The sequence below is a fragment of the Cupressus sempervirens genome, chromosome 1, assembly GCF_028749045.1.
Source record: "Cupressus sempervirens isolate cs-2001-9-10 chromosome 1, ASM2874904v1, whole genome shotgun sequence".
Lineage (NCBI taxonomy): Eukaryota > Viridiplantae > Streptophyta > Pinopsida > Cupressales > Cupressaceae > Cupressus > Cupressus sempervirens.
The window spans coordinates 669,116,850-669,188,938 of record NC_143118.1 but is presented as its reverse complement, the minus strand read 5'-3'; the positions used below and the strand labels follow the sequence as shown (position 1 = coordinate 669,188,938).

The window sequence follows — 72,089 nt, the reverse complement described above, 5'->3', positions numbered from 1 at the left end:
AGAAAAAGAAGGATTTATCTCATCTCAAAACTCCATTGCCATAACCTTTGTGAAGGTGGGATTCTCCATTCATTATTCATTGCTTGATTATGTAAATCTCTTGCATGTGTGTATTGCATGTTTGTGTTGTAACATGTGAGGGATGGGTATTTGTGGATTTTCCATTTCCTTTCCTTTCATGGTTTTCCTCTATGGTTTTGTTGGAAAAATTGTGAAAGGTGTGTTGGCATTACTCACCCTCGGATAGGGAAGAAGTGGTCATGTATGGGCAAAGGGCTTTAGTTGGACTTTAGGTCAATGTAGAGTCTCTCCTCATGTTGAGGAGAGGGAGAAAGTAAGGTGTTATGGGCCCTTACTTGTTAATACAAACTGATTTTATTTGGGGAAATAAGGAAAGAAAGAAATGGAAGTTTATTGTGACTCGGTAGCCTTGGAAGAGGCATATGATATGTGTTTGTGATTGACATCTCCTACTTGAAAAAATCCACCTTCTCCATAGTCTTGGTTCAATATGGAACCTATTGTGCATACCTTGGATGGGATTTTTATATGTTGAGTGTGTCATTCTGATTGTATCTAAATGTCACCTGCTCGATTACTGGTTCTCCTAGCTTAGGGTTGGGCCTCTAATTGAGGCCTTGGTTGGGAGGTGAGCTCTCTGTGGTTATCTTTATGTATTTTTAGATTGCTTGGATAGTACCTTGAAATGGAGTAAAACTGGATTCAGAGTCTTCTTGGTGTTCTTGAGTTCATTGTCATGGAGACTTCTCCTTGTGGTGATTCCATTGAATCTTGTTATATGCTATAAAAAGAAAGTTGGATTTCTGTTGGATCTATTAGATTTCAATCTTCCTAGTATAGTTGTTATTGTAGTAAGGAAAAACATGATCCTGATGTATAAAATTTGATAGTAGAAATGAGAACATATTAAATGGATTTCATTGTAAATCTCTTGAAAATTGATTGGTATAGGATGAATGCAGAAATGTAGTTGTTTCACAATTCACTCCTTGTAACACTTCTTGTACCCTTGAAAATTCAATTCTAAATGCAAAGTAATCAATCGTATTATAAGTACTGATTTTATATAAAGCTATTCAATTTGATTATGGCTATGTTCTATAGGAAATTAGATTCAATTTGATGATCAATTAGTAGGGTTACCTTGGCTGCATTTTAAATTGCCAATTTGGAATAATAAGATTATAAAAAATGAAGTTGAAATCAATAAGACTTAGTGTTGACATACGATCCACTCTATAAAATGTCTAAACAATAATACACTAAGACACTATTAAAATTCAAAAAGGAAACCTAGTCCTATGAAGGGGAAAATATATCTTAAAATTTCACCTATTAGGGAGCCAAAATTCTCTCTGGAATTTGTATGGGAAAACTTTAATTCCCAATTTTAGTAACAAGGAATATTCCCTAGAAGATTCGCCTAAAAAATTCTTTTTGACACCATTTCAAATAATAAATATATAATTATTAAAAAAAAAATGAAATCAATGAAAAACCAATCTCTATCCTATATTTACCTTATCCACGCTCCCACCTATAAAACTTTAAATCTTTAGTTGCCCACCCCCCCCCCCCCCCCCCCCCCCACCCTTCCTATGCATTGGAAATATCAAAACTACCCTTCACATTTTACCCCACATGCCTTGTCCTTTCCAACCTCATGCATTTGTGGTCACTAATTTTGGGGAAGGAGATACATTTTCAAGTTTTAAACTTTTAAAAGACTCCACCTTATGATAGTCTTCCCTCCTTCGTTGACTTTGTATTTTCTTGGAATCTCCAAACCCATGTTGATGTCACCGTCCTCATATCCCGCCCACCTCCACGTCAACTCCAAAAACTATGCAGGTCTGCTCATGATAAAAAAGGAAGTCAACATAAATGAGGTGCAAACTTATGTTAATGTGAAAACTAACCTTTTAACCACACCCCCTCCCCCACCGCACCCCCCCCCTTCCTCAACCCTCCTCCGCCATCCTGTCCTTTCACTTGGGAGATATACATTTAGCCTAGTGGGGGACAAGACTTGCATACTCTTGGGCAGCACTTTTTCATTTTGGGATCATGAGGCATTGGGGACTGCCCATGTCGTAAGGTAAGTCAATTTGCCAAGTGGGTGGTAGGGTTAGGTGATAGGGATGGTTAAGGATTAGTTAGTAGTTAGTAGTTAGCGAATGATTAAATATATTTAATATTAGTTTAGGATTAGTAGATCAAATTATTATTTCTTTAGTTTAATTTAATTTTGGATAAATTATATTCATGTCATGTCTTTAAAAGGGTAAGTTATAGGTGCTTTTTCCTAAAGGAAAGGGATAGATTTAGAATTGTTGGGGGGATGGTTAGAGGTTATATATTAAGAGTTTAGTTTTAAATTTAATTATTTTTATGGGTCATTTGAAATTTTAATTTTACCTTTATGATAGATTATAATAAGATTTTATTAAGTTGATAATTATGAACATTAGTCTTTAGGTGTAATGTTAAAGTTGAATTGGGATAGTGTTAGGAGTCAGATTTATGTTTAGGTGTTTATGTCTTAACGATTGTTTTGATTTTAAATATGGAAGTAAAATATGGAACTATAATATAATATTCAAAAATTAATTAAATATTTTATTTTAAAAAGTTCTTTTAACTCGAATTATGGGGGTTATTGAATCAAAGGGTCATTAAAAGAACCTTAGGTTGATAACCTGATAGTGGTTAGCAATATGATGTAAGGATGAAACTAATGTCATAGATAATGTAATAATCATTATTTAATGTTTTCAATTAGTATAATATGTTATTTTAATAATGGAAATTAAGTATCAAGGTTTTGAATGAGCTCGTCAAAGATGTAAAACTGGTTCACCTAGGAGATTGAATTGGCACACCAAGTGAATATGAGATAACTTGATAACCTAATGTGTCTTATGAAATTTAATGAACATAATTTTTGAAATTCTAAGTGGTCAAGTAAGGTTGGCCTAATCAACAATTAGGGTTTATTCAACCCGAACTAGGTGTTCCTATAACACCTTGACTTAAGTGTCTCGAACTTGTGCAGTATGGTTGAAAAGACAACTCTACATCTTATTAAAAAAAATCAAAACTCACTTCAAACCTTTGCCAACTTTCACAACTTATTCAATGTAGCATGTATCAAACATAGTGCCTATTTAACTTTTTTTTAAAATATTAAAAATGTTGTGTTTTTGCCCTGATATTTTGGGCATGACATATTTATTATCCTTGAGCCTTACGTTTATCTACTCACTAGTATTTATTATTTTTATTTATATATGTACTATATGAACTATTTGCCTTGATATTTTTGTTTTGTTTCTAGAGATGGTCTTGTAGGAAAAGAATAATGGTACATTAGGCATGCTACCAAATATTGAACATGACTCAATCTTATGATAGTAGCTCCAAAGAAGTTTTGATCTAGGATTCATTGGTCATTTGATGATCATGCTATATAAAGTAAGGCCCTTGAATTTAATATCTATGATGGTTGATATTATGAGTATCCTTCTATATCAAGAGGAAGCCTGGCATTTCATTGGAGGCAACCTTGGAAAAAGAGAGGGAGCGAATAAAGGATATGTTTCAATTGGCTTTTGAGGATCTTGATAATATTTATTCAAAGGGAGTATACCATGTCTAGATGGATTCTCCAGTGATCAAGAAACTATAGAAGTCAAAGGACTATGATTCATGAGATGGAGTTCCATATGTGCAAACTAAAATGTCTTTATGTGAATGCATATACAATAGATGGATACATGGAATATTATTCATTCAGAGTACATTATCACTAAAGATCTGAAAATTGATATTTTTTCCAAGCTTTTTACCAAAGTGAAGTTTGTACATGATTGAAGACAAGTTAAATAACGAATACTAGAGACATTCACGATATTATGATGGATTTAGTTGATCAAGTAGAGAAGATTGATAATGAGAATGGATGTGATTAGGACAAGGAACACGAACAAAAGGAAGAAGTTATCACATAGTCAAAAAATAAATCTATGAAAAATAATGGCAAACCTTCATTTATTATTCTATATTTTGATACATAGGATGTAATTCAATCACTTACACCATGTGAATAGATGACAACAATAGCTCAAGGAGACATTACAAACATATCTTAGGTGAGAGAGAAGGTACTTGATACAATGCCTACTACACCTACTTCAGTGTCATTATTGGAAAGTCACCTTAGTCGGGATATTTAAAGTATGGTAAGGGAAGACATGGATGGTTATGATTTGATATGACTAATAGCCTTTGTAAAAGTTCAAGAAAGATAATAAAATAAATCTAAGAAGCACACTAGAATTTTAGAGAAAGTACTTGGCAGATTGCAGAAGACATTGCCATCACAAAAGACCTTTGAAGATAACAATGTGGTTGATAATTTGATTATTTTCATAGAAGACTCTAATATACATTATACATCACTTGTGGAATATGTCAAGGCAGGGGCAAAAAGAGAATTTGAAAGACAACAATTTTTTAAGGTATGTAGTAATATTGCTAATGATGTCAAAGTAATAGATGAATGCATTAAAGAGATAAAGATACATGTGTAAATGAAGGAAATAAAGTATACATTGCTTACAAAAAAATTATGAAATATATTGATGATGTAAACAAATGCATAAAGGAAGATTAAGAAAAATTTGAGAAGTTAGCTAACAAGTTTGCTATGAAAGAGCTAAGTGTACTTGATATGGACAAAAAATAAGTAAAACCTTTGATGCCATCAGTGTTTTGTAGAGAGAAAGAGGTATGATTTTGAGTAGATTTTCTTTATTGTGAAGTCTACTTACACCTAAACTTGAGATGATGCAAAAAGAACTAGAACTATTGGAGTATTCTAAGAGGACTTATGAGCTATTTAGGCCAACTAACTTGAATGGAGAAAATATTGCAGTACATGCTATTTGTAGCATTATACAAGTAGTAGATAATATAAAGACTTGGGATAAAGAGTTTTAGATATTGAAAAGGAATTTTGCAGACATACTAAGGTTAGCATAAAGACATTTTTAGAGCATTCAATTTTTTACTTGTACATATTTTACTCACATTTTTCATTAATGTCAAAGGGGGGGGGGTGTTATAACTGTGAAAAATATGTATGTAAATAGTATAAAAGAAAGTATAGAATGAATAAAGGGGACTCTTGAACTTTTGATAGTTTTGGCACTTAGCCAAATTTTCACTAAGTGTTGCCATCAATACCGGGGGGGTTGTTGGTGAGATGACAGATATGAATGCATAGATGTTTTCATTTATGAAAAAAATACATATAGGTAAGGTTGCATGGAGTTTAGTGCAAAATTGTTATTTTTAAGTGTGAAAATTGTCTGAGTATGATGAAGGAATATAAACAACAAAGATACAATTTAGTCAACGAGATTCACTGGATTAACATTAATGGCTATCATTTTGTATTATGGTAGAATGAAGTCTATGGATGATATAATCATGTTCATTTGTGTTAAGACATCATTTGAAATGTCTTTTGGTTGGAAAACCTGATGATAAGGCAATATCATAGAGTACATAATATAAGGCAGAGATCAGGCATTTTTGCCTAAGGAATTGAATTGCATTGTCAATGTGATTACTTGGCAATGTAGGGATGGAATTCTAGGTTTTAACCCTCATTTATCAAGTTTTATAATATGCTTTCGATAAATGTTTGCACATTTTATTGTGAAGGACGACTAGGCAGGATAATTATAATGGTATATATGAAAGACATTTTGGTAAATGTGAAGTATGGTTATGTTATGCACATGATATGTGAGATTTATGTATGATGGTATGTTGGTGTATTGATGGTTAAATGTGACTAGATGTTGCATGACATGATTGGATATAAGATACACAAAGACTAATCATATATTGAAGATATGAATACACTCAATTTTTGTATAGTATTTATTTGTCTTGGATAGATTGTATGTCATTGTATGAGTAGCGAGTTCCATTGTGATACAAATCATAATAGGGTTAATACTTCTAACAAGGTCTAGTCCTCTAACAACGGGTTGCGTACTAAATGTGTGTAATAAAATCCTAATAGGGTGAGCACTCCTAAGAGAGTATTTTCATATTGGTGAATTTCTTGTGGGTACCATCCCCACTAGGGTTTTCCCTCATCCATGGTTTCTCTAGTTAACAAATCATGGTGTCATGAGCTTCCTTGTGTTGTATACTTTATGTTTTAGTTTATTCATATATGCATGTATAATGTTAAGTGTTGAAATATATAGTTGTGCTAAAAGTGTTGGAATACTAATTCAACCTCCCCTCCCCCTAGCATTCTCTATTTCTAACAAAGGATTCTTTCTAGGTTATGTGAATCTAAATACTTATATTTTAATATAATTTTGGCCCGCTTAAAATTCGCTTCTAAATATTCCCACTCTAGTTTTGCATCCAAAGCCATGTTAAAAGAACTCTAAGACCTATATGTCCAACTTATTTTGGGTTGTAGATAAAATTCCTAGCAATCAACATGATATTTTTATTATTTTAAAGATGTTTTTCAAAATAATGAATACCATTTTTATTGAGAGAAACAATTTTTCTAGCATTTACAAACAAGATAAGAGGAAACGAACATTGCTAAAACATCTTGAAACCTAGTGGATACTGCTTATTAAAAAAAAAAATTACATTTTGAAGAGGCGATTTAGCTAATGTAGATTGAATAAAAATGGTCATAAAGGGTCAATTTTGCGCCTTGATAGTAAAAGGAACTATGAGATATTTACAAGGAAGATACCAAATTTGTAGTGCAAGATAGCTACCACTTATTTCTATTTTATAATAATTACATTAATGTAATAAATTTTATGTTTAAATAAGTTAATTATTTGTCTTGATGCCTACAACAATAATCTAGGGATTTCTTCACTATCTTAGCTTCCTCATTATATGCACTACCAAATTAAAAGTACATCATTTGCATCTTGTTGATCACTATAAGGGTTCAAAGCAGGTACAAGTTTTATTCCACCCCTTAGTCCCCCTACATTTCTCTTGATATCTCTACTTGAGCATAAAACCACACACATATACAAAAATATAAACATAAAAAGGAGAAAAAGGGTCTCATTACCTCAAGTTTCATTATGAGTCAAAGAAACTATGTCAATATCAATTAACCATAATAAAGATCCTAGTAGTAGAAATATAAGTACAAATCTAATTAAACCAATCATCATAGAACATTATTTTCATCATCATCCTAATTAATTTGATTATAAGACTTCCTATATCTGATTTCACTAACATCCTTTATATTTTGTTAGTCTAAAGAGTACAATGACTTTACAAACCACTATATTTGCACCAAAGGGGGAATGAATCGGCATAAAATTGCTTTATTGGTTTGAAATTATCTTAAAAATATACTTCTCTAAATATTTTGTTCATTAGCATTGGTCTTAGACATAATTTTCTAAGTAATGTTACAGAAGAAGATGGGGCAAAAATTATATAAGTTTCAACTATGTTTTTTAAGTTTAATACAATAGAGGTACTCCTTGGACAACGTTTTATATTGGTTTCGTTTCTACATTTATTTATTGGAACATTGCAAATTATGACCCCTTACTCCATTTTTTGTCCCTTAATTAGTGTGTTTGGTATGCCATTTTTCTAAACCTATTTTTGGCCCCTTTATTGTTAAATTATTGTCATATACTAGTACTAGTACAAAGATAGAACCACATGTTGTGAACATTTGCATGACCAATGTGCCATTGTCCCGCCCTATTTGGGAAAACTATGGAACATTGTTTATAGTCCTAATGGACTAGGGTGTTAGACACCATCGTCCTAGTGACTAAGCATCATGATCCCTCTAAAATGTCCCTGAATTTTTTCATATGATGTCATGCCAGTCCTTGCCAGTTCTAATTTAATCTTGATGTTTGCATATGACCATTCAAAGGTAAACCTCATCTATGAAATAACTTTGGAACCCTATATAAGAACATTCTCTCATTTATTTTCACCCTCATTCACCCCTATGTCTTCTAGAGAAATTATTATTGGTGTCATACTTCAAATATAAGCATTAAGGAGTATATGGTTGCAATATTCATCATATTGAAGAGATTTTACATTTGATCTAACTTATTTGGAGGTGCAATGTTCTAGCATCAACACTTGGAGATCTTGTTAAGAGATAATTAGTGTCCATATACATAATTAGGCTTGAGGTAGTAGTCAAAATTATACTTTACATTTCCTTATCACCATTTTTTTGGCCAGGTTGACTCCTCGAGCTTTAGCTATATTGATCCCATATCCAACACAAACACCATTTTCTCCTTCTTATGTGGACATTTCAAGATCCAAAGATAATTTATTGTGAATCTAGATTATGTGGAGTGAGACAAGAAGTTTCAAATTTTAAAATAGTGACTAGCGTGCTTCAATATTTTACACATAGTCCATACTCTTAGATTTAATTTGTCACATATTTAGAGGTTTTTCAAGGGATGCATCAAAGTGACATGTTTATTCCACATCCATATACAATATCACTTTTGGGTCTACTGCGATGATGACAATGAGGAAATTAGTCCTCTCACTTTGAGATCAAATTTGAGTGACAAGATCCTCTTTGAGTCTCCTTTCTATATTTTTATTCTATATTGCTTTATCGATCCCATAACTTTTTGTTTATGTTTTTTAGTACTCAATTTTGTGTCTACCTAGTCATGTTGCATATATCAAATCAATAAAATAAAATAAAAATAGAGTACATCATTTCAACCAATTTGCATTTAGCTCTTGTGGACCACCATTATCTTGAATTTGAATCAATATAAATCCCCTCAACAAAAACAAGGTGGAATAGGAGTAGGTCTAATCTATAGTTTGCATGATTAAACTTGTCCATTTCCCCTACCTTTCATTTTCATGAACTTGACATATCTTTCTCTTGAATTTTTTTGACCTGATGTTCTTATATTTGATTTTACTTTGTGTAATTCACAAGACCTAATCACTTAGCATCACTTAACTTTCTAGGCGGTAGAAATAATATATGTCCTTTTTTAGCATGAAACACCTCTTGTTGGCTAGTTGCATTCATAGTATCTATAAGCTCATAACATTTAACATAGATTTCTATTTGTTGGATCACAATTTCTTGTCTCATCACCTAATAAGTGTTTGTTTCTATTTCTGTATGATATATTTATTCTCTTTCCATAACATTGAAGAATGATATTAGTAACTGAGATAATTTTTAATAGTTGAGCTCTCTTCAAGTTGAATTACAATCTTTATTTTAATAATTTTTGTGTATTCAAATGTTGTATTTAGTAATTTCTTCTTTTAAGTTCTAAACATGCGTGTTACTTTACTTGGGTATTACAATGGAACATTCCTATTTTTAATGATCTTGTCACATTATCACCTTTCTACCTTGAGTGGGACTTCCACCTTTGGTGGGTTTATCACGTAATCACAATTCCAAATTTGAAGGGTGTTCCACCTATAATATACGCGTTGTAAAATCACCTTTCCACCATGGAGGGTGATACATTTTTAGTGGACATGTGACACTTTTCCATCTTTGGATAATGATTCACCTTTAGTGGATGTGTCAGACTATTGTGCCTTTTCACTCTAGGTAGATGGATAAGTTATCACTTTAGTATCACTTCATAAGAGTAACACACTTGTCATAATCTTATTCCTTCTTATGTCCCTCATTGGCCCACTTAACAAAGAGATCTCCTTTGTAGTTACCAATTCAATTCAACTCAATTAATTCAAGCTATTCTATTATGTTCTTGGTAAGAATACAATTTAATCTTGTCATATTGTTTCTCTCTTAATACTTCTCTTTTTTTTAGGCCTCTAAATATTGGTTGGCTATCTAAAAAACCAAATCTTATAAGTACTAATCCCTTTTTCGAGTCTTTATGCCTTTGGTTTCCTTTTCTTGCCTTTTTAAAAAAATTTGCTTTGTTTCCTTTCTTGGATGTGGTTTTGTAAGTTAAGATCATATACCCAATGGTTTGTTCCCTTAAACTTAGTGATATTTTGCCTCTTTGTTTACTTGCTCCTAGTTTTTCTCCCTCTCTTCCTTCATCTCTTAGATACTTTTCATGAATATGTGAGCACACATTTATATTACCACTAGAGTGTGGGATGAATGTAGTACCATAAATTGTACCCCCTTATAACTTCACACTTATTTTTTTGCCCCTTTCTTAGAATGTTTCTCAATTCCCTTTCCAAGCCTATTTTTGGCCCCTTTACTATAAAACTATTGTTATCTAGAAGTAAAGATCAAATCACATGCCTTGAACCTTTGCATGACCCATGTGCCATTGTTTCACCCTTTTTTGGTGGGATGTGGTGCTTAGCATCATACTCCTATTGGAGAATATGCTAAGTGACACGGTCCCTCCAAAGTAGGCCCAAATTTGAATATGATATCATTTTAGTTCCCATAGGTTGTAATTTTATCTTGATATTTGTGTATGAAAATTAGATGTTTGACATGATTTACCAACAACCCTATATAAGAGTATTGTCTCCTTATTCATCCCAAAGTCTTATAGTGAAAAATTCATCAATAAAATACGTCAGATCTAAGGTTTAAGGAACATCAAGTTGTAATATTTTCCATGTCAATGGGATTTTATGTATGATCTTGTTTTGGAGGTGTCATATTGTAGCATCACTACTTGGAGATATTTTCAAGACAACATTAGCATTAATCTACATCATCATGCTTCAAGTATATAATCTTATGATATTCAAAATTTTCCTTTAGTTTTTCTTATCATAATTTTGGTTTCGAAAGTTGTGTTAGTATGTGGTGACTGGTCAGGAAAGTACTGTACATACTTCATAAATTCTTTGGGGCTCGGGTATGGCCCTGATTTTTTTTTTTTTGGGGTGCTATTCATAGATTTCCACTAAAGTAATGGCTAATTTATGGCCGACATGTAGTAACCCTAGAGCGTTTTAATACTTGTATAAAAGGGCTTAGGGTTAGGGTTGTTTCATAGTGGTGATACGAAATAGGTTCTTGCAGTGGTATTGAGCTGTAAGGGATTACAAATTGTAATCAGGTTGTAATTACTGGACTGTAATAATATCAGACTTACTGTTTGGTGGACGTAGCCCAGGGATTGGGTGAACCATGTTAAATCTTGGTGTCTTGTGTTCCTTTCTATGTGATCTATTATTTTCTATTATTGGTTATATTTGCATGTAATTGTTATTTTTGTCTGTGGTTTTATCCTAACAAGTTGACTCCTCCTTGATCTTGAATAAGGTAAGTCTCTACAAAATAAACACCATGCTTCTCTCCTGTGTCTAGGTTCATAGATCCAAAGACAATTTGACCTAGATTTAGACTAGGTGGATTGAGACCAGAATATTGTAATTTTGAAATAGGGATTGAGATGCTTTTGTATCCTGCATATAGATCGTGCTTATAGCTTTAGTTTGGCAATTTTTGGAGATTTTTTAGGGGACACATCATAGTGACAATCAAATTCTAGATACATAAACTATATTATTTTTTGGTCTAGTAGGATTATGACACTAAGCAAGCTAGTTCTATCACTTTGAGCCTAAATTGCAATGACCTATTACTATCAAGATTTCCTTTCTAGATTTATGATGTATGATTCATATTTCTTTATCAAACATATAGCTCTTTGTTTGAATGTTGATAAGTACTCTATTTCATGTGTTTTACCTAGTCTTGTTGCATATAAAATCAATAAAGAGGAGTATACCATTCCAAACCACTTTGCATTTAACTCTCATCTACCACCATTGGCTTGAAGTTTAATCAAGTGCATATTCCCCTTAATGAAAACAAGGAAGAACAAGAGTATGTTTGATCTTTAGTTTGCATGATTAAACCTACACCATTGCCCTTCCTTTTCAATATGCCCAATAATGTCTCAAGATTTCTTTACAAATTGTCAATAAATCTATTTCCTTGATAGAAATAATTATTTCCCCCTTCATGAAAGTCTCTATAAGAAGCTTAGTTTGACCTTCAATAACCAGAGTAGGGACACTTTCAGTGCTTCTAGATTTAGTTTGGCACTTTTTCACTGATTCTTTTAGGGGGCACATCGAAGGGACATTTTGATTATGGATATGAGGATGATATCATTTTTGGGTCTACTAGGATGATCGACCTAAGTGAGTTAGTCCTATTATTTTGATCCTGAGTTTCAATGACGTGTTCCTCTTTAAATATCCTTTCCAGATCTATGATCTATATTGCTTTATCAAACCTATAGTTCTCTATTCAAGTTGATTAGTATTTAGTTTCATGCCTTTTATGTTGCTTTATTGAATATGAAATCAATAAATGAGAGCATATCATTCCAAACTACTTTGCATTTACTTTTTTCCTACCAATAGTGGCTTGAATTCGAATTGAGTGTAGACACCCCCTAGTGAAAACAAGGTGGAAGAAGACTAGGCTTGCTCTCTAGCTTACATGATTGGAATTATCCCATTCTTCCTTCCTTTTAGACACGTCTCAATAAAGTTTCAACACGTTTAATAAATTATCGAGAAATTTACTTGGTTGATAGAATTATTAATTTTATCCTTTATGAAATGCTAGATTAGAAGATCATTTTGATATTTGGTGTCTAAAGTAGGGGTACTTTCTATTATTTTCCTTGCTAGAACTTGTGGTTGGTTACCATATTATTCAACAAAGTTGCAAGATTGTTGGACTCTGCATCCTTGTCCAACACTTGACTCAAGTTGTCCTTGATGCTAGAGATTCTATTTCAAATTGTTTTGGGTCCAATAGAACTGTGAATAGAAATTGGTGTTTTGGTACTCTTCCTTTAGTCATCATTCCCTATACTTTGTTTCCAAATAATTTTCCTTGAGCTAGCAATTTAGCATCACACAAAGGTGACACATATGATTTTATAGAAAATTGGTTCATTTGTAAGGTATGATGGTTTACTAGAGAAAACTAAAATACAACAATCTTTGCATATCACTTGATTCATTCATAGAGTGACTCCATTCACAATTATAAACAAGAAATTATATTGTCTGATAAACACATATCTAGGGGAGTGTATTGTAGATCACATTTATGTAGATAAAATTAATTATATCTACTTTCAATGATAGAATTGTTCAAAGTAAGGCCATCCATCTTTAAAATCACAAGTTACACAAAAAATGTCACTTGCTTAATTATTCTTAAATGGCTTTGTACATTGCCTCTTTGTATGCTTACACCAAGCATTGAGATCAACAAATATAATCATGCATACTTGCATACAAAGATACAATTAGAGGGGTAGTTACAATAAAGTGTAATGACATGACCATATTAATAAAAAATACTAAATAAAGTAAGTTTTTTTTTTTTTTTTTAAAAATTATTTTATCGGTAGGAGGGTGAAGCCAAGATTAATTATTTTTTATTAAGCTCGACTTGAACCCAATACCTCCTAGATAAGAGGCTCACAAGTTACCATTGTGTTGTAGGTTGTTGCCTAGTAAAATAAGTTTATTACACCAAATTAAAATTTATTAAAAACTAACAAACCTATAACTTTAAAATAAATCCAACTTATGATTAATATTTCAATGCCTCCAAGATGGTGTATTTGAGATGTTTTTTAAGGTAAAAAATAACATGTTAAATATAACTTTTTAAAAAACCTTCATTTTTCTATTTTACATGTTTATATTTATAACAAAATAAAAGAGCACTAGTAACCACACACTCCATTCACACTTGACCCCTCGATTACTAGTTCTAAGGAAACCCTAAAAATAATAACATATGTAGTATCGATAATTGATCATTTTTTAGCTTTTGTAAATCAAAATTGGCTTATTTTTGCTCCAGAATTGGGATATTTGTGCAATACTAATAGGACATTTATCCACAAGTTTTGATATTTTTTGATGAGTAGTTTTTATTTTTTTTGGTTGGTAACAAGCCGAAGCCATGATTAATTATTATGCGTTACAATTAAGTTATTATTATTTTTTAAGCGCTCAAGTATATTCGAACCCAAGACCTCTCAGATAAGAGGCTCACAATTTATCGTTGTGTTGTAGGCTCTTGCCTGATGAATAGGTTATCTTCATTATATAACAATAATTAAAATAATATTGCTCACAAAAAAGGAGGACATAAAGTCACTCCACAAGATTCATTCAAGTAGAACCCATAAACAACAACAAATCACTTAAGTAGTTAAAAAAGTGTTCATTGAAGTCAGAGTATCACAATCATCCTTCTTACCCCATACACTATTGGGGTCAAGATTAGAGTTTGGAAGTGGCCAACCTTTTCATATTTTCTTCTTTTTCATTTTTTGTCTTGGTAGGAGAAATATCTAGAGTTAGCCATGTGAACCACTTAGAAGAAACGATGACCCTAAGCAAGTTAGTTCTATCATTTTGAGCCTAAATTGCAATGACCTATTACTCTCTAGATTTCCTTTCTAGATTTATGATGTATGATCCCTATTTCTTTATCAAACAGATAGCTCTTTGTTCATTTTGATTAGTACTCTATTTCATGTGTTTTACATAGACTTGTTGCATATAAAATCAATAAAGAGTAGTACACCATTCCAAACCACTTTGCATTTAGCTCTTACCTACCACCATTGGCTTGAAGTTGAATCAAGTGCATATTCTCCCTACTGAAAACAAGGAAACATAGAAGTATGTTTGATCTTTAGTTTGCATGATTAGACCTACACCATTTCCCTTCCTCTTCAATATGCCCAACAATGTCTCGAGATTTTTTTACAAATTGTCAAGAAATCTATTTTCTTTATAGAAATAATTATTTCCTCCTTTGTGAAAGTCTCTATAAGAAGCTTAGTTTGACCTTCAATAACCAAAGTAGGGACACTTTCCATGTTTATAGATTTAGTTTGGCACTTTTTCACTGATTCTTTTAGGGGGCACATCGAAGGGACATTTTGATTATGGATATGAGGATGATATCATTTTTGGGTCTACTATGATGATTGACTAAGTGAGTTAGTCCTATTATTTTGATCCCAAGTTTCAATGACATGTTCCTCTTTAAACATCTTTTCCAGATCTATGATCTATATTGCTTTATCAAACCTATAGTTCTCTATTCAAGTTGATTATTATTTAGTTTCATGTCTTTTATCTTGTTTTATTGAATATGGAATCAATAAATGAGAGCATATCATTCCAAACTACTTTGCATTTACTTTCTGCCTACCAATATTGGCTTGAATTTGAATTGAGTGCAGATACACCCTAATGAAAATAAGGTGGAAGAAGACTTGGCTTGCTCTCTAGCTTACATTATTGGACTTATCCCATTCTTCCTTCCTTTTAGACACGTCTCAATAAAGTTTCAACACTTTTAATAAATTATCGAGAAATTTATTTGGTTGATAGAAAAATTAATTTTATCGTTTATGAAATGCTTGATAAGAAGATCATTTTGATATTTAGTGCCTAAAGTAGGGATGCTGTATATTGTTTTCCTTGCTATAACCTGTGGTTGGTTACCATATTATTCAACAAAGTCGCAAGATCATTGGACTCTCCATCCTTGTCCAACACTTGACTCAAGTTGTCCTTTATGCTAGAGATTCTATTTGAAATTCTTTGGGTCTAATAGAATTGTGAATAGAACTTGGTGTTTTGGTACCCTTCATTTAGTCATCATTCCCTACACTTTTGTTTCCAAATACTTCTCCTTGAGCTAGCAATTTAGCATAACATAGAGGTGACACATATGATGTTTTAGAAAATTGGTTTATTTGTGAGGTATGATGGCTTACTAGAGAAAATTGAAAGGTAATAATTTTTGCTTATCACCCGATTCATTCATAGAGTGACTCCATTCACAATAATATACAAGAAAGTATATTGTCTGATAAGCACATATCTAGAGGAGTGTATTGTAGATCACACTTATGTAGGTAAAATTAATTATATCTACTGTCAATGATATAATTGTTCAAAGTAAGGTCATCCATCTATAAAATCACAAGTTACACCAAAAATGTCACTTGCTTAATTATTCTTAAATGGCTTTGCACATTGCCTCTTCGTATGCTTACACCAACCATTGAACTCAACAAATATAATCATGCACACTTATATACAAACATACAATTAGAGGGGTAGCTACAATAAAGTGTAATGAGATGACCATATTAATAAAAAAATACTAAATAAAATAAGTTAAAAAAAAATAAAAAATGGTAAGAGGGTGAAGCCAAGATTAATTAGTATTTATTAAGTTCGACCCGAACTCAATACCTCCTAGATAAGAGGCTCACAATTTATCATTGTGTTGTAGGCTTTTGCCTAGTAAAATAAGTTTATTGCAACAAAGTAAAAATTATTAATAACTAACAAACCTATAACATTAAAATAAATCTAGCTTGTGACTAATATTTTAATGCCTCTAAGATGGTATATTTGAGATTTTTTTAAGGTGAAAAATAACATGTTAAATATAATTTTAAAAAAAACTTCATTTTTCTATTTTACATGTTTTATATTTATAACAAAATAGAAGAGCACCAATAACCACACACTCCATACACACTTGACCCCTCGATTACTAATTCTAAGGAAGCCCTAAAAATAATAACACACATAGTACCAATAATTGATCTTTTTTCAGCTTTTGTAAATCATAATTGGTTCGTTTTTGCACCAGTATTAGGATATTTGTGCAATACTAGTAGGACATTTATCCACAAGTTTTAATATTTTTTGATGAATAGGTTATTTTCATTATACAACAATAATTAAAATCACATTGCTCACAAAAAAGGAGGACATAAAGTCACTACACAAGATTCATTCAAGTAGAATCCAGAAACAACAACAAATCACTGAAGTAGTTAAAGAAGTGTTCACTCAAGTTGAAGGATCACAATCATCCTTCTTACCCCATACATTATTGGGGTCAAGATTAAAGTTTGGAAGTGACCAACCTTTTCATATTTCTTCTTCTTCATTGTCTGTCTTGGTAGGAGAAATATCTAGAGTTAGCCATGTGAACCACTTAGAAGAAGTGGGCCAATTAGAATCATTGTAGAATTCAACCAACTAGAGTCGCCTAAAGTGGAGGGAACCCCATCGTCAGTAGGTCAAGCAAAGGTCAAGCCACTACAGGGTGGTAAAGCTGAGCGACAATCCTAAGAGTCTCTTCATATGCCAGAAGGTCAACAAGGTGCTCGAGAATACAACATGTGCAAGTAGAGAAACTACAACCACACTGACGATCACAAGGTGGAGATCGATTATATTTTGAGTGAACAATTATTAACACATCTTTAAATGAATATCAAATGACACTTTGTAATGACCAATTTTTAATCCTTCAACACTTGCAAATAGAATGCCAACTGAAAGAAAAACAATATAAAATAGTAGAAATCCTATATGTAATTTAAAAGACAGGTACATGGAGGTAGAATCTAGATAATGTGCTAGGTAATCTTCTAAAAGGATAATAAAAATAAAAGACTTCGTAAACTTAATCCAATTTTCAATTCATGCACCACCACTCCATTTGCATGGCCTAGGTAACGAAGAGTATGAGGTGTACATTTATTGCTAAGAGCTTGGATTCCATCTACACCGTTCCTTGCAATTGTTTTGCCCGCCGCGCCAATTCGCATCCCAAGCATTTATACGAAGTCTCGTCTTCTACTGTTTAGCTGTAATTCTCTATAGGTTACTTAACGTCTACTCCAACATTCACCGGTGAAGGGATTAGACAAACCAGAGGCAATTTAACAGAATTCGCCATTCGCAGGACAGCAGCACTGAGAAATTGGACTACTTTCCCTCAGCGAGGAAGTACTGGAAGTTTCTGGAAGCTCTCAGAGAAGATCGCCTGCAGCAATTCTCAAGATTGACCAACACCAGAACTTCGTACCGGGCAATACCCATGTAAGCTGATAACCGCCAAGAGAAATTTCCAATTTGAAAAAAAATCTTGTCTTATTAAGTTTCTGTAGCATGTTATTTGCATGATTATCTTTATGTTTAGGTTTTTCTGCTGAATTGGGCGAAATTAGTGGTAAGAGCGTGATTTCGACACTGTATTATCTGTTTAATTTTGCTCTTGAATTGTGGGTTAGCGTGCGTGAAATGTATCTGGATCTTGTGTTTCAAGCGATCTGATGTTTCGAATCTGTGTGATGTCGCGAGATATATGCTGATTTTTTTTGGTATTCAAGCTCTGCTTCGCCTTTGGATGCCAATGTAATGTTTTTTCCCGGGTTTAGTTATGTCATCGAAATGTTGAAAAAACTTGAAGCAGCGAATGTTGACTCGAACCGTTGCTGAGGTTGTGTGATTCTAAAGGAAAGTTGGTTATAGTTTTTGGTCATCCTGAGGATTATAGCGACGGCTGGAGAATTTTGTATATCTGGGTGGTAGCAGAATGTTTCTTTTGGTTTGGATAATAGGTTTATGCTCATTTATGTAGCATCGTAAAGTATAACTGGATTTTATATATTTAAACCCTGTGGATGCTTGATAAGTCTTAGAAGCAATGCCGGGGAAGGTGATCTTCGGGTACTCGAGTGGTATTCTAAAAAGATCCCCCCCGCAATGATTGATTGCTGTCGTTTTTCTTCTCTGGAGTACTTGAAACCCTTGATGCATGTTTATTGGCTGAGAAAAGTTAGCTGATTCCGCGTTTCGAAGAGAATTTCAGAGTTAATTCTCTTTTGAAAGATAATTTTGTTTCATTTGTTTTTAGGTTTTCCTTGTAAATTTGGAAGCATCAGTTGTCGGGCATAAAACAGTTTTGAGTTTCGAAGTATAGCTATTTTGGGTGTTTGTTGTGTTAGCCGAGGGATGTTGGGTTGACATATTTTGGGGAATTTGGGCCGTAAATCAAGAGAGCTTACCTTTTGTTTCTAATTCTTGTTATGCCACGCCCTGGAGTGATGCCAGGACAAGTGAATTTAATGAAATTTGGGTGGTTAAATTGTGATTTTTCTGGGTAAATTGCTTCCTGTATGGTTCAATTTGTTTTTCAATGCAAAAACCCTTACTATAACTGGGCGTGCCTTGCGAAAGGAAATATTGAGTTTTATTTTTTCCTAAGTGACAGAATAATTGAAATTGTTGAATTGCGTTTCCCCTAAATTTTGCTGGGGGAATTTAGATAATCCTTGAGATAATTCTCGGATCATTTTTTTTTAAAACTAAGACACTGTTTCGGATACGAGAACCCTGTATGTGGGTTTGTGATTTTTTATTTATGGTTCGAGTTTCATGTGGGTTTTTGTGTGTGCATATATATATATATATATATATATATATATGATCAGTTATAGATGATTTTTTATCGAATTCTGGGGAAAAACCTGGGTGGGACCAGGCCATACAATTAAAAAAACATATAATCTCTATCAAAGACATCTACCATCCTGACCCAGCAAAGTCGGGTCAATAATTTTTTTTTCAGAGAATGATTTCAGTCCTTTTGAATCTTCCCACCGCCTTTGGTCTGGGAATTATGATATCAAAGAATTACTTCCCAACTTCTCTATCTGTTTTCTTTTTTACCATTTGCCAGCCCTCTTCTATCTGGGCAGCTTTAATTTGCCAATCCGGTGGATCTTCCGAGGAGATCTTTCCGTCATCAGTTGAACTACCACCACCCTCTATCAAAGCTCTATCATGCTCCTTATCCTGTTCCTCCAGTAGCCTTTTTTTCTCCCTGTTTTCTGGTGTAGCCACTCCATTGTTTTGCTTTTGCATCATAGTTCCATCCTTGGGAGCTTTAACACGGTCAGTTACTGGAGCTTCTGTTTGACTTGGTTTGTTAGATAAGCGTTGGCCTTATCCCCATCACTACTTGAGAGAAATTCTGCTGCCTTTTAGATTTCTTCTCCACTGTATAAAGGCTTGAATCAACATCCTTCTACCGTGTGTCCATTTGTGTTAGTTTTGGTTTATCACAAACTTGACCCAGCTGCCCTACATCTAAAAGAAAAAACCTTCATAGTCTATAGGCTGCAACCAACAACCCTTAGAGGTCTTGATCTTAATCTCTCTAGGAAGCACACTGGAAACATCCATTTCAACTAAAATTTGTGCAGATGTTGAGTACAACAGATTTGAAGAGCAATCACACACCATAAGAAAGCAGCCGAGCAAATTTTCAATCACTTCAAAGCAGGAATCTAACCAAAAATGTAAGGGCGGATTTGGGAATCTTACCTACACAGGAACTTTGTCAAACTTTTCTGTTGCTGGATAAAATGATGGATGTCATGGCTACAGCATAAGAGAATAGTTGTTTTCCCAACACCAAAAATAGTCACAAAGAATTTTCTTCCTCTATATATGTATAGTTGGGCGCCCCCCTACTATCTAAAGGGCTAGCAGGCCCCCCCCGCCCCCTTCAATTTATAGGGCCCCTTGCTATCCCTCATCAGCCGATCTATATGTATGTGTATATGTATATTACATATGTATATTTATATTGTTGGTGTAAATAAGTATTTACTTATTACACTTACTCAAGTTTACTTAGGTTAATGCATTATTTAATTATTTTGCATTATGTTATTATTTATTTAGGTGAGACACTTAGGAGTTTGTGTACTCTCATATAAGTACGCAACTCTAATTATGCACATGGTGTCTACAACACAGGAGTTCGCATTATTCTTAGTTGTCATGATGACAACACAGTTATCCACACTTCTCATTTAGCACATGTTGTCTACACCACTGATTTGCGTGCTACACCATTGTAGGCTTATCTTCACATCATTGCACTTAATTCTGTGCTTAATGGAGGATAACCCATATCTGGTGGACATGTGCTTGGTTGTATGACTTATCATGATGTTGAAGCTCTCTTGAGGCCTTTATAGACAAACACTCCTAATTTACTCTCAAGCTGTCATATTGAATGAATATCGTCATTCTGATCATACTTTCTCTATTTTGGTCTACTGTGTGCTTGTGTTTGAGTTTCTTGGTCTTGGGTCAGTTCTGGCCTAAGCCAAATTCTTACATGGTATTATGGCTAAGGGAGATTCTTTCACATAGCCATTCGAGACCGTTCATGCTTCAGCACCTCGACACGAATCCAGAGGATCTGCAGAATTTGGGAGCATCTAGAGCTAGATCTGACCTCATCGTTGTGTTCGGAGCATCAATTCGGTGAAGATCGACTATAAATTTGCCTATGCTGGGTGAAAGTTGATCTTGAGGCAAATTTTTTTTACAAATCGAAATTCGGAGGCTCCAATTTGCAGTTCAGGTATGGTCATTTTATTGATCTGATTACTTATTTTTCGCATCTGAATCTCTTCAATTTATTTGTATTTTCGAAATAATTGTATGAGGTTTTTTATTGCCAAACTAGGTAGTGACACCCCGGCTCGGCTCTATATTTTTGGTGGATTATTATTTTTATTTGCAAGGTTTCATTATATTCTAGCGAGCAACTCAAAGTAATCTAAGGACAGTCCGTACTGCAACTACGGGCAAAGCCTCTGCAAAATTCGGCATGTACCTCCCCGACCGAGGCTTACGTTCACTGGCGCCCACAAATACACCGGCACCCGCGGCCATTTTATTCACTCGCTGTGGTCTATTATTTTTATTCACCTACGAATCTACCAAACCCACAAATGTGGGATAAATAAGACTGACTCGTAGCCCGCGCACTGGCTCTGGTGGTGATTGCCAGAGAATATTTCGGCCACGGTGAAGTCAATTGTTTTCCGGTCCGCGTTCATTGAAGTTAGGCAACACGTAGTTATTGCGAATATTCCGACAGGCTACGAATCTTTTGGCACCCGCTGTTTTCAATTTCCGGCTGCACAGTTTAAAAAATTCGGCATTGGCGAGTGTTTTATATCTCTCGCCCATTGCCACGTAAGTGACAGTTACAGGACGCGTCGAAATTTGATACGTCGACAGACACACTAGTGACTGTAGGTGACTAGTCAGCAGTCCACGCGGACGAATTGACCTTCGCCACATGGACACGTGACACACCAGCATCCTAATCAACTTTGCCTTGTTAGCCATTCGTACGATCCGTACACGCTGATGTCATCCGAGCTTGGAGGTGCACTGACGTCATCATTTTGTTGCATTAAATTTGATGGTCGTCTAACCGTCATTCCAGGGCAAATTTGAACTGCTGCGATGGCTGTATGATTATCAAATTTAACCTTGTCATTCGTTGATGCAACCCCTCTCTAGGTTGATTTTGGTTTTTGTAGTTCAACTTCGGGAGGCCATAACTCGGACATCTAGACTCCAAATCAAGTGTGATTTTTTTTGAAATTGGGTAGAATTTTCTAAACTTTCCATTGGTGTAGCTATTTTTTGGTTTTGGTGCACGGATTGTTCAGAAATTGCGTTTTTTGGCGACTGTACTTGCATAATCTTGCAGTTTGCAACTTCAAATGCTTCGTACAGGCACATCTGGAGTAAAAAACAGGTTTTTTTTTTTTTGAAAGTGCGTTATTTTTCATCTACTTTCTAGATCCTTAGTCAGATTGTGGGGTTGTGTGGACAAAAGTGTCACTTTCAGCAATAGGGCCTTTCTTTGCTTTGTATTGCTTTAGAATTGTAGCACATTGTAAAGTTACTGATTTGTAATCTATCAAGAAGTTGTAATAAGCAAAATCAGAAGTCCACGAAGGCCAAGATTGGCAAGTGGCCCATTGTACTCACACTACTGATAAAGTGCCCAGAGCATCTTTTTTGGGGGGGTTGCTTGATTTAGTGAAAAGAGGGGGTGTTCTTGATGTGATGTTCTCTCTTTTCTGCACTTTTCTTTCATTTTCTGCATTATAGGCAACTTTAAGTTTTCTAAATTAACTCCTCGTAACTATGCTACATGGTCAATCAAAATGTGGTATCACTTAATGCATAATGGAGTTTCACAATATATAGATGGTACTCTTCCTAAACCAGCAGGTGATAAAATTTTAGATAGTGATATTTCAGCTTGGGTAGCAATGGATAGGAAAGCCGTAGGTGATATACGTTTGGGGGTAGATGATAAGATCATGTATCAAATCAAGAAGTGTTCTACATCCAAGGAAGCTTGGGATACCCTCGAAAACCTTTATGGTAAAGTATCTGAAGAGGATGTGTTCAAAAGTGAAGATGAGCTGGTCTCCTTAGATCCTAAGTCATATGACTCAATACAGGATTTCATCATCAAGGTGAATGAACTAAGGATGAAACTTACTGATTGTGGGAGTTCTATCAAAGATGACAGATTGATCTATCTCTTCCATAACAAGTTGCCATCGGAGTATTCCACATTTGTATCTTCTTTTAACACCCCAAAGACTACCTTAGGGTCTGCCTACAAGAAGGTCACCTTTGATGAATATGCTAAACTGTTGGATGATGAAGAAAAGAAATTGAAATCAATGGGGATTCTTAAATCACCTCAGTCCAAAACATTGGTGGCCAACAATGAGGGTTCTCAAAATTCAGCTGGACAATCTTCAAATAAAGGAAAGGGTAAAAAGAAGTGGAAGAATAAATCAGAGGATGCAGAAAAGACAACACCACAATCGAATCAACAAGGCAAGTCCTCAAATACCAACAAGAAGGGGGACAACAATAAGGAGAAGAAGAAGTGCGCTTATTGCAAGAAATTGGGTCATGAAGAGCATGAGTGTTATCTCAAAAAGATTGATGAGTTGACCAACATCATGAAGAGACATAATGTTCCATTGCCTAATGCTTATAAGGATAAAGGATCGTCTTCAGATTCAAAGGGCAAAGGGCAAGCACTAATGGCTAATTCAAACTCTTCAAAGGAATGGATATTGGACTCAGGTGCCTCATATCATATGGGTTCTTCAAAGGAGGATTTTTTGTCAATTAAGCAATCAAATGTACCACACGTCTTCATGGGAGATGATAGCAAAATGGAAGTTGAAGGGAAAGGAAACGTGGAGATGGAAAATGGAGAGTTTCAAGATGTTCTCTATGTTCCAAACCTAAGTTCAAATCTCCTATCAATCTACCAAATCACTCACCTTGGAGATGGACATAGAGTTGAGTTCCTTCTTGACTTAGTAAGAGTGCACAATCTTAAAGATGACTCCTTGGTTGCAGTGGGGAAAGTAAATCATAACAAAAGATTGTACTCTTTCTCCCATTTTGTACCCAAGTCTCCTTCAAAGGCCTTGTTATCTCAATCAAATTCAAACATGCAATTATGGCATGAGCGGTATGGTCATCTTGGCTTCCGCTACCTTTAGTAACTTTGCACAAACTGAATGGTCAAAGGTCTACCTCAAATCAACTTTTCTAAGGGTGAATGTTCAACAGATTTAGTGGATATGCATCCAGAGAGGAAGTTACAGATAGGGAAGTCTTCAAGAGCACCAGGTGTTCTTCAGATGGTTCACATTGTATTAGCTGGTCCTTTTGCATTCAATCAGGGTCGCTACATACTTACCTTTGTTGATGACTTTTCAAGATACACTTGGGTCTACTTTCTTCATAACAATAATGAAGTGTTGGACACATTTCTAGCCTTCAAGATTCATGTAGAAGGGAAATCCAGGAAAGCCATCAAAGTTCTTCGGATGGACAATGGAAGCATGTATATGAATGAAAGACTTATGGACTTTTGCAGACTTGAGGGCATTGATCTTCAGACTCCGCCAGCATTCAGTCCACATAAGACAGATGTTGCAGCTTTGAGGATCCGAACTCTTAAGTCTATGGCAAGTTGCATGATACAAACCTAGTCTCTAGATCCATCATTAGAAGTCGAAGCAATCTCTAGTGCCACTCACATTCTTAATCGATCTCCTCATCTAGCCCTAGATGGAAGAACTCCTTTTGAGGCATGGTGCGGTAGAAAACCTATTGTGACACACTTCAGAGTCTTCGGTTGATCTTCCAGGGGTTGCAAGGCACAGCCACCTCGACCTTGTACTTTCATTGGTTATGAAGATAGTGTGAAGGCATATAGACTTCTAGATCCAGAGACACATTAGATTTTTGTGGACAAGGATGTTCACTTTGAGGAAAGTTCACCAAGCTTATTCTCTACTCGTCTTTGCACATCGTACAGTGTAGAAATTGATAGTGACACTAGCGATAGTGCTTCAATAGATTCAGACACGTGGGGTTCTATCGACAGTTGCAGTGAGAAGTCACTACATCAGTTCAGTCCGCGTGCATACATTGCCACAGTGATAGGTCCAACACAACAGGGTACATCCAGTCTTTCAGGTATAGGGTCAGCGACAGATTTGGGGGACAATATTGATGATTTGCCTCTTCTTCTTGATGCAGAAGTGCCTTCTTCAGTTGTCACGAGGGCTCCATCTGACTCTCTTGTTCATTCTCTACATGATCAATCCTCACAGGTTGAAGTGATTGTGGATACATATGATCAGCAGCTGCAGCAGGGTTCTTCATCAGTTGTAGAGACAGAAAGTTCTTTGGGACAGGTTCTTCAACCAGTTGAGCAAGTTTCAAAGACATCACTTATCCATGGGATTCTTTCCACGCATAGCAAAAGCGTCTCATTTGTACCTTTGGCATTGTTTCTTCGTAAGGGAAGGAACACCATTCTGCAGTCTTTGATCAGCTTCTTCATCGGAGCAGTCACTATTCGACATTCTTCTTTGGAGGGGGGGGGGGGGGGGGGGAGCCTATCCTGTCTCTCTTCCTCTTCTTATCATTCTCTTATGTATATATTGGATGTATGTCGTAATGGCGGGGTCTTGATTACTCCATCCATCCACGCATCCCTATTTATCTCTCTTTTTGGGGGAGGGTTTTTCCCATGAGGTTTTTCCTCTTTCTCCGCTTTATGAGAGATTGCATATCATTATGTACATGGGTACCTCACATGGCCTAGTAGCTGGGACCCATCCTGCATTGCATCCTAGATTTCGTAAGCTTAAGGGCATTCCCCTAAGTTTCACTTAAGGGGGGGTGTTGGTGTAAATAAGTATTTACTTATTACACTTAAGTTTATTTAGGTTAATGCATTATTTAATTATTTTACATTATTTTATTATTTATTTAGGTGAGACACTTAGGAGTTCGTGTACTCTCATACAAGTACGCAACTCTAATTATGCACATGGTGTCTACAACATAGGAGTTCGCATCATTCACTGAGTTGTCATGATGACAACACAGTTATCCGCACTCCTCATTTAGCACATGTTGTCCACACCATTGATTTGCGTGCTACACCATTGTAGGCTTATCTTCACATCATCGCACTTAATTCCGTGTTTAATGGAGGATAACCCATATCTGGTGGACATGTGCCCGGTAGTATGACTTATCATGATGCTGACTTCTATGCATTCTAGAAGCTCTCCTGAGGCCTTTATATACAGGCACTCCTAGTGTACTCGCAAGCTGTCATATTGAATGAACATCGTCATTCTGATCATACTGTCTCTATTTTGGTCTACTGTGTGCTTGTGTTTGAGTTCCTTGGTATTGGGTGAATTCTGGCCTAAGCCAAATTCTTACATATATGTATGCATTATAAATACAAGAAAAAAGAGAAATATACATAATTGTAAAACTAAATCATTTCATGGTATGATGCTTGATCATTGATCAATGCCAAATGGAAAAGATAAACATCAATAGACAGTGTGATTGTGATTTTTAATAGACTGCAATTTAATCGAGAATAAATTGGGAATAATCACTCCTTGAAAATGGGTTTGAGATTCTTTTCTAGAACTGTGATCCAATTTAGATCAAACTGTCATCTTTCTTCATGATCAATCATGAGTAAATGACATTTTCAGTTTCTTTGATTGAGACAAACAAAGGCCTACCTTTGTCCTACAGATGCAGCAGCCTACTTTTAATATGATGCAATTTGCAGTTGATGGTTATCACTGATAAATCAATATTACAAAATATAAATTGCTTACTAACTAAGAATATCAGCACAGCAAATTGATCAGAAAAGTCACATAAGATAGAGATGAAGAACAAATCCTTATTATATCTATGATATTAGAGCAGTGAACTACATACAACCTAGTGAAGAAGCTATGCTGAAAAACTAGGAGCCATTCATAACCATAGATAAATTTCAATATATTTAGCTGGGTTCAGGCAGGGTCCGCCTGGGTTTGTGTGGGGTTTGGGCAGGGTCCACCTCCAGCGTTGTGGGTTTGCAGGGTCTGTAGGTCTGCGGGTCTGCTAACAGGGCTGTCTGTGGACCCTGTCCGAATCCAACATGGACCCCCATGTTATCCGTACCGGGTTTGCACATGGACCTGGTTTGAGGGTCCACGGTGCAAACCTGGTAACTTAGATTTTTAATTATCAAACAATGTTTTTTTTTTAAAGTTCTTATATCGTGGGAATGAAGCCGGGGAGAGAGTCTGGAGGAAACAAGCTGTAGAAGTGTGTTTTGGGTTTAATTTGTCCTGGAATGGTAGAAACATTAAATTAGAGTTAATCTGCAGTGATGTATATTCGCAGTCCAGTCTTCTCTTATCAAATCACTTTTAGATATTGCAAACCTTACAAAACTTGAAATGTAAAATTATGTTTTGCATTTATTATTTGTCTGCATTGCGCAATGATAAAATTTCATTGATGGTGGATTATTGGCAGCAATCCATAACTGAATTTTGAGTTTTTAAGTGAACTATCTATATGCTGCTGACTGGAGTGGTTGATTTATTTACATTTTAAAACCATACTTCAGGCCCAAAAGCCCCAAATGCTTTAAAGTGGCTTATAAGGGTCATGAATGTAATTATCACCCCCTGACTTTTTTCGTTTTTTGAGACAAGTTTGCCACACAAAGTAATTTGCAAAGACAAACTGAAAATACTTGCAAATTAAGTCTGATCTGTTTTCTTTATTCATTCAGGCGCAATACTAGTGTGGGCAACACCAAATTCAATTTGAAAGAGCACTACCCAAGCATCATCTTAATTTATTTTCAGTCACTTATCTATTAAATAGTCAAATAGGCAGCCAATGAAGTCATTATAGGTCTTTAGCAAATTGCAGATTTATAACAGTCATACTCAGCATCAAAACATTGCCTTTTGTGATTGAAATCAAACCTCTAAGAGGTTCCTATGGTTCCAAAGACACCTGCAACAGCCGAATAGAAACTCAAAACTGCTCAGAATTATAGTACAGAAGGAATAGCCTCTTTGGACTGGATAATACTAAAATAATCTTAGGATGAGACTGCTGTAGCTAATTCTCTCCTACCTGGTACTGGGAAGGCTAGTTTGTTTTCTAAAAAATCTTCATCGAATGCCATATTTCCTTAGCAGTTAGCAACACATGCTATCACCTTGATCAGATTAATGCCTCCGAAACTTGGTTTTTCAATCCTCAAATCACACTATATATCTTTGGTACAAATTTCAATGCAATCCATAGTTGTGTGGCCTGCTTGGGAGGGGCGATTTTGTAACAACAATTTATTTTATTTTATCTTAGCATGTTGTATTTTTAATTCAAAGTGGGTGGTAGTTGCGGTATAAATTGTAAAACCCTTATTTATTCTTTTAGTGCAATTGTTTTCACAATTTTCAGAAATGCAAAATCTGACAATAAAAGTTAGCTGCTGCAAAATTCGTAAATTTTGCGTATTATCTGAAAACTTTGCTGTTGCCATTTTTGTTTGTGACATACCAGTAATCTTTATATCTAATAAATTTTTTACATAATATTAATCCCTTGTAATTTTATAAACATTTTCCCTGCAGATGGAGTTTCAAAAATTATTTACTCAACTGTAAGTATTTCCTTTAGACTAAGGGGCATGCTGTATGATGGGTGGTAGTTGCGTTATAAATTGTAAAACCCTTATTTATTCTTTTAGTGCAATTGTTTTCACAATTTTCAGAAATGCAAAATTTGACAATAGAAGTTAGGGTGGTAGTTGCAGTATAAATTGTAAAATCTCTATTTATTCTTTTAGTGCAATTTTTTTCACAATTTTCAGAAATGCAAAATCTGACAATAAAAGTTAGCTGCTGTAAAATTCAAAGTTTTTGCGTATTATCTGAAAACTGTGCTATTGCCATTTTTGTTTGTGACATACCAGTAATCTTGATATCTAATGAGTTTTTAACATAATATTAATCCCCTGTAATTTTGTAAACATTTTCCCTGCAGATGGAAAATGTTTCAAAAATTATTTACTCAACAGTAAGCATTTCTTTTAGACTAAGGAGCATACTGTATGATGCTCTGTATAATGAGGGATAACAGTATATGTAACATCTGTTTGATCCTAGCCTGATGTATTTTTTAATTCAAACTGGATAGCATGTGCTCAGCTATTTTTGATGATAATATTCCTAATTCAATCTCCTTTTTGTTCTTTCTGCATTCAATGATAATTTATTTTACAAAACACATTTTTTCTTTGTTTTAGCATTATAATATTTTACTCACAAGCTACTAGTCTTCAGAAAGTATTTTATCAGCAAGGCAAACTGGGTTATAATTAGATGTCTATCCCCATTGATATTGCAGGTGTAGCTGTGACAATTTATAGCTTGTTCGGCTTTCAACAGAAGTCCAAGTAACACAGACAATGGGTTCTAGGGCATCATTGATTAGTAATAGCCTTCATGAAATTTTTCCCCAGGTAAGGCTGTGAAGGCTTGTGAATATGCTTTGCAGCCATTTTAAAAAGTCAGTATACAGTTCTTAATTACCATTTTCTCATCAAGGAAAAGATACTTCACTGAATATTGCTAGAGTCACCAGTCTGAAACTATTAATTTACATAGATTTGTTCACATATTGTAATATTTCTGTTTGTAGAAATGTATTTTAAAGAACATTTGAATTACGAAAGTTGTCTGTATAGTAAGATTATGAAGTTATGGAGAGTATTTTAAGGAATGCCCTTCAACTGCAAAGGTTTTCGAATATTTAACTTACATCTACATTTTCAATCATGTTCTTACTAATCATATAGAGCATGTTCATGAAGACCTTGTTCTATCCCCTTGATACCCCTTCCCAAGTAACATTATCATATTTTTTTAACGAGTGGTGAAATTTGTACTTGTAGAGCCTCTTTGTAAAGTGTTACATGGGCATATTCCCTTTATCTCCCTTCTGAAGATATGTATCTTTGAGGTGAAGTCCAGTCTAGTCTGGGACAACTGTTACCAGTTTGGTTGCAGATGCAGATGTGGGTATGAGAACCCAGTAGGCAGTTACGTGATTTCTTGGGGGTTTTGGGTGTGTTTGGGTAGATTTATAAATATACAAAAAATGCAAGAAATATTACAGAATTAAATAATTTGATAGTATGATACTTCATCATTGATTGAGATAAATATTAAATGCCAGTTGATAGTTCACTAATATTCAGATAAGCCATATCATAAATGTCTAATTAGTCGATCTTGGCTCTGGTTTGGATTCGAGTTTGGGTTTGGGTTCAGGGATTTGACAAATTTCTTTTTGGGCTGGATGCTGGTTCCATAGGTGTATATATATAGAAAACTTTGAATATATATGATGTACATATGTATGCATATTCATAGATTCATAGATGTAACATGCCAATGCTCATTCATCATTAGTTCAAAATTCAAAGTTCAAACATATGATCATAACGATAAGCAGTCAGAAGTCTGATTCACATAAGATGATAAATTCATAATTGTCAATATATGATTGTATTGTATTCATACTTTGTGTTGATGTTTGATAGCTTCTATCAGATAAACCTATATAATAATTATATGAGATATAATTGAGATATAAGTATATGAGAGAAATTAATATAATAATGATATTATATATAAATGATAATTTGTTATTATATTAATTATCCGTTTAACGAAATACACGTCCCATGAAGGTACATGTATCTTCATGGTTTATTCTCAATATAAATAAGAGATTGCTGTTATTTGGAAAACACATACGAAACATTATGGCAGTGCTAATACATATGCAGCAGACCCGAAAATCAACATGGCATCATAGAACACAGGTTGCAAATGTAAGATAAGAGTATAAAGAAGTATTGGAAAGGGGCTATCAAAATAACTATAACTTTGCAAGTATTATTGGTTTCTATATGCCATAGCTCAAGGAATGGATGGTCTTGGCACACACAATGTCTGAGATGCCATATCAGAATTGTAAGCTAGTGGAGGGGAAATGTCCGACTCTCGGATTGACAAAGATCATTGTGATGTGCTTGTGCAAGCACATTGCTCCGTTACAAATCAGAAAATAATGAAATGATCATGCTTGTGTGGCTCCTTCACTGCAGATGTCAAATGCTTGTGCATGCACACAAACTGCTCACACAATAGTGAATATATAATTGAACTCCTTTTTTAGGATGGCGAAGTTTGTGTTGGGGCTGAGCGGGATTTTATGCCTGCCAGATTTTATCCTTAGGCTTTTCTGAGCATAGAGAGCATTAGTGTTGACTTTTCTCACATATTGCCATCTTTTGTTTCACTCACTGCCTATTCTTATTATCAAGTTGATCCTTCATACCCTCTTTGCATTGGCAATATTCTAAGACATTTGTTTGGCGTCACTTCTTTGGGGGTAGGATTTTGGAGGAGTTGTCCCTTTGGGTGGTAGAATACTAAGTGTTGAGAGGATAAAATATTTTTGCCATCCATTGAGGAATCCGCACGTTGGCTAAACATTCACCCTCCACACGTATATATTATTTTTGATTTTTTTTTACAAATAAGAGATTATACGTTGATCGGTAGAAAGCTTGACTCTACTCCTTTATTCCACCTGATAGCCATTCTTCGACACAGAGTTCCTGCACTCCATGTGGATTCCCCTCCTTATTATGCTCGGTTTGATAATATTATCAAACAATATCATTGATTCATTGGAAAAAGGTCTCGATGATAATAAGTTTGGGAATAATGTTGATAGTTGAGTAGAAAAAATGTGGAGGAAAACAATCAACAAGCCCTTACAATGTTGAAAAATGTTACTGTGGCCTTTCGTACATATGAAGATGGATATTTTTTTTTTGAATTCAAAAGTTTTGACTGAGTAAGCAATGCTGCTTCTTTAGGGTTAGGGTAAACTTTTGGTGGAGAGGTGGATGAAAACTCAACCCTTGACAGTGGAAGCGAGAAAACCTTTTAGAATTCCGATGATTCAATTTGCTTTGGAATGCCATATGGCCTATGTATGGGATTGCCATGGTCTCCTCCTCAATGCCAAAAGAATATTGAGAGAGCTTTTCAACTGTGGAAGCAAATGTTTTTCCAAAATTTTCATCATGAAGCAAAAAATAAATTTTAAAAATGTTGTGGCAAATAATTATAAAAAAGGGAAGGCCACCTTATAGCAAGGAGCAAATAAATCCGAAAATATAGGAGCAAGGCATGTGAGGCATGTGCTATTATATGTTTTATTAAATAAAATGAAATAATTTTTTTTACCTTTATTAAGTTTATGAAATTATTATATGATTTTTCATATATATATATGTATATTTATGATATGCGAAAGTCAAAAGAAATCTATGATTGAACATTGAATCATCAGTAATTATAATATAAATGGAATAATTATTATAACAATAATTATTAAAATAAGGAAATAATATGTTGAAAATATAGATTAAAGTATATAATTGAAGATTGAATATATGCTTATATGTTCAAAGTATGTTTTCATCTATATTTTCTTGGAAAGATCTTATATTGAGTCTTATATTAATCTCGCTTATTTAGTTTTATATGAGCTATTTGCCTTGATCTTTTCCTTTGGGAATGTTCCTGTAGGAAAAGGTGAAATTGGTATCAGATTTAGAGGGAGTCTAACACTTGTTCAAAGCTAAAGGAGCTCAAAAGACAGATGTTCACAGAGAGTCTGACACATCTGTTTGAAGGAGTGAATAGAGGATATGTTTCAATTGATCCTTGAAGATCTTGACCATATTAGAATCAAAGGGAGTTTTGACTTTATTGTACTTTTGGTATCATGTGTGTGATTCTACAATTTAATGAGCCTACCTCATGTGTACATCATGAAGAGGTGACAACTTCCAAATGATCATCATTTGTATTTGCAGAAGTTATTGAAAGGTGACGATCTTATAATAACTTAATTTTCTATTATGATGGATATCTTACGATGTCTATGCAAATCATGATAGATTATACTTTGCACGGTGGATGTTTATATGGTAAGCATTATGAGAATGTGTGTGCACATACCTTATAAATATTTTTCCGAGTACATGGTGAATGTTATGCTATTAATGTTTTGGAGGGCCATTACACAGAGCACTTGGTGAATATCATGTGACTTGATGTTCTGGAGGCCATTACTCACAGTACTTGGTGAATATCTTGCATCTCAACATTTTGGAAGGCCATAAGTATTTGGTGAATATCATTGATATTCTAGGAGATCAATACTCATGATATCAGATGTGATATCAAACATTTGAATAATTGGTGAATATAATGTATTCTGGGAGACCAATACTCATGATATCATATGCGATATCAAAACTTTTCGAGTACTTGGTGAATATCAAATTTTGACGAGTACTTGGTGAATATCAAATTTTGATATTCTAGTAGATCAATACTCATGATATCAAATGTGATATGAAACCTTATTTGAGTGTTTAGTGAATATCATCCTTAAATTTTGTCATTCTTACTATTACCAATGGTGTAATATCTGCTTTGTGTTTATCCTCCCTAGCTAAGAGGGAGTGTTGATGGTAGGGAATATTGATGTTTGAGAGCTTCTGTCGAATAAACCTATAATATAATTATATGAGACATAATTTAGTATTATATTAATTATTTGATTAACGAACAGACATGTCCCATGAAGTGAGGACATGTCTCTTCATAGTTTATTCTGAATATAAATAAGAGGTCACTGTTATTTGGAAAATACATACCAAACATTATGGCAGTGTTAATACATTTGCAGCAGATCTGAAAATCAACACTTTGCAAAAGTCTCAAAATGTCAATACATGCTGAAAATGTAAATCACAAGCAAGGTTTCATATGTAAAAATTAAAGTAGTCAACTTAATATCGCAAAACCAAAATGGTAAGAAATGCTGAGAGATGAATGAATGACCGCCAAATGACTTTGGGAAACCTTTATTGGTCCAATTAGGGTTTAGTAGGGTCATATTAGGGTTAAGTTTCACTCTAATTTTTGTTTTAAAAAATCGAAGTGGGGCCCATTTTTGGATGCCCATGCCCACAGAGTGTTCCTTTGGACTCATCAAATGCCTACAGACTATATGATCTGACCGGGAAATGACAACACCTCCATTTCTTGGTACGAATAATATCAGAAACATCACTAATGAATTCACTAGGAGTTAGGTTGCATAAAGGAAGACATTATTTTATTTTTTGCCATTAAAGCACACATGCAATACATTTTCTCTGTGTTTAAGTGAAGTTTTAGTTTTTTAATGTTTTTTTAGCTGTGCGTCTGGGTACATCTAGATGCACCCGGATAATCTCCCTGTGGATGTGCATCCACAGGGAGATTTCATGGTCCGTGTGTTTCCATGTGCATCTCCATCCAGATGCAGCCACTTTCTCATCTGCCCCCTGCACAAGTGCACCTGATAACTTAGGCTAAAACACGAAATGACAGTTTGACAAAAGTTCAAACTGTCCTAATGAGGTGATAAGAGATGCCAAAGAAATGTGGATGTGGGCTATATCATGAACTTAAATAAAGTAACATAATGGGAAGACTTAACTAATTTAATTTTGTCATAAACATAAACTTAAGTCTTCACATTAAAGGAAACTTGGATAGAATTACATACAGTTCAGCGTGAGTAGTTATGGACATCAAAAGGGTGCGATCATACCAGTGCAGTGCACTGAATTTCATCAGAACTTCGCAGTTAAGTGCACTTGGGCCAGAGTACTACTGGGATAGGTGACCTCCCGGTGAGTCCCAATGCTGTACTGTTTTTATTGAAGAGTCTCACCACTTTGTCTGTTGGTTAAGTAGTGGTGCTGTTGTTGTGCCTGCTGTTGCTTAAGTGGTGGTGTTGTTGTGCCCACCAAGGTTCAAACTCCCACTGATTCAGTGTGATCAGGTTTGTGGCCTAGCTGATCCAATGTGCTGATGGGTCTGAGCCTCAACTTGGTTAAATGGGGATGAGGTTCCTCGATTGTGTCCTTGCTGGTCCTTAGCTCTGGGTCAAAAGTGGTTCACGTGGGGCCTGAGAGCGTGTCTTGCCAGGGTCACCGGTCACGCTGAAATATTAAAAAAACCTATGGACATCAAAATAACTATTATTTCATTTTTTCTAGTAATAGTTAAAGTGCAGCAAATATTGCTGCTTTAATTGCCCTTTTTCCTCTCTCTGTTGCAGACCTGTGGCTGTAACTATAAGCATGAAATAAAACAACAATATTGTGTTTTCATTTTAGCTTTGGCTTTTGCATGTTATAAATGAGTCGTAAGAAGAACTAGGCAATGTTATCTTTCTTGGTGCTTTTTCTCCATATTGGCTCCACCAGGCAGATTACCCGACTAGAGATAGCAACTTTAAGCTGACTGCTTTTAAATCTTACTATATTTTGTTATCAGTATTCTTGGGCTTGATTTATGAGAAACAAATATAAATTTTTCTCTCTTCTGACCTTGTGTAGATTGATGAGCGAATTATTAGAGCGGTAACTCTGGAACATGGTGATGATATTGATGCAGCAGTGGAATTTATACTCAATGAAGTTGTTCCAAAACAAGATTCGCAAATAGTTACTGAAAAGCTTGGTAAAAAAGGTGTAAACATTGACTCATTACCAACTGAGACTGACATGAGTGTAGATTTGGAACATCAGTTTTTTGATGACGATAATCCAGAGTTTTTGGATGAAATCATACTCCCAGGTCAGTTTCAATTTCCTGTACAATGTGATAGTTGTTTGAAATTCACTAAATTATTTCATTGTTTCTATGCTTAATTTCAATCAGATCAATTAGCGTATTCAACAACCCCTTGTCATTTTTGTTCCCAGTTTAATTGACATCATATTTTTAGTCAATCAGATGTAGACAGAATGCCTTGTTTTGATTTCTGAAAGTGTCTTATGCAGGGAATAAGTCAATTGAGTCTGATGGGTTTTTTGCTGGATCTTCTTCATCGGTCAATCTGTTGACCGAGGCAAAAGCATATAATGAAGTAAAATTGAGAGACCTAGAGCAATTTTACCAGGAAACCTGCAATGGAGAATCAAGCCTGTCTGGTAAATATAACATAATTAATTCCAGAGAAGAGATTGAGAATATGGGCTCCAGTTTTCTGGACACTGGCATGCATCTTAACAAGAAAAAATCACTCGATATTGAGAATTCGAGTGCTGGTGAATTCTGCTTTAAAGAAGAAACAGATGAAGTAAACTCAACGTGGGTAAGCTCTAGGTTGAGCTTGATAACTGGTTTGCACGTGAGCAAGAATAAGGAAGGTAATATTGAGGATTTCAATTCTGGTAATTGTAGTTTAAAAGAAATAACAGATGAGGTAGACTCAAAAAAGATGAGCTCTGGATTAAGCTTGGACTTGATAATTGGTACAGATTTCAGCAAGAACAATCCAAGTGATATTGAGGATTCTGATTCTTGTAATTTGAGCTTCAAAGAAGAAACTAATGAGATAAGTTCCAAAGAGTTAGGTTCTGGATTAAGCTTAAGCTTGAAAACTTCTACAGGCCAGCTTGGTCATAGAGGTATTGCTGATGCTGCAAGTCCTGAAGGAGACAATCAAAGCATGCAAAAAACACTAGTAGGGGGAATTAGTTTCCTACCAGCTTACAACGAAACGATCAACTGTCTTGATGCAAAGCCAATTGGACCTGTTATTGATTGTGACTGCCTAGAAAAAGAACTAATGGACAATTTTCATATTTCTCAGTCAGTTGGAGATAACAATGATTATTTGAGTGTCTATAACAAAGAGAACTCCATATACACGGAGTTAGATTGTAGAGATTCATTTAGCAGTGCCCAAAGTAGTGTACTTTCTTGTAATTCCATCTCCTGTCAGATGGTTGACACTGATTCTGTGGAGTCTGTTGTCTCTGAAGCAAGGAAAAACAAGGTTCACAATCTTACCCTTACAGTTACAGGCACACAAACATAGATTTTATGTTTGAATTTTGTACTATGCTCTTTTTAAATATCATGCAGAAAAAAGTTATTTTAAATGCTTGATATGCTCTAATGATATGAGTAAAATCAAAATGGGTACACATTTGTTCCTGAGATAACAAATTTTTTTGGTCATGTTCTAAAGCTTGTTGAGCTTCTGTGAAAATGGTCGCTAGAAATTTCCTTTTCTTAGTGCTCATTTTCATCATATAAGACCTCCAGTTGATGGCAGATGGACAAAAAATGCAGTGACAATGGAAAAATCACACCTATTTCAGTTATGAGCTGTTTTCTAATGTAAAATAACAGTGTCTAAATGAATGCATCTAATCAACAATTTGTAATACAGGAAGCGTTGATGGAAGGTATGGATTCAATTCGCTCGCTTTGGACAAAGACACACCTCGAAGAGGCAGCGGCTTGTCATGCAAAGGAAGAAGCAGCCAAAGGAGGCATTGAAGTTTTTGCCAAGGTGGAGGAATTGAGAAAAACATTAGCAAGGGCAAAGGAAACCAATGATATGGTGATAAACTCATTTCAAACTGTTACCTTCTTGTTACATTTCATTTCAAGAAGGTAGCATAATTAAATTAGGTTGATACTTGTGTATTAGCAGCATTCAGGAGAGGTATACGGTGAGAGAGCAATGCTAGCTACAGAGGCACGAGAACTTCGGTCCCGTATAGCACAATTGACAGCTGAAAAAGATTCAGCACTTTGTATGATTGCTGAGGTAAGAGGAACAAGTCCTTGCTTTGCTAATTACTTACTTTTGAGATCTTAGAATTTCTATTGTATCTGAAAATATTAGTCAACGGCAAAAGCAATTATAAAACTTCTGCTTTGTGAAAAATAGGTTTTGAAGACCCACAACTGACACATTTATGGTAGCTCACTGCAAAACTAGATAAAATTCCATTGCTGTCTTGTACAAGGGTTATTTTGAAATTTGAATACATGTGCCTGTACAACACAATTCTCCCCAGGGACGCCAGGACATCTCCCTGTCTCTGCCAGAACAGCAACTGACAGGTGGCACCAGAACGGTGTTCCCATCTCTGTGATATATATATATATATATATATATATATATATATATATATATATATATATATATATATATATATATTTTTGAGGGGTGGGGGAGGGTGGTGTTACAGTGGCTGTAAACTTTAAATCCTGGGCCAATACTGTTACCCAAAAAGGATGCCAAAAGCAAGGGTCCAATTTGCTATGCCCATCTTGGTCTTGGTCTTCTTGGATAAAAAGTAAAATAGAATATGCTCTTGCATGTGTACCTTGTTAAATGTAATTCTCCGAGTTGGGAACTCCATTTTGGCTCCATATCTACATTCAAAATGCTTTATGATGTGACATACCTTTGGTTATCAAGTCAATGATGGAACACTCCTCTCACATTGGTCATAAAATCTTTTAAAGTCCTGCAAATCTCACGATATCTAAGACACTCTTACTCGTCTCTATTCCTGTAGATACTCTTACAATTTCTTGCATACGTGATAATAAAGTATACATATGGAAAGAATGTCTAAGTCACAGTGGGGTCCCTTTTCCACAAGGACTCACAAAGAAGCTAAGAGATAATAAACAATTTCAACATTTGGATACAAGTTTCATGACCCCTTTTTTCTAAAATTCATCCAAACAATTTTCAATACATACTTATAAAATGTTCAACAAATTTACTATAAAAAATTCAATTGAACAATATTGTAAGCATAGTTCCAAGAATCACGGCGATTCATGCGATTCACGCGATTCGGCGATTCGATTCAAGCCAAACGATTTTTTGTGAATCGGTGAATCGAATCAGCGATAAAGGGTTTATGAAATAAGTTACTCACTAAATTTCAAGGGTTTTTTAAATTTTCCGATTCATGGCCGATTCGATTCCGATTCATGGCTGATTCACGATTTGATTCGGCCTTGCCGATTCCGATCCGATTCCGATTCTTGTTACTTTGATTGTAAGAACTCTGTTGGCTCTACCCTTGTTCAACTGGCTCAACTAGAAGATGTTTTTGAAAATTTGTATGGTTTTTGAGTTTTTTGAAGTTCTATGCCATTTTTTTGTGTTTTTAACTGGGGTTAAAACACTAAAATAAATTACTAATATATAAAGAGCCAAGGCAGCACTCCGTTATGGAGGTGTGCGATCCTTTGCAAAGAGATAGTAAGGAAGAGGTGTGACCCCTCCTACGAAGAGATATAAAAGAGAAATCGATTTTGTTGGAGGACATCAAGTGATTGTTGATTGATAGCAGAAATTATATTATTGCAACCATTTCTGAGTAAATCTATTGCATCTCTATTAAGAGGTATTTATAAGAAATTAATATAGCAAATTTGTTTAGCAATCTACTCTGAATTAATAGGAATATCTTGCAATGGGAGGACAACATCCTTCGAGTCCATGAGAGTTGAAGAACTTGAAATCCTTCACACCTCTTCTCAAGTATGCCGTCCCCCCCCTGTTTGGATGGACCAGAAATCCTGCTATGCTTGTGGGCCAGGAGGTGGAATAGATGAGAAATACTTTCCACGCTGCACTGCTGGGCTTGGTCAAGGAGGGCAACCAGCCTCCAAAGTGTATAGAGGGATGGAATGGATGAGGAATCCTTCCATGCTCTTGCAATATACCATCAGCCATACTAGAACATTGTTTGAAGCATTTCCAATTAATTCCTAATATGATTGAACATAAGGGAATATGCCTTGGAATATATATAAATGATCTTATATATGAATGCTGCATGGAATTAGATGCTATCATGGATTCTTTAAACACAATTTTTTTATGTCGTTGCTAGTCATTAATATTGTTTACAATCCCTAAACCAGGAATGTCCCATTGAGGGCATTACAAATGCTATTTGTTATGGTGGCAAAGATTATATGATTCTCGTCATATGCTGGAATTATTGTTCCCAGACTAAATGCAGGTAAGTTCCAAAAATGGACATTTCAAAATCACAATGCAGATTTGCTCTCACTTTAGCTTGAAACCTTGGTCTCCTGCTCTGTATTATAACCTTTGTTTTGCACTTCTCAAATCGACATTGAAGTTGCTAGTGGAACTACTTGGACATGAATTTACAAAAGAAATATTTAATGAAATATATAATATTTAAAATGAATAAATAATTATGAATTTATTGATCATTAAAACAAATAATTGTCAATTAATAAAAATATAATCATAATAAATTTTAAATTTAATTGTATATTTAATAAAATGACCTGTTATCAAATAACAGTTCTATTCTCCATGAGATGCAGCCTTTCAGTGTCTAGGATAAATAATGAAGATTAAAATCATTTCTTTCACCATCGGACATTTCTTATTTAGTATTTACCATATCGGCTATTCTATGGAAGAGTAGTAATTTTTTTCTATTCAGTATAAGTTTTATCAAAATATACATCTCTCAAACTTTTAGAGTCTAAACTTCACCTTTCAAGAGTTTCTATCAGATTTGATTTGTAGGTTTATATGAGAGCACGATGGCTCTATTAATACATCTCAATCGAAATTGGCACGATACATTCATTGTGATCATTATACAAAGATAAAATACTAGTCTAATATAGCATTTCTGGAGACTACTGCAGACCATTCCCGAGGGGCCCAGATGAACAATTGTAACGAGCAAAGGTGGTAGAATTGCTACTGGAGTTGCAGCAACAGGTGGTCTTCTATTATCCTATGCTGAGTAGCAAATTATAAACAGAGTTAATTATAAACAGAGTTATTAGTATTACTCATCATAAAAGGAAGGAGTTATATCATCAGAATGTACTAAGGAGAAATACTGATTTACAAAAAAAATACTAAATCAGAATTATCAATTATATATTCCAGTGTTACCCAGGGATGCGTCTCCAGTATATTTTCAGCCGTCCCTGTCTCGGAAACGTATCCGAGACTTGGGGACACCCGGGGGACTTTGACTTTGACTTCTAGAACAAATTAGATTTTGGCTCTCAAAGTAACTCAAATTTGACATATGAATTCTGCCGATTCTTATATTTTAAGATTCTATTATGTATAAGTACATGCTTATGCATGTTTTCATCTAAATATTTTAAATTTCTCTATTATTTTAATGTTCCCTATTGTTATATAGCCATCCCCATTTGCCATCTAACAAAAAATTTGCCGTCCCAGAAATGCTTCCCGCTGTCCCCTGCTGTCCCCGTCTCGGAAACTCAAGGGAATATAGATATATTCATCTGTATAAATTAAATACATTCATAACAAATTGAGATATATATATATATCCAAAATCCTATTACTATTGACTTATAGAAGGGAAATTGTACTGTCACCAAGGAGGGCCTTATATAAATCGAAGTGATGGATCTTTGTCCCAAGATAGGGTGGGATCAGCAACCTTGAGTGCCTTGCGGGCATCGTCCCAAGAAAGGCTTAAGTGCATGTATCTGTAAACTTTGAGGGTATCTATTGCGAAGTTGTATCTAGGCAACTTGGTTAACACCTCTACTCCTGCTGTCTCCAGCTGGAATGGTAACAAGGTTAAACATGAATGTTGAAGATAACTTAAATCTACCAAGATGAATGACTAATCCCATTAGGGATAATTACAATTCAAACCCTAATTGATAAATGTAGGATAAATTTAGTCCAGTTTCATCAGGGGACTTTACAATTAGTATTAGAGCATGTTCCTACCATCTTGTTGAGTAAAAAGATAAATGTAGAACAATCCTAGTGAAAATGAATCTAGTCGTACAACATGAAATTATATCAATAAAGAATTGATCATACATGTTATAAATGAATGAACCTAACAATGTGTGTATTATGTATCTATTTGTGTATGCTTCATGTCTTCACATATTCATGCATATGCTTTGAAATGTATATTTTATTTGGTTGATTTACAATAGTAAGAATCAAAGGTATGAATTTTCAGATTAATATCAGAGGTGCGCAACTAAGCATGTAGGGAAAGGCTTGAAAATATTAACATTGCTTGAGGAAAAACAATTTTGAGTAGCTTAGGACCATGATGCCCCCATGCTAGAGTTTTGTAATAAATAATTTTAATAAATTGAACAAGAAATATTTAATAAAATGAGTAATTTTTAAAATAAATATGTAATGATTCATATATTGATAATTAAAATGAAGAATTATCAATTATTAAAAATATAACGATAATAACTATTAATTTAATTATATATTTAGTATAATATATTTAACTAACTATTATTAATTATTCATAATCAAATAACCTGTCTTTTCTCCATAATCAATTAATGTGCAATTTTTTAAGCAATTTACCAACGTAACACAGTGCTGGGGTATGTTGGGACGAGTTTCTAGGATGGGGGACAAAGGACCTCAATATCGGGATAGTGGGGGGATAATGGCCAGGGGCAGGGTATTGTATAGTATACATATAGAACTTGAAATGCTAGTGTTATGAAATGATGTTTCAGTATAACATACCAAATTGAATTTACTTAACATTGGCAAAATTGTAACACGAACCAGAACAATTGTACATTCAACCTAGTAACATACTACATATAGAATAGTAACATTAAAAAATCAAAATTTAAGTACTTGTCCCAGTTGTGGTGTGGTTGCAGAATGGTGGAGGCGGGGGTAGGTACTTGGGTACTCCGAGAACCAGGTGTGGGAACATCATGGGGATGGGTACTTCAATGTATTTTTGGTGTGTGGTAGGGTGGGGGGGGTAGGGGATGCTAGTTACCAATGAATGGCATGACTCTTTCCAAGCAAAAATGGGCAGTACAATTATATGAAAATCATTTTACTTCTTGGTTAATGTTTGTGGAATATATATTTTCAAAAGAAAACTTTCATATTATAATGGAAATTTACAAGCAGTCTCAATCCTAAAAGAAAAAACTATTCTTTATCATACTATTAACCATTTTACATTCAGCCTTCAACCAAAGAATCAGTGTGCAATTTTTTAAGCAATTTACCAATGAATGGCAGGACTCTTTCCAACCAAAATGGACAGGTCTATATTATAAAAGTCATTTTACTGCTGGATTAATATTTGTAGAATATTTATTAATGTAAACAAATTTCCACAATCCATTAGAAATATCTATAACAGTTTCTGTATATGATTGTGTAGTAGTTTTTAGCATTAATGTATTCCGCAAGCATTCTGAATCCTAAAAGAAAAGCTTGAAGGGGAGTAAAATGCACAACAAACTATGTAAAGGTAAAGTCAGAGGAGCGAAGTGCAGCTACAAGTTTGAATAGATATTTTGACTTAGATTGTAGAGTTCGAACTAGTTTGTGGACCAGCAACTTTATTACCTGTTTGTCTTCCTGGAAGGTTTTTATTGTAAACTGTTGTACTCATGAGTTCCATTGACCTACGTTTGGTCATCTGTTGGGACTCAACATCAACATAATTTCTTTCTTTTATGAAGATTATATGTATTTGATTTCAAGATCATTCTTTTGGACTTAAACTTTTATATTGACAGTGAAATAAATTTCTTTTCAATTACTATTCTACCCTCTGGGACTGATGCTGAAGTTGTTTCACTAGTGTCATCTAGAGGTAATGCCTACAGTAGGAAAAGGCATCTTCTTACGTAGTCTTGCTTCATAAAGGGCCCCATTAAATAATCAGAACTTGCAGAGGCCAGGACTGAGAATGAATTGAAGGAAAATAGGCCTTATACAAAAGATTCTGGATAATCAAATTCTTGTTGCTTTTCCTACAAGGTTTTTGAAAGTTTCCATGTGAGCCTAATTCTAATTTGTTTTGTGTATTTTCAAGCATTAACTCAAAAACTCTCCATGCTTGTGGCCGGAAGCACAGTGGATTGCATTCACACATAAGCCATCATCTAGGAAATATCCCAGGTTCAATTGAAGATCAATGAATTTAGGGATGTCTTTAATAAGAGCCTCTTCCAATCAGAATCAGGCTACCGATTTTTCTTAATCTCTGGCTGGAGCTTAAGTCTCATATGCTTCAATAGCATTTCCCATAGCTTTCAGTGCTTTCTAACTCCAAAAAGGATATAAGTGGAAGGGAATTTACCCAGACTGGCCTCTGAAAAGGCTGTGGCTATCCAGCCACGACAATAGTTTTTTCCTATGTTCCCTGAGGTGGGGATGGCGGGATGGGTTTCTGAGATGGCAAACAGGGACAGCTATATATATATATATATATAGGGAAAATCCAAAATTATAAAATATAGGGAATTTGCATATATATATATATATATATGTATGTATGTATGTATATATATTACAGTCATACGAAGACATGGATAGACCATGCATTTAAACAACATCGAACCTTAACATACAACATTTCAATAATCAAACTCAATGCTCAGTATGCTATAATGCATTCATAATTTGGAATTATTGTAAATGTAGATGTAATATTAAAATAATAACTTAAAAATTAGAAATGTACCCAAGAACATAATTTAGAATTCATTTTCAATAGCAACATGAACAATAACCCACCTTCCAAAATTGAAACACACTACTATCATTAAATTCTGAAACTGCACTTTCAATTCATTGTTAGTGGACTGATCTTATTATTAATACAAAAAGGTTCTCTACAGTTTTGATCATGATATAGGTTTGTTACAGTAAGATGGTATCTTGATGCAACTTCAATATTCACCATATCTTCCACAAAGGACCCAGATCAACCCAACACCAACCTAGCACTATGTAATGCCAGAAAATGACATAAGGATGCATGTTATAGGTCTATAATGCACTTTTCAGACTTTCCCAGCACATTGCAAACAGTCTGCTATATGATTCTGAGCGTGTAGTGTGACAATAACAGAAATACTAATTCCATGGTTCTTAACGTAATGTTGTCAAAAACTAATCAGAGGGCCCCAAATAGCAGGAATTAACTACCAAACAGTAATAACTAATAAGCATGTTAGGATGAACTTGGGAAGACAAGCCCACTTTAAAATTACAAGCCCACTTTAAAATTAAATTTTTTTCCAAGTGCTGACATTGTCTATAAAATTGGGAATGCCCAGCTGTTCCGGGGACTCCCAAGGCATCTCCAACCATCCCTGGGACGTACAGACCTCCCTAAAAAATTTCCCGAAGTCCTCAAGTTTCTGGGACATTTCCTGGGAATTTTCAGAAAAGGGAGACATAACCAAAGGCAATTGCAGAAAGTCAAATCTTTCTCCTTTTTATAATGTGTTGATTTTGCCATTAAGCTTCAATCTCCACTCTCTGTCAACCCATTGATTGGGTGGTTTGATAAGAGGGACAAGTGCAGGGAAGTTGGACATGTCAACCAAGGGGGTTTCTTGTTGGTTTACTGTGAAGGTATTTTTGTCCCTGCCCAAGGGCTGCGACAGAGTCATTTATATTCTGAGAGGCATAAACCCAATGCCCACTCCAGTGGTAGCAGCCTACTAGGAACAAGGGGCTATAAAATCAGCAGGACAAGCATATAACCAGTTAAAGCCAAAGCCAGTTGTTGCAAAGAAAGGCAGAATGTTAAAAAACCAGATATAAATGACAATCTTGAACTGAAAGGAGCTACATGCACAACCATATTCCCACCATATTGAATCCTGCAGGGTCTGTGTGGTGTAGCAGTTGAGCCCCTTTGCAATGCAGAGTTGGCTACCATGGCATAAGCAGCATACCCTTCAGAGATGTCCAATTGGATTTTACTGGTTGTGTATAGGCTATAGCTCATCATGCTACATCTTACTACTATGCCTTCAATTCTGTTTCTTTGAGTTGTCATGTTAGCTAATGCAACTGCCCAAATGCAGATGTGTGCAGTTTTGCAAGCAAGATATAGTGCTGCTAGAAAAGAGAGGGAAGCTGCCCTGGAGGAGAAAATGAAAAAGGAAGAAACGGCAAGGAAAGCTCTTGCATTGGAGGAATTAATGATGGCCAAATTGGCTCAAGATTCCAGGGATCTCGAGCTAGAAGCAGAAACAAACACCAAGGTTGGTGTCCCCTTGTATGTGCTAGATTCTAATTTGTACCTTTCTGACATGTATATTGACTTGCAAATGACGAATCTGTGAATTGTGGTGCAGCTTAGGGAGTTTCTCATAAATCAGGGGAATTGTGTAGATGCACTGCAGTGAGATGCCATTTTCCTTATAACTCTTTGTTTTTCTTGTCTTTTGTGCCTGTCAGTATTTCTTGTTTCGTATTGGATGTTAATGCTCACAAATATAATGTCCACATTCCTATGATTTCATGCTTGAATGGTTTGAGTCAAATAGATTTTTCTTAATAGAATGCTACTGAATTTTATTTATTGTTTCTAAATTTTCAGAGGGGAACTATCTGTTCTATATCAAGATGTTAAAGTGTTGAAAGAACAGATTGGTGACGGTATTGCAAGTGGATTTTTGAATATAAGGCTGGCTGCATCTCCCAGGCTTGAGGATGTAAATCAACAATGTAAAAGCCTTGCGTTGGGTGATTACACAAATTTTGATGTTTCAATTGCAAGTGAACATCAGTCAGATTGCAAGTCATTTGGTGGCAATGATGATATTAATGTCTCAGGGTTCAGTATGCTATACAGCAGCCCTGAATCTCGAGATACTCAAATAGGAAGTAATGGGTTGTGTGATACCATTGAAGATATGGAAACTTTAACTCCTGTTGCAAGTTGTGGACAGCTATCAAACTTTGCACCTAATACAGTTTTTCTCTCAACTGATAAACTTATGCATCACTTCGCAATTGGAGGAGAAAGATCTACAGATGAGCAAGATATGGCTTGCCACAATAGGAGCCTCGAAAATTCACATTATTCTGGAGACACTAGTAAAGAGCACCTATTGGAGCAATTGTCTGATGAAGATGGATGGCAGGTGTTAGATAATTGATGAGGAATTCTGCTAGTTGGGATGACTAATTATTTTGCAGTGCCCCAGTTTTGCTATTTTGTTTATGATCACAGACTTATTTCTTAAGTCTGATATTTTATTTTATATGCCATTTGGCCTTGCGATTTTTGGATGTACAAAGCATGGTATAAGATTGCAATCAGTTGTCTGAAGTATATTTTGTTAAGTGTCAGTTGCAAGATTTTTCTTCCTATATGGTATTCCAGGACAAATGTTAGCTTGAACTGAATTGGGAGTGTGAATCTGCAATTGGGCTGACTACGCTGATGGATATAAATGTATAAATTAGTGTTTAATTTGTATGCAGTACAGAAAGCAGAGGAAAGAATATTATAAATATGATGGTCTATTATGTGTTTGTTTTTTGGTTTTACCCAATGAACTTCAATTTAATTTGGCATGCATAAATTAGTCTTTCCACAACAATTGCGGATCCCCGTTTCATTTGTGCAAAATAACTCTCTGAACTCTATAAACTCAGTTAAAAAATGGCTAATAGTAATTGATAAACATCGAGCAACATTGTCATATTCCAAAATCTATCCCATTTGTGCTAGTGAATATCCTCCTAGTTTTGTTGATCTTCTGACACTTTCTTGAATTATATAAAACTGAGATGAATGGTACTCTCCTGGGTGGAACTTTCTCTTCATGCAAATTGATAATTAGGAGACAAGCAAATGGCAATTCTAGCCTGCAAATCTGTTCCTTTAATGTATTTAGTACCTCATGTACATTTTTTATTTATCCTGGTGGCAGTCAGGAATAAATTGATGGGTACAATTTTAGTGCCAATGTCCTACTGTTGAGGGAGTGGAAATCTACTTCGGCAGTACTTTTATGTCTCTTGTTAGGCTTGTGGGCATTTGCACCCTTGTTGACGGTTTTAAGTTTCAGTGACCGTAACTGAAAAGGTCATTGCCAATGATAATTTCTGGCTATTACACAGCAAACAGGTTACACATATTTGCAAATTCATAGAATTGGACCACACTATGAGATGTTAATTGAGCAGGAAGAGAAGATAAATGAGGAGTATTTGGTAATGGCAAAGCAATTGAATTGATATACTATGGACAACTGACCTTAGTCATTACTGTAGTGTACTTTGAACGTGCAATAATTTCTTTGATGAATTGAAATAGCCTCAAGTTCCTGAGCAAGTTTTGGTGATTATAATGTAATTGGTGTGTTTCTTGTCCAATGCTTTTTAGCTTTTCCAAATGTTGCATGTTTTTCAGTCTTTTGAATAGGCCATTGATAAGATTTAGTAAAGAAGATTTTCCTTCACGTGATAGTTCTTGGCAGGTTTGAGGGGAGAGTTAAAAGCAATAGAAGGGATGGGAGGGGGGAGAGAAGAAAAATGTAAGTCAATAGTTATGGGAGGTTTTGAGGGAGGAAATAGAGGCTCAAAGCAATAGAGGAGGACAGAGCATGGAAATGAAGAGATAGAGAGATATGAGATAAATATTGAAATCTGATATGAGAAAGCCGAGGATGTTACGAGTTAATGTGTGAATGATACACATAATAGAATGTTTCCTGCAGGCTCTGAATTGCTATGCAAAAAGTGCGAAAAATTACTACTAGACGTTGTATCCATTTTCATTTGAGTAAGTCCATTTATCCTTAGATGTTGTTGTATTTTTTCCATTTGAATTGAGTCCGTTTATCCTTGGGTTGTGGGTTGTGAGATTAGGCCATTTTCATTAAAATCACGAGTTTTAACCTTGGGTTGGTTGCGTAGAATTATTATTTCATTTGGTGTAGTTATGGTTTTCTTTTCGTCTTTTTGATAGGTGGAAGGCTGAAGCCAAATATTTTTTACTAATATTGAAAACACCTATTTACAGTTCAGCTCATTAGGGGCATTAGTAGAAAAGGGCTGAGCAGAGAAAATCTAGGGTCTCACCCCAAAATAAGAGAAAGTAACAAAAAATACAATCTTCCTGTTATACATACGAAGAATACATAAGCCATTTAACAACCATCTAATGTGGATGATGGAGTTTCTCCTCATTATAAGATATATACATCGTCATAGAGCCACACATTCTGTCCTAATGTTGGTTTGCCATCCCCTGCCAGATTCTTCCTTAAATCTGATAGCATTCCAAGAGTTTCGACAATACCCTTGAAAGCTGAAATCTACAATCCTAAAGATTAGATACTTGCAAGGTTCTTCCTTAAATATGGTACCATTACAAGAGTTTCGACAATACCCTTGAAAGCTGAAATCTACAATCCTAAAGATTAGATACTTGCAAGGTTCTTCCTTAAATATGGTACCATTACAAGACGTTTTTAATTGCCAATACTCCACAATAAACGACAATCCAAAATATCAGATCGTACCAAGCAAACTAATACTCCATTATAAAAATAAGGAGCTTTATGATTAAGGAACTTCATCAATCATAAAGACTTTACCTCTGACCTCAGCTTACCTATGGTAAGCTTTAGCTAATAACTTTTAACCCATAATATCTATGACAAGTTACTGGAGGTGATCTAAGCAAGTGAGACAAATAGGATCTCTTGCTAACTTTTGATCCATTACTACAATCTCAACTCATTTACCATAGTTATCTTCATCCACTATATATACCATTCCATTCCCTTATTGACTTGAATCTAATATCAATTGACAAATGAAAATGTTACCATTGAGACCCCCACCAAGGAGCATGAGGCTTGCTTATTAACTATGCATTATGCTCTTTTGTGATATCATGTTAGATTCTTAGGATTGCTGCAAATGCAATGGAACTATCATTTTGTGGGATGCACTTTTCAAATGCAGAAATCACTTGTATTTATATGAAGAATGAGATACACATAGACATGTCCCTTCATAGGACATGACCATTCATAATGACAATCATTATAACTATATAAACACAAATTACACACACATATCTACATTAGAAAACTTCAACAATCGACAACCACTAATGTGGTTGTTAGTCTCTATAAGTTCATAAGGAAGCAATTAGCAACAAAGATTCACCGCATATCTATATTATTATAGTATAATAAAGTCTTAGTTTATGTAGCGTGTCTCTCATTTACTATCTGTATTCAATCTTGATGGATGTGACCTTGATGATATTGCTTTTTCAGTGATCATGGTGCTTATGAGTGGTCTACACCCTTGGGGTGATTTGACAAACATGTTGTATCAACAAATTAGTTATGGATTTTGTTTGATTTGCGATAATCTATTCGATGGTTTGACCTAATTACGTGCTAGTGGTTGCCTAGATTTATATGGTATCACTTCCCTTGAGGTATGAACAATGGTTGCACTGTGTGATGCATTGGACTATTGCACCTGATTTTGGTTCTTGTAGTCGTGTTGGCTCATATGTTGATCATGTAGTTAGTGTTATTTTGACTATACATGTATGATGGTGCCTTATGATGTCTTTGGCGTATTGTACATTGTGATGTCTTTGGTGTATTGTACATTTGATGTTATTGATGTTGCTTCGGGATGAATGTTTGAGATTTTATAAAGTACAGTGCAATATGTTGTTTATTTCCATTGATACATGCTTAGAATAATAAGGAAATGACCTATTTATATTCGAGTTTGAATGATGGGTTATATATATATATATATATATATATATATATATATATATATATATATATGATGATCATGTAGAATCATTATTATTGTGCTTTTATGTGGTGGATATCTGTCTTGTACCTTCAGTGGATATACCCTCAAATACCTAAAAAATGATAATTTTAATGCTAAATCATATGCTCATATGTTGTTATGATGTATTGTACCACTGTTATGCATGAATTGTTCGTTGGTGCTAGCATAAAGTGGGATCGATGCTGTAATCGCTTGCAAGATCTAGATGATGTCCTGTCCTCTATCATGTAACTATTTGTCTTTTTGTGTTTTGGGTATTATATATTGAACATTTACTCTTGATGTTTGCTTGTTTATTGAACGGGTACTAGGTACATTTACCTTGATTGTAGGATCCAAGTGTGTACCTATATTCTTGGCAGTGGGCATCATGAGATGATAATTCTAATCTTGCATACTAAGCCAATGCCATCCCTGTATGGGTGACATATCCAGATTACTATTATTAGTAACCTTAAATCAAGATTCATAATGCATTATGTGATTAGAGAAGTGAGTGTCTGTGCATTTAGGGTTCTGCAATTTTTGCAAAAAATATTAATTAAAATAGTAGTTTCATTGTATTTGAGGAGTTTTATTTATATCATTTAATTATTGACTAATTTGCGGTAGTTGGATTCTATATTTCTAGGATCAATTTAATTGGGAAAATGGGTAAATAGATTATAGTGTTAATAATCTATTTTATAAGTCACTTTGTAAAAGTGCTTATATTATGCCAAAATGTGAGTTTTATCCTCTTTTATTATTTTCATATTTTGAGAATTAGAGGATTTTTTCCTCCAAATGCTATGGAGAAAATCTTTTAGTTGTTCACTGTGTTTGATTCGATTGCCAAATTTATGCATGGAACTACTCGTTGGATTCATGTCGGGATTGTTCTGCTTCTTTGAATACTTCATCCGATTTGGTGGTCTTTATTTATTTCTCTCTCTTCTTGAATTTTTACCATTCATGTGATGCAAGACCTTGTTGATTTTTTCTACATTTTTAAATGACTTTCTTTCATTTGCTAAATGCTTTGGGGTTGAGAACTAGTGTTCCCCTCAATTTTCATGCAATTCCATGACCTAGTTGGACAGGCATGAGTATTTATGTGTTTTCATGTTTGAAAATGAGTTTTATGTAGTTATGCTTGTTGGATTTTGTGTGTTCTTGTAAGCTGAATTTTATTAGATTTTTGAGAGTTTGTGCACATTTAAGAAGTGGGTTTTTGATTTCATCGAATTCCATAATGTTTGAATCTTGGGTGTTGTCTCATTTTGTGTGCCACCAAATAATTGTATGTCAGCTTGGTTGACTTGACTTAGATTGTGTGTTAAAATGATTACAAGGCATTCTGAGATATTTTATATCTTGGTTCGAAAGCATGCTTTTAATTGTAAATATGGACTTTGGTTCTTGTTGGATTTTTGAGTATTGGTGTATTTTGGGCATTGTATTCCATCCTCGTGTTTTAACGAGATGATTGGAGGATTCCATGAGAATCTGCACTCTCGACAAAGTGGTCGATTGAGATATGTGCTTTTGAGCTTCCTTATGGTTTGTTTCTCAAGTGTGATCATGTTTGTTTCATTGATTAATTTCCTAAATCCAAACCTTGCATATTGTTGTATCTTTATTCTACGTGGAGTTGGTTGTGCCCACCCATGTGTAGATGAGTGTGCCTATGGCGAGATCTTGCAAGACCCAAACTCCTAGTTGAGTGATTGTTCATTGAGTTCGATTGGAAATTTGCATTGCCTTATGACACTCATTGTAGGATGAGAATGTGTATCTAGGTAGAGGGGCAAAATGGCCATAGACATACTATAACACGAAAGTGGTCGACAAGGTAATGTGGGAAGGTTCTAAAAAATGATAATAAATTGACAAACATGGGATAATAAAACTTAAAATAAGATAAGCGATATACACACTTGCATAGTTGTCAAGCGTCTTGAGGGAGCTGATTCGAGGGCATTGTGTCTATATAGTAGCTAGTCTTCTATGTGAACTAATTCGAGGGCACACTGTCTGTACGCTCTCTAGTCTCACAAGAGAGCATACTAGTATGTAGCTTGGGCTAGTACAAGCCAAGATAATTACACTCCACCAAAGTCCCTACATAGTTATCCTATAATGTGTATGGCTAGTGACTTGATGTATTGCATTGCATTCATAATCATTGTGTACTTGTGTCATGTAGTGGTTCGAGTGTGTGTAAGCCTTGAATATTTTTTCCTTGTGTATTTGTTTTCAGGTCATTAGCTCCATTAGCATGATAGGGTGGCCTATGGTTCCACAAGGTTGGGAAGTGTTTCTACCTACACCACTATTGGGATTGGATAACATGGACAACCATCTTCCAGATACAAGGTATTCTTGACTTATCCCTCCTTCGCTTGTCCTCTTGATTTCACTCTTGTACTTGCACTCTTGGTGTGGATTACTCTTATTATACTTAGATATTCATGTATCTAGTTAGTTAGATGATTTAACTGATTATATGTTGTATTATTATTTGAGGTACAATCAAGTGCTTATCTTCTCAATTTGTGTGTATCTGGTACTCCCCAATGTTGAGGTTTCCTTTCATTTTTAGCTTTTGTACTTATTTTAATGTTTCACAAGGCATTGCATCACATGATGAAATGTTGGCCAACATTTTATTGTACGCATTTATGACATCTTATTGCACAATGAAATGTTGTTATGCATTTCATTGCATGGATTGGTGCACTTTATCACACCACTTATTATTGAAATTTCGCACCAGTTTGAGATTCGTATCGTACAATGTAGCATTTTATCACAACCCTTCTAGAATTTTATTGCACGATACTATTTGGATAGTGAGCACTTCCAATTTTTTTTGGAAGTTTGTAATTTGTTTTTTTGGATACCCATTTTGAAGTTATATTGTCCCAATTTGGATTAGAATGACTATCAGACACTTTTGGGATGGTTTGAAAAGTTGTCAACCTTGTGTTTTAGTTGGAAATGAACTTGAGTGGTAAATCATTTAGGAATTTGTACTTGGCCATTAAAATGAACGTCACATCTAATGCACTTGTGGGTAATGGAATGAACCTTGTATGCTAATCATCCTAATGGAAAATGTATGCGTTTGTAAGTAATGAAACATTTGGGAATCTTTGGTTGGTCATTGCATATGGTAAACTGGATTAGTGCATACTACAGTAACAAGATGTAAGACAACACAAAAATACATGTAATGCTTCAAGAACTAGATATGTATTTCATTAATGCTTTAGTGTCTTAGGTAAATTATATGTCAATACACAAGGTAGATAACAAAGACTAACACTGAATGAATCCTATCTCCCAATAGAGAGTGTACATAAAGATCCTGAAGGGGTGCGACCCAACTGGTCGTGCCATAACAGAATGCCCTTCGGTTACTAATACACACCCTTAACACATGTTTTACTATTCCTGATGGCATGACACATTATTGTCAACAAAATCATCACCCACACCCCCCACCCCCCCCCCCCCCCCCAAAAAAAAGAAAAAAAAAGAAAAAGAAAAAAAGAAAAGAAGTTTTCTCTGAAAGACATACAAAAATGGAGATGATGTTATTACTTACAATACATCAAAACATAAGCTAGGAGGAAGGAGGGTGCATCCCTGGACGTGTTGATGTGCCATGAGGTGCATCCCTCATGGCTATCATGTGTCTTCTCCTACTTGGGTACCTCCATCACCCCTTCTGAAGAAGTCCTAGCTAGCGAGGTGTGGACTCTGTCTTTGGTACAGGAATGGTCTCAGGTATACTTACTGCATCAAGAATGATTATTGGCTATGGAATCCCCATTGGTTCTCTCTCCACCACTACTATAGCCTAAGTCATGTCAGTAGGTCTCCTAATATGTTTGAAAGTAGGAATGTGTGTACTCACAGTGGTGGTCAAATGAGGTGTCATGGAGAGAAGAGGCCGTGGGAATGATAGTGGTGTCACCATGATTATCTTGATCTCCTCATCCTCCATATGTATGCTACACCCCTCATTTGTGTCATTGCCACTTTTGGATGAGGTATCCTGTTTGCCACTGTTCATGTTCCTGTGCTCGGATCCTGAGTCCATCTCTTGTCTATGTCATTTGCGCCCTGCCATGGCCTTCTGTCCTCTTTGTGTATCCAAATGGTGCTAGTGCATAATGGGAGGTTCTCTTGGAGCTAATGATCCTGACTTGATTTCAAACCTATCAATTGGGACCAATCTTGCTGTTACATCTAGAAACAATCGAGTAGCATAGTGAGACATATAAAATGGTTTATGCAACATCATAAATTCGTACGTACATCTAAAAGAAACACTACCCAATCATATACATTTCCCGTCATAATCCCATTGATCAATGCTACCTATGGGAATGATATGTCTAAAGCACGACTGGACCTCGTAAGTCTACTCTTTACCAAGTCCATAATGTAGCGCTACTCGTTCCTCTCTAACATTTGATTTCTTCATCCCTCTTTCTCTGGAAGTCCTTGTTAGAGATTCATTTTTGGCCTCAAATAGGTCTCTGTACACCATGTTTAAGAGTAGCTCCTTTGCCTTTCCTTGAAGGATATTTCTACATCATGGTCTAGATAGGAAAAGTAAATTGTTTTCGAGTGCCTAGCATAAGTATCTATCATTATCCTCAAGGAACCCTCAAATTATTTAATGCAAAAAAAAAAGGCATTTTTATCGCCCACTCTACCTGCGCTTTCCTTATGCTATCCTTCACTAAGTCATCATCTAGAGTTTCTTGCGACCACTTTTGGCACTCTAAGCCATTCAACCCTTTGAATGGTATGTTCTGATGCATTACATAAGACATTGCAGGCGTGTGTACTTTTGGTCATATTCTCTTTTTTCTTGTGTCTTTTCGTCATGCAAATTTCACTCTTGAAGGTAGTGCTTGAGCATTCTTGGACATGTTGTTGCTCAAACTTGAACTGCTGGCTTGTGTCTGCAGTTTTTCTTTCCATGGTTGCTTGTCCATAACAATTTCTTGATTTGTATTTTATGCCCGTGAGAGAAACAACTAGGTTTTTGGTTTACTTCTTTTTTGTACGACTGCTCTTTTCTTTTTCAATCTATGCTCTGAATAGTGTCAGACACTCATAGAGTTGTAGTTTGAGACCCTTGTTTCTTTCACATCCCTTGTGCTCACCAACGCTGCAATCTTCCTTCTTTCTCAGTATTAGCTACTCTCTTGATACATATCTATCATATGATATACATAGTTATTAGCTATGATCACTAGATGTTGCAGAATGGTTGAACTTCCTGGGTAATGGATTCAATTCCCTTTATTTGTCATGCAATGCAATAAAATGTGGACTTTCTATTTTATTTCTCCCTTCGTTATTCCTCTGTGTGCTGTGCAATACACCCTTTTTTCACTTCTATTTGCTGGAGGTGTATCCGTTTGTATACCGTGTGGTATTTTTAATATGCAATCTCTTCACCGAATATCATTATGTAGTTTCTAATGCCCCATACATATCGCATGATATTCCTAAGTTGTATTTTGTTTCATATGTCTTGGTACTCTTCCTCATTGCTTCAAACAATAGCACATATACTCTTCTCTAATGGAGCTATTTGCATCCTAGTTCATACGGTAGTAAGTGCCTTAATTTGTTTGCTATTTACCTTTGTACGGTAGTTTCATATGCTCCTATTTTGATAGTTCACACTTCCATGTTCTTGTCTTTGATTTGATTCACTTTACTTTCTTTTTAATTTTTAATTGCTATCACATATATTTCTCCTCAACACAATACAATATTTTTTGTATATGGTGTTCTCTCTCTCTCTCTCTCTCTCTCTCTCTCTCTCTCTCTCTCCTCTCTTTTTTTTCTTTTCCCGACAACATTATTTCTTTGGTCTTCATTCCTCTGATGGTAGATTTTTAGCTTCAAACCATTGACCGGTTTGGCTATCTCTTTCCCATCTAAGGTCCACAACTTGATCACTCCAATATCATTGACTTTGCGTACCTCGCATGGTCCAACCCACTTTACCTTGAACTTGCACGGTTTAATCTCATTGCACTTATTATACTTCAACACGAGTTGACCTGGTGTGAATTTAGTTAGCTTTAGGTGTTTATCATGCCATGCCTTACGCCTGAGGTGAAATACTTCATTGGCCCACTACATCATTAATCTCCTTTCATCGAGCTTGTTCAAATTGTACAACCTTTCTTTAAGACTCCATGTCACCCAACCTATTCTTGATTGCTATCATTTGGATCGACACCATGAACTTGTACGACACTGCAAACTCCTGGCCGTACATCGATTGGAATGGAGTTTGTCATGTCATAACCTTATAAGTGGTGCAATAGGTCCATAACACAGATCACAACTTTTCCTCCCAGTCCTCTCCTTTGACTTCGCATGACTTATAGATCATTGATACTGATATCTTATTCATTGATTCGACCTTCTCATTTTCTCTCAGATAGTATGGGCTCGAAAAGGAATGACATATTTTGAACTCCATCTTGAGCAATCAAATGATATGATTTACGAAGTTTCCTCCCCAGTTACTCATTAATTGGATCAGAATGCCATACTTGGTAATAATTTGTTCACAGATAAACCTTTTCATACTTATTGCTAAGTTGTTTGGTAGGGCTTGTGCTTCTACCCACTTCATGAGATATCCTATCGCTACGACAATGTATCGACACCTTCGAGATTTGCTTGCCTTCAGGGGTCCAACAAAGTCTAGCCCTCGTCATTCAAAAAGTTCTTGTGAGTGCAAAGGGTTAAGAAACACAAAGTCTCTCTTCAATGACTTCCCACCCTTTGGAAAGTATCCCAACTCATGACCCACTCTCTAGTGTCATTATACAAGGTAGGCCACTGCAGCCCTGCAAAAAGTATCTTTTGCGTTGCTGTGTCAGGTACCATGTGTCCACTTGCCAGGCCTTCATGTGCTTATCTCAATATGATCGACACTTCGTCTTCCATGACACATTGTCGAAGGACTTCATTGGGTCCCATCTTATACAACAAACCATTAATCAATTGAAATGTTTGGCTCCTTAGCATGAGCTTGCTCATTTTGCTTAGTTGCATTTCACTCAAGAACTACTTCGTTGAAATGTATTCTCTAATGCTTCTATACCAAGATGGGAGTACAACAATCTAAAAGAAGTGTGCATCCATAAAGTCATCATTTACTCCTTTGGATGATTCCCCTGACAGGTGGTCTACACTCATGTGACTCTTTTTGAGACATACAACATTACTAATTGTAAACTCTTGTAGGAGGAACAACCATCTACTCACTTGCCCTTGAATAATCAACTTATTCACTAGGTACACCAAAGCCTTGTGATCCACATAGAACATGAGCGAAGTTTCCAGTAATCAATGCCAACACTTTTGTATGGTGTACACCATTATGAGGGCTTCTCTTTCTGTTGTACAATAGTTCTTTTTGGCTTTTGACAATAGTTTTCTTGTAAAATAAATAGGGTGATCTAAATGGTCACCTGCCTATGCTAGTGACACTCGATTGCAAATTTTGATGCATCCACATGCACATGAAACTCCTTATTCCAGTTTGGGTATGTGAGGATAGGTGCTCCTACTAGACTTGTCTTTAGTTCTCCAAATGCCTCATCTTGCTTTTTTCCCCATGTGTAGGGCTCCCCCTTCTGAGTCAACTTGTCTAGTGGGTAGGACACTTAATAATTTTAAAAAATAAATCTTCTATAGTACCCAATGTGTCCCAAAAATGACTTCACTCCAGTCACTTTTGTAGGAGATTGCATCTCCACAATTACTCACACCTTGTTTGGATCCGTCTTCAAGACTATTTTGCACACAATGTGTCCCAATAGTTTCCCGTGAGGCACCATGAATTTGCATGTTTTAGGGTTCAATGCTAACCTCGCCCATCAACATCTCTCCATACACTCCCCAAGGGCTACTAGGTGCATATCCTCCACGTTCAAGATTGACCAATCATCTAAGAAAGCCTTAAAGTTCTCAACCACCATCTTGTCAAAGATGTGCAAAATGATTCTCTAGAATGTTGCTAGAGCGTTGCATGGTTGTAAGGGCATCATATTGTACACACAAACTTCATCTTCTACCACCAAAGTCATTGTTAACTTGTCTTCTTCTATGATGGATATCTGGTTGTAACTAGAAAATCCATCCATGAATGAATAGATAGCATGTCCAATAACTTCCTCTAGAATACTTTTTGTGAATGGTATCGAGAATGGATCCTTAATAGTTATTGCATTCAAATAATGGAAGTCCACACATATCCTTATCTAGTTGGCCTCCTTCAGTGAAATTACTATCAGAGACACCTATTCACTTGTCTGTACATGAAATATGATGTTTGCATCAAGCATCTCGCAATCTCATCATTGACTCGTATTGCATAATTTTTGTTTATTCGACATGGTCACTTCCATATAGGTAGGACCCCTTGCATAAGTGGAATATGATGGACACACAACTCAAGCATGATCCCTTTTAGATCCTTATAAGTCTAGGTGAATATGTCCTTGTATTCTATAAATATCGTGAATGTTACTTCTTTCAACATTAGGTTCCAGTCACCATTGAAAGAAATGTTCTTTCGATTAGCTTTGTCCCCTAGGTTCATTTTCTTCACCAAAGGTTCTTCATATTTGATGGTTTTTCCTTGTCGAATGTATGTGTTGGTGTTTTGTTTCTCCATGCCTCCCCTTCTTTATATTCCCCATATTTCATAGGGAAAGTGTTCTTTTTATCCCCTTCATCCCCTTCATCCACCCCTAGTATGTCACATCTTAGAAACAATTCAGTCTTCCATTTGCCAATGGAAGAGTCCATTTAATCAATCCAGGTCATCATCAAAACATCCCTCTAGTTCTAGGATTCCCTATTTATTAGGTTTCATGCTTCTCTTCCCTTGATCATCTTCTAATTTGACTTCAGAATCAGATGAGGATGCTAGATCTTTAGTCACCATCTACATTCATAGGTTGATTGTGAACTTGCGACCACCTATCTCCATTAAAAGAGTATTCCTCTTCCAATCACGATTCACTTTTTCTTGCACCAACCAACCCCTTCCTAGGACTGTGTCATATCCCTTCCTTTTTTGTGGGATCATTATGAAGTCCAGGATGAAGGGTTTCATTTTGATCATCACTCTAAGTGCCATTGGAGTCCCAATAGGTTTAATACCATGTTGGTCAACCCCTAGTAGTTGGAATGCCAACGGCCACAATGTTGGTTGCCCTAATTTCCTTCATGTTTTCTCCTACAATATCTTAACACTAGAACCTCCATCTATAATGATGTCCATCAGGTTGGTCCCAGGGATGTCCATGTCCACCATTGTGGGGTGTCTTCCCATATTCATTGCAAGTAACATCAAGTCCTTTTCTCGAGAGGAATCTTCTTTCCAATGGAGTTTTCCTTTTCACCATATGTTCTCTTCGTCGACCCTTTTGATGCTTTCGAGGATGGTGTCATGTTTAATATCATCGTTTCTTAATTGTGGCATCGCAAGAAGAAGGTCATGTTTTATGGCGATTTTAGCTTGCATCACCTGCCTTATGATGTTTTGCTTCGCTTGAGTCCTCATTGAGGTACTCACAGTATCATTTGTTTTCCTTCTTTTGGCTTCCCGCATTATTCTTTTTTCCTCTTTGGGTATGTGGCTTTCTTCCCATGTGCTTGAGTGACCGCTAACACTTCTTCACCATTCCCTTTGATGTTCTTCAAGTTCACCCCTAGCTTTGGGTATTTTGACTCATCATGGTCTCAAGGACCACACCATCTACACAAAAATTGTAGTGTTTCACTCTTTGTAGAGTCTTTGGCAAAGTGGTCCTATTGATTATCGACACAACATTGCATCATGGGCTGCCCACTTAGGTCATATTGTACACGGATGTGACCTCCGTTGTTATTGTTTTCCACCTCTTCCTTGTTGGTTGTTCATATATCCTCCCGATGATACCGCATTAGTGTTTTCATTTCTCTTTCCCGTAGCTCTTGAGGAAAATACTTCTTTTATTGTGTAAACTTTTTGGTGACCTCTATTTTTCATGTTGAACAAACATTATGTGGTCTCATTGATTATAGGCACACCATTGCAACATGGGCTGCCCACTTAGGTCGTATTGTATATAGATGCAACCTCTGTTGTTATTGTTGTTGTTATTTCCACCTCTTCCTCATCGGTTGTTCCTATATCCTTTTGATGATACCACGTTAGTGTTTTCAGTCCTCTTTCTCGTAGCTCCTGAGGCAAATACTTCTTTTTTCGTTAAAATTTGTTGGTGGCCTCCAATTTTCATGTTGAACAAACATTATTAAGTGGGATGCCCAACAATCTGGTAGACATCGCAAAACTAATTTTTGGGGTAAGAGCCCTTCATGTGGCCCTCCTTTTTACAATCCATACATCATAAGTCTCCTTTGGTGCTTCAGCTAGGGTTATTCTTCATGTTCTTAAATTCCTTTATCACACGCAACATGTCTTTTTGTAGTGCTTGGATATTCTTGTTTAATTCTTTATCGCTTCTCTCTCTCCAGAAGAGTCATCGTTCTTGTCAGATGATTTATTCTTCTTCTTCTTCTTCCCCATCTTGCTTTTGATTTCAAGGTCCATCACTCTGTTATATTGATGCAAGAGCATATTGAGTGCTTGGTAAATTTTTTGGAGGACTTAGTTATCAATGAGTTTATAGCTTCACTAAGTGGACTCAACATACACCAGACTACTCAACATACACTAGATTGTTCGACACATATTGGATTGCTTGGCACCTACTGTGTTGCTCGATGTATATTATGTGTTGCTTGGCTTATACTGGGTTGCTCAACTTATACCATGTTTCTTGGAAATGCTTGGTGCTTTGGTTCATCGAATAGAGTTCTTGGATTTGGATAATTGGATGGCACATGGACCTATGTCTAAGTGCACATATTCTTATGGTGTCATATGAGTTAGTTATGCATTGTAAAATTGGGGCTTATCCTAAGTATTTGCTTATTTCATGTGGTTGTATTGTGCGTTGACTGTGGAAAACATGATGAATAACAATTCTTGTTTAATGTTTGTTGCAAGTCAACTTGGGGCTTGAATATGTGTTTAATGTGATTGTTTATTTAATTTAACCTATTAGGCCAACTTGTGGCTTGATTGGGTATAAGTAGATGGTTTTGTGGAGTAGAGTCTCCATTATTCATTTAGTATTGAGAAATCATTTAAGGAGTCAGAGATGTAGAGATAAGATGGAGAAGCATAGCAGTTAGAAGTTAGCATTAAGTTTGGATATTGAGTCTTCTTTGTAAAGATGTATTCTTATTGATAATGGTCATAACCAGGAAGGCCTTACAACCTGACATATTTGATGTAAACTTCTTGATTCAAATAGATGGAATATTGTCTCTATGGTTTTGAATCTCTTTCCTCTTGTTCATTTTCTGATGTGTGGTTATTTGCTTGGAACTGGATCACCTCTATTGGCCGTACATTCAATTTATTACTTCACCATATATACATCGACGATAGTATTTTTATTTTTCTTAGAAGTGAAAGCTTTAATCCATCGATGAACTAACATTTATTCAAGTCGTCGGTTAGTGGGATTTTCATCTTCCCCTCCAACTCCTTTAGTATTCGTCCATATCCACGAACGGTCTCATTCTTCGCCTGTTTGGTGTTGTAGATTTTTGCTACAATTTTATTATCATCTCTTAGTAGCTAAAACTCTACCTCAAACTCCTTTTCAGGTTTGACCATGTGGCTACGTTTTCCCATATTAGAGAACCAATCAATCGCTACTCCTCTTACAGTATCCATGAATTGTTGCACCCAATCATCCTGGTTTGTTACATTGTTGGTCGTCCATATAGTCTCACATGTTTTATAGTGTCACACAAGATCTTCTATACCATCACCCATGAATCTAGGTAGTTTCTACTTTTGTCTTGCCATAGCTGGTGTCTAATGCATTTATAGAATTGGTTGTGTTGGTTGTATTGTTTGTCTTGGTTGTGTTTGTTGTCTTGGTACCACAAGTTTTCCAGGAACAAGAGTATTTAGTGTGTCATCATATGGTATTGCCAAATTATTGGGAGTGTATGAGCTAGATAGATCTTTGTGCCCTTCTACCACTTGAATGCTTGTGGCACTGGTATTCTCTTCTCTATCCCGACTTCTCTTTCCCTCCTTCGACTTCCCTTGCCTCTGTGCATAGAGTAAGGGTCGAGGTCCCAAGTAAGTTTCTGGTTTCCTAATTGAAATATTCTTCTTCACTCCGCCTTTCTCCTTCACCTTGGAAAAATTCCTCGCCTTCATTGACCACTTCCTCTAGTTGTCCTTCAGCTCTCCTCTGTAAGCTTTGCCTCTTTTTGTCTTGTTGCTGGAGTAGTAATGCTTTCCTCATGGCTTCCAATTCCTCAATTTCCTTTCTTGAGTTTCTATTCTTATTAAGTTGGTTTGGCATTAATAAATTTTTCACACATCCATACTTAAAACAATACACAATAAAGTAAATCACATAACACTTTTATTCATTATTGATCAATGACAAGCAAATCACATAACACGTTTATTCATTATTGATCAACTACAATTTATGTCACTCAAGATACATAACAATATGTTCTTGTTTATTCATATTCTTCAGGATTTTATTTTATATTTCCGTTCTGACGGGATTCATCTCTCTCCTCTTCTTTTCTCGTGGTAATCTTCAAGGATCTGGTGCCTTCGATTTTCCTAGTTAACTTCCTCCTGATGGTTCTGAAGGGAGAGGAAGGTCTGTGCCAATAGTTTGGGAAGGTGAGACAACAATTAGTATACTATGCAATTCATATGAAGAGATTTTGCATGACACTCTTTACTTCTTCTCGTGCCACTTCCCTTTAGACGTGTGTCTCAATCGATGCCTGTAATAGGCAAAAAATTCTCTATTTAAGGTGCATTTCCCATTGAAAAGCTCTATGCTTTAATCTTCATGGCTACTTTGTCTGTGCTCTACTGGTGGGCCCATTGTTTCCCATATGCCATTAACTTCTATCACTTCCTAGATCTGTATCAGCAACAATGCCAAATGTTCACTGCCTACGGTAAATTGCATTAATGCATAATACAATAAGAAGATGTAATACATAATACAGAAATACATGTAATGGTGTAGGAACCAGATATATTTCATTAATGCTTCAATGTCTTAGGTACATCATACACAAATACACAATTTATATCATTGTTTGAATCCTATCTCCAAATGGAGAGTGTACATAAAGATCCCGAAAGGTTGTGACCCAACCATCATGTCATAATAGAATGCCTTTTGGTTACTAACACACACCCTTAAGACATGCTTTACTATTCCTGATGACATAACACACTTTTTCTGACAAAAAAGTTTAATGCTTGCAACTGCCATGATTGATGTATGTATGTTTCTATGCTCTATTTAACAAAAAAATATGTTAGTGTATGTTTTGTCCTTGTTTCCAAAGATTCCTGGGTCATCACATCTAGTAACAGATCTAACATTCAAGCATTGTGATCTCTATGCATATTTTTCTTGCACAGTAGGGATTGTGGTGGTGTGAGAACATGCACTTAGTTTCATGAGCTCGTGGAATCTTGTTAGTTGGATATCTAAGTGTGGTAAACTTGTTTATCCAGTAGAATTGACCTGAGTAACATGAGTAGAAGGAAGTGAATCTCCTAGGTTATGGACCCTCAGAGACTGATTGTACCTCTTGTCGAGAACCTCATCAAAGCATTTTAGACCATGATATTGTTGTGTCACTCTTAAATTTTGAGTATTTATTGACCCTTGTGTGGGTCCATGTGTATGGATGCCTTGACAATTTTGGTTATGTTCTCATTTGGCATAACATATATTTGATGTGTATATGTCAACCTTGGAGTGTAGTTGGAATTGAATACCCAAGTGCGACTTGTGTGACCCCTTGGAGTCAATGATTGGTGTGCGTGTTTGGTCTTGAATTCCTATCAGGTCGCTCCTTCACATGGATTATGGTGCACTATATTCTTATATTTTCTCTTGATTGAAAATAAAAGAAATAGACCATGTTTTGTATATATTGACATTTCGTCTTAATATGAAAATGTTTTGTTTTTTAGAGAAATGACTATGTATTATGACAATTGGTGAAAATAATTTTCTGGGTGAATGACTCATGTTGTAATATCCAATTTTCTTAACCCTTAATTTTCTAATATTTAATAAATAAAATAAGCTATCTATATAATCACATGCATGTGATTAATGGTTATAATAAATTAACTAATTTTTACATGAAATGCCTTAACTACCAATTGAAGATTTACTTTATTTAATTACAGTTAAAACAAATAATTTACACGTACAACTAAACATTAACTAATTGAAACATTTAACTATCACTTCATATAAATGAAAGGAGTAAATGTAACTATATACATAATACATGCATCCATACATCCATACATATATATAGCTAATCTTGAAATAAATAATGAAAAGGATTGCAAATACTTGCTAAGATTGAACCATATTAGGATAAGAACATAAACCCATTCCATCTTGGGGAATTCTTGGCATTGGTGGATAGGAGACGCATTGTTAGAGCCTTAACCACCTAACCAATGATCTAGTGTATCTCCCACTCATTCTTAATTAAGAATGACCCTAAAATGCATGGGATGAGGAACATGTACACCATCTCATCCTCTCACTTGAGAATGTTTTTGTTAGAGTGTCAACTACACAATTGGATAGAATGTGGAACCCTCCTAACAATCTATGCATTCAACTATGAGTTTTCCCAACTTTTAGTGATCCTAGTAGCAACATTTTCCACTAAAAAACCCTACCCTGGCCATGGATTTATATGGACACTGTGTGTTTGATCTCTCACCACTCAACTTGAAAAACAAGAAATTCCCCAAACTCCCCACCATGAGCTAACTATATTACCATTTTTAGTTTACAATTTTTCTAATATGATTTGGATATAAATTTCTATTTTTATGCAGAGAATTGTTCAAACTATCTTGCATCAATTAAACTACACATCTCTACCCTACATGGCCATCCTTGATGATTCTTGATGTAATTCTCCAACATACATTAGGCTGGTTGAAAAATCCAAGATAATATCAACAATTCTTTCTAGAGATTTCTTAAATAATGCATTTAACCAAAATGGTAAGCCTTCTTAGCTACTTCATAACTAGCATAGTATACCTTTGTGCTCTCATTGACATATGGAACAATGTTTTAACATGAAGCATGTGTGATCCCACGTGATTTGTTTTCTCATTATCACACTATAAATCAAATATAAGAAAATAAATTATAAATGATTTGAGCTGATGAATCATCACATGTTTGGCATGTCTGTACATGAAAGTTTCAAACTCTGCTACATGATCTTTCATGTCTAATCAAACCATTAAAATAAAGAAGAACTAACACATACATTCAAACTAACATTGAATGACAATAATGGTATAGAAAGAATAATAATAATTATGACTTGACAGAGATGCATTGCATTATGAATGAGATGTTTTGAATGCTCCAAGTCTCTTCAATATTAGACTTAAATAGCCAATATTCAATGCCTCTAGAAGGATTAAAATTCCTTGGTAAGAACTATAATGGAATGACAAACATTTTCAAAGAAGAATGTAGAGAAAGCCCCTAAGTGGCTGCAATTTTCCACTATATAGAATAGTGTTCGGTTATAGAAGTCTTGAACTTGATAAAGGAGTTATGTGCATTAAAGATATGCAAGTTAGTGAGTATAAGCTTGAAATTCTTGATAAAATATAAATAGAAAAGGTGGCCAAAATATTAAAAGAATATAAGAGGCTACTTGAATATGAGTTAATTTAAGTCCTTAGTAATTTGCCTACACCCCAACTATTATAGATAAGATTCATATTATCTAAGTATAGTTGTATGTGGTGTTACACACACACACACACACACATGCAATAAATAATAAAATTGAGTGCACATGTATGTACATGTGTATTAAAGTACACATATGCACATATGTGTTACTCTGAGTTATCCACATACATACATATCTATGTATAGTGATTGCGTACAATTATACTTAAGTACCATGGATATTATCTATAACATGGCATAATTTTCCAACAAACGGAACACATTCACTGAGTGAAATACAAATGTAACAATTTTGCTCTCTTTTATTTGTTTATGTGAAATATAAATATGTATGCACATTTGGTGAGCTAGTTATCTCATGGTAGACACTTGCCATTGTCTAGTTTGTCCCAACTTACTTTCCTCTGACCATGGTGGTTTAGGCTCATACCTGTTAGCTTGGTGATAGGTTGGTGCGCTTGAGCCCTATTCCCTCTTTGCCAATGCTTCTGCCCCCCCTCGCTGCACTCCCGCAAGAATAAATAAGATGTTGAAAGTATATTTCCACATCATTCAAATGCAATTTAGCTATCATAACTAATAACCATATTTACTAACTATTTCCAATTTGTGCAATAGCATAACGATTAACCAACATCTTCAATTCCACATGAAACATAACGAATAATCAATATTTCCATCCATATGAAATCAATGATGAGTAACCAATTCACCCAACCATTAGGGATTAGCTTAAAATATCAATGACTAAATAGAATTTTCAAAATTAACAAAATAGGGGTTGTAACATATGTCCCCAAATTGCTTGCTTCTTAACCCTTTTGGAAAATCTATGTGATTATGAGACATTAGTTATAACTATTTGTTCAATGGCATCATGTAAGCCTGGAATTTTGCACCTTGTAATCCTGCATAGTATGAATTATTGACTGCATGAAAAAGAATAAAGAAATTTGCAATTAGGAAACAATATTTTTGCATTCATGAAGATAATATAATCATGCATATGTTTGGGATTAATGTTGATGTGTGTGAGCATGTTCTCTAAAATTGCTAGGATGATGTATTCTTTAGTAGGGTGTGGTGATTAATCCCTTTTGTATGATTGTTCTCAATCATCATGTGTAAATACAATTTGATTGATACCTTATCTTATATTTTTGGTGAACCTTTCCATGTGTTGTGTGGGATGACATTATTTTGGTATCCTCCTTGATTGGTCTAGCCACCAAAATTTCCCCCTCTTTGTGAGAATTGTCACATTTGACTTAATGTTGAAATATGCACTTTTTGGGATTCACTCTTGGAATTAGCAATTCCCACATTTGGGTTTTTTCTTTCATTTTATGGTGATTATTTTGAATGTTTTCTATTGTTACCTAGTTTTGTGTTGTGACTCTCTCATATTCAATTTATACCTTTAATGGTATACGTGAAGGAGGACATCACACTGAACATATTAGTGTGTTAATGAGTAGATGTAGCAAGGTTAATGAGAATGTATTTTTCTTAAATGATTGAGAAAAACTTACATTGTGCATGAAAGAAAGAAAGAACTGATATAATATATGTATTTAATAAATGTTATTTGGTTTAAAATGCATTATTTTGTGAATCCCTTTTTCGGGTGATCATAAGTGTTTGTACCTATGTATGAGTTAATGTTAGATGAGAATATATTGTTCATGACATTTTATTTGTTGCATGTTTTAATAGTCATGATTACCTATTTAGGATATGCTCGATTCATTTGTGTGGTTCCAAAATAGTTTTCCTAATCATTTTAGTTTCATCATGTCGTAGAGCTCATCGAGATCTTTCTGATTCTTTTTGAATGGATTCAATCAGAGTTAGGATGTCAAAGTTATGGCTCCTAGAGCGAAGGTCATTTTTTGCTTAATGAACTGTCATACAACCAAATAGTTGAAATACATTTGGTCATTTTGGGACTAGCCTTTTATAATATCGTAAACTGCCAATAGTATCATTTCATGATCAAAGAGTATTTTTGACCATTTTTGAAGAAATATGATGATATTTTTAGATACAATTTATCAAGTAGAGGCCAATTTAATCATCACAAATCAGATTCATGGTCATTGGATAAGTTTAAATTTTGTATGTGAAGTCTTAAAGGATGAATCCTAATTTCTCCATAACCTACTTTATTCTTTAGTTGGGATCCATGTTGTTGCATGCATGTTTTTTGTGATTCTTGTATGTTTTGGGGATGTGAATTATAGACAGCGAGTTCTTCTTTTCTTCATGAAAATGCCATCTATGGATGATTGAGTGTGACTTAGTACACATAAGAGTCTTGATCTGTGTTATGGGTCTTGATAACTATGAATTTCTCTTGTTCTTACCTCTTGTAATGTGAGTGAGCTGGTGTGGATGCATTGCTAGATGTAGTTTTGGTGGATGAAATTTTGGATGTATGGTTGTATTGTAGGTTTTCCTAACTCTTCTTGTACTTTCATAGTGTGGAGGTGGAGAGACTTCCTTACTAGTCTTGACTCCCTTTATGATAAGACTCTAGGTCAAAGATTAGGTTTTAGTGGAAGGTTGAGAGCAGTATCCCCAACATTGGCTAGAAGGACATGGTATCTTTGGGTGTATATTACCATAGTGTTAGTTGGCATGAATTTGAACATGTGATGACATCCATTGATTGAATTTACTAAAACCTTGTTAAAGGTGATGCCATGTCTAGTTGGGTTAAGTGCACAATGTTAGTTGAGCTCTCAATATCATAGAGACCATGTTGTTCCTATGCTTGGTAGTAAGTCTTGTCGTGAGTATCCATTTGTAACGAAGGAGAACCATTAAGCCTCCTTGATGAGAGTGCTCTTGGTTGCGATTATGCAACTTCGTATGCTTGTACCTTGGTATACTCTGAGTTGGATATATCATCACTTAGAAGAGTAAAATTTTGGTAGAGAATTCTCATCCTTTGATATTTGAGTGTGATTTAGTGAGATTGTATTTGAATCTAAGAATGCTCTTGATGGGCATGGTATTGTTCTTTAGTATTTTGGGATGACTCTTCCTCATGTTTCCAATATTGACTTGGAAGTTGTGGTGTTTTGACCTTGGAGAGTGGTCACTTGGTAGGTATTGATTTGTAGTAGTCACATCATTATGAAGTAGAGTGGCTCATTTTATGCACTTTAGTCTAGGGACTATGACTAGATGAGTTTTCCTAGCACACATCAAGTTCCTTGTTAAAGGACTTTGTGTTAGTTTGATACTCTTCTTTTTTGGTTGACCCTTTTCAGTGGTTAATGAGATGGTTAGATAGTATTGGAGTAGTTTGGTTTGACTTGTGGAGAAGTCACTTGGCTATTCTTGTATATGATAGATTTTTATTATGCACTTGATGTGCTCCATTTCTTTATTAAATCACAAGCTTTTAGGTGTAAGCCTAGTCTTTGGAAAGGGGCAGCAGGATGATTTAGTGCCTCTCTCATTTTTCCTTCTGTATTCCATCCTGATGGATGTGACCTTGATGTTATTGATTTATGAGTGATCATGTTTGCACCCACGAGTGGTCTACACCTTTGGGGTGACTTGAGTGATGTGTTATATCAATATACTAGCTATGATAAATGTTTGAATTATAAGACTCATGATGTATTTGATGATTTCATTGAGCTACAATCCAATGGTTGCCTATATTTATATGGTATCACAATTTTATTCCATGAGTACCCTTGAGATATGAACAATGGTTTTCATTGGACTACTGTACTTGATTATGGTTCCTACAACAATGTTGACTCATATGTTGATCATGTTGTTAGTGTTATTTTGACTGTATTTGTATGATGGTACCTTATGATGTTTTTGGTGTATTGTACGTTTAAGGTTATTTATGTTGCTTAAGGATGATTATGTGCTCTTCTATAAAGTATTGTGCTATATATGTTGTTGAGTAATTTAGTTATTTATTTCCATTGATATATGCTTAGAGTAATCAAGAAATAGTTTACTTATATTTGGGTTTGGAAGATGGTTTATATATCTAGACCTTTAGTAGATATATGCTCCAATAGTTGAAATTGATTAATTAAATGCTTTATCATATGATTGTATGTTTTTATGATGTAATGTACCATTTCTATGCATAGATTGCTTGTTAGTGATAGTATGAAGTAGAAACAAAGTCGGAGTCACTTGGTTGTGAGGTCTATATGTCTCATTCTCCTTCACATGACTATGCATTTGTCTATGCTTCAACTATTATATACTGAGTATCTACACTTGATGTTTTATTGTTTACTTAATAGGTACCAGGTACATTCACTCTGACTGTAGGATTTGAGTGTGTACCTATATCCTCGACAATGACCATCAAGAGATAATGATTCTGACCTTGCATATTGAGCCATGCCATCCCTATATAAATGATGTATCTATATTACTATTATTATTAAACCTCTGGTAATTGGTAGATCTAGATTCATAATGCATTATGTGATTAGACTAGTAAGTGTATTTGTGCATTTAGGGTTCCATATTTATTGTAAAAAATATTAATCAAAATGATGATTTGATTATATTTGGGTAATTTTATTTATTTAATTTAATTATGAACTAATTTTTGGTAGTTGAGTTTAATTTTTATGGGATCAATTTATTTAATTGAAAAAATGGGTAAATAGATTATTAAGTGGGTTGATAATCTATTTTATAAGTCACTTTGTAAAAGTGCTTATATTATGCCAAAAAGTGAGTTTTATCACCACTTCTTATTTTCATGTTTTGAGAATTAGAGGGCTTTCCCCTCTAAACCCTCTTGGAGAAATTCCTTTAGTTGCTTGTTGAATTTGATTTGGTTGTTGGGTTTGTGTGTGGTGCACCTTATTGGATTCATGCTAGGATTGCTCTGCTTCATTGAAGGTTTCATCCGATTTGATGGAGTCTTTAATTATTTCTTCCTCTTCTTGGTTTTTACCATTCATGTGAAGTTAGGCCTTCTTGTGTATTTTGTTTTACCCCATTTATTGGGTTTCTTTCTATTGCTAAATATGGGGGTTGAGAATTAGTGTTCCCTTCATTTTCCATGCAATTCTATGACCTGGTTGGATGAGCATGAGTATTTATGTGTTTTCATATTTGAAAATGAGAGCTTTTATGTAGTTATGCCACCAAGTTTTGTTTGTGTACCCAAGACTTGAATTTTACTAGATTAATGAGAGTTTGGGCATATTTGAGAAGTAGGTTTTTGATTTCATCAAATTCTGGGATGTTTGAACTTTGTGTTTTTTGGCGTTTCCTCATTTTACATTCTACCCAATAATTGTTTGTTTCCTTGTTTGGTTTGACGTGGATTTC

General features: G+C 35.2%; 1 protein-coding gene and 1 long non-coding RNA gene across 4 annotated transcripts; both read left to right on the top strand.

Annotated features, from left to right (window-relative positions):
- The first annotated feature begins 17,769 nt into the window (after positions 1-17,769).
- LOC149579651 (uncharacterized) lies at positions 17,770-47,514 on the top strand. Of its 3 annotated transcripts, none has more exons than XM_089786357.1 (10): positions 17,770-18,006; positions 29,587-29,701; positions 35,729-35,969; positions 36,176-36,544; positions 36,656-37,176; positions 37,576-37,749; positions 37,843-37,959; positions 46,056-46,235; positions 46,329-46,375; positions 46,574-47,514. In XM_089786357.1, exons 2-10 carry the CDS (start codon positions 29,648-29,650, stop codon positions 47,133-47,135), a joined length of 2,265 nt encoding a protein of 754 aa, XP_089642483.1. In that variant the 5' UTR covers positions 17,770-18,006; positions 29,587-29,647; the 3' UTR covers positions 47,136-47,514. The 3 variants fall into 3 exon arrangements, with proteins under 3 accessions (XP_089642483.1, XP_089642474.1, XP_089642471.1); XM_089786348.1 differs by adding an exon at positions 28,812-28,840 and having other exon boundaries at positions 36,176-37,176; XM_089786345.1 differs by having other exon boundaries at positions 36,176-37,176.
- Positions 47,515-53,066: 5,552 nt separating this feature from the next.
- On the top strand, positions 53,067-71,352 carry LOC149579650 (uncharacterized). Its single transcript, XR_016352592.1, has 2 exons — positions 53,067-53,184; positions 71,042-71,352. It is a non-coding gene; the product is annotated as an uncharacterized LOC149579650 (long non-coding RNA).
- Positions 71,353-72,089: the final 737 nt, after the last annotated feature.

Bases quoted from the DNA above. Each gene is read 5' to 3' on its own strand.
- LOC149579651 (XM_089786345.1), top strand. From the start codon at position 29,648: ATGGGTTCTAGGGCATCATTGATTAGTAATAGCCTTCATGAAATTTTT. The intron at 29,702-35,728 runs GTAAGGCTGTGA...GACCTTGTGTAG, and splicing joins TTCATGAAATTTTTCCCCAG to ATTGATGAGCGAATTATTAG. The intron at 35,970-36,175 runs GTCAGTTTCAAT...TGTCTTATGCAG, and splicing joins GGATGAAATCATACTCCCAG to GGAATAAGTCAATTGAGTCT.